The 72089-nt window shown below is 42.5% G+C and overlaps 2 protein-coding genes and 1 long non-coding RNA gene across 3 annotated transcripts; all 3 read left to right on the top strand.

Moving 5' to 3' along the window:
• Positions 1 to 14413: 14413 nt before the first annotated feature.
• LOC311226065 (uncharacterized protein) lies at positions 14414 to 23643 on the top strand (the record flags this gene model as incomplete). The annotated part of the gene is made up of 9 exons (XM_084311442.1): positions 14414 to 14454; positions 14576 to 14649; positions 14761 to 14783; positions 15276 to 15340; positions 15457 to 15539; positions 22003 to 22025; positions 22180 to 22214; positions 22302 to 22363; positions 23404 to 23643. Exons 5-9 carry the CDS (start codon positions 15474 to 15476, stop codon positions 23641 to 23643), a joined length of 426 nt encoding a protein of 141 aa, XP_084167568.1. The 5' UTR covers positions 14414 to 14454; positions 14576 to 14649; positions 14761 to 14783; positions 15276 to 15340; positions 15457 to 15473.
• Positions 23644 to 24394: 751 nt separating this feature from the next.
• Positions 24395 to 26179, top strand: LOC311225631. The gene is made up of 3 exons (XR_014619518.1): positions 24395 to 24470; positions 24811 to 24839; positions 26120 to 26179. It is a non-coding gene; the product is annotated as an uncharacterized lncRNA (long non-coding RNA).
• Positions 26180 to 41780: 15601 nt separating this feature from the next.
• LOC311226064 (uncharacterized protein) lies at positions 41781 to 71766 on the top strand (the record flags this gene model as incomplete). The annotated part of the gene is made up of 6 exons (XM_084311441.1): positions 41781 to 41874; positions 42572 to 42600; positions 45852 to 45933; positions 59511 to 59669; positions 67207 to 67278; positions 71602 to 71766. The coding sequence occupies 6 exons, from the start codon at positions 41781 to 41783 to the stop codon at positions 71676 to 71678; spliced, it is 513 nt and encodes a 170-aa protein (XP_084167567.1). The 3' UTR covers positions 71679 to 71766.
• Between the last annotated feature and the right edge of the window lie 323 nt (positions 71767 to 72089).

Here is a 72089-nt window from a genome sequence, read left to right as displayed (position 1 = left end):
GTTGTTGGATTTTCTTGGGGATTTGCAATACTATTCATTTTTGGAAAGGATATTGTATAAGAATTCAGAAAATCCACGTTTCCATTTGCCCAGGTGAGTTTCCAAAATGGCCGCCGTAAAATGTAGGGTTTGTTTACCTCGTGGCAGGGCCACCTCTGGCAAGAGTGGCAAGGCTCCCCCACCCCCACCCCCCTGGGTAGGCAGGGTGGGGAAACTGTACAAGCAAAACTGTACATTGGAGGAATATCGACAACCTTACTTGGTCCCAAGAAGTAAGAAGAGGGTCTCGTGTACTAAGGTACTAAGTACAACCATGGCAGTTTCATAAACTGCTTATGGGAAAATCTTTTTTTATCCAACATCAAAGTTAGTCGAAAATGCTGATTCTGAAGACTTTGAAACTGAAATTACTCAAAGTACACAGTAAAAATATTTCATATAATTTGTACAAGTAGTCTAAGAGGTACTAAGTACAACCATGGCAGTTTCATAAACTGCTTATGGGAAGAATTGTTTTTATCTATAGTTTAAAAAAAAAATCAAATTACTCAAAGTACACAGTAAAAGTAGTTAATATTATTTGTGCAAGTAGTCTTGAGAAGTATTAAGTACAAACATGGCAGTGTAATAAACTACTTATGAAATAATAGAAATGAACCACATGCCATCCTTTACTTTGAAATCCTCACCGGAAGTGTTCCTCTGTGGAATTGTCTGTAGCTTTAGTTTAGTGGTCGAATATACTGCGCGTCCTATTGATTCGATGTTCAATAATACTGCACATACGAAACGTCCTATTGATTAGACTAAACGTCCTATTGATTCGATGCGCATTCAATGTCATATTAAGTATTTCTGTAAGATCTACTTGTTGTGAGACTGTGACAAAAGTCACGTCGGTTCATTACAACAGCGTCCCAGGCTTTAATGCATTACCGTAAACCTGGAACTAATCGCGCACTCGAAAAACAAGAGCGGCTGATTTGACCACGCAAAAGCAAAAGACGGCTCACTTGACCGCAGTCTTGAATGAGTGCCCCTGTCTTCAGGGTGTTCTTGCTTACCAGAGAGGAGATCCGGTACAAGAATCTTGTTCGTTGGTTGACTTTTTTTTATTACATTGGTTGCCATTTTGTCACAGGAAAGATTTGCCTCTAGGATGGAGCCCAGGTATGTAATTTCATCTTTCCTTGTGACAATATTGTCACCCACTGTAACAGAGAAGCCGTTGGCCTTGCTGAGTTTGTTATTTGATCCAAAGAGAATGGAGGATGTCATTATGTCTTGCCCTAACACACATGATGGTATCTGATTTGCAGCTATATTCCTCTGGTATTTACTGCCAGTCCTCACCATGGGTTGAGAACTTGTTTGGTTTTTCTGTGGAAGATGTGAGGGATGAGGTCAAACGAGGCAGAAGACTGGTAAGTCTTTATTATTGGCATAATAAGGATAATTAGCCACCTTGTTACCACTAGCTGTCTGCTTACTCTATATTATAGCCTAATTTATCCTTATCTTTCTTACTGTAATTTAGTATGGGCAAGCACTTTCCCAACTAGTCTCCACAAAATATTAGTCCTCCAAAAGTGGTTTGTTGATCGCATCTCGATCTCGAGGCGAGCACAGAAAGACTCAGAAGAAGCTTCTATCCCCAGGCCATCAGGCTGCTCAACGAACAATAAACTACTATGCAACAACCACCAAATGCACACAGCACACACATCCACACACTCACTTTAAACAAACAACTCACTGCAGCACCCACTTTACACACTTTAGAACACCTAAACACACTTTACACTTTATATTTGTTGGTAAAGGATTTGCACTACAACTCGTACACCTTACTGTAAATTGTACCTAAATTGTACCGCATCCCATTTCTGCTCTGCACTATATAGTATTGTATATTAGTACATTGCATAGTATATTGTATATTGTATGGTAACTCAGTTACTTCTATTCTGCATCGAACATTGTACATATGTCTATACTGAACACTGTGACCTCTATTTTTACTTCTATTTTACATGCTATACTATTTTATTTCATACTTATCTTGTCTAACACAGTCTCTGGAGCGTAACAGTAAGAAGCATTTTGTATAAAAGTATTCTGTACTTCTGTATGACAACTATTAAAGAAACTTGAAACTTGACTTGAGTCTCATGCCTCATCTGGCCCTCTATTTCAGAAACTTCAGATTCTAAATATAATATAAATATTTTTTAAATGTGTTTTTTATTTATAAGATTACTTCTAATGAAGGGAACATTCCTGTACAATTTAAGACCTACTTTGAAAACAATTATTTGTCCCACTCATACTCTACTCGTCAATCTTTACATAATATTCATCTTCCTACATTTCTTACATGCAGAGGTACATTTTCTATTAAATATAGAGGCGTGAAATTATGGAATGATCTGGCAAAAAAAACTTCAAAAATGTACAAAAAAGGTTTGAAGAAACATCTGATTATTATATTGTAACAGTGTATTGTAATTGGTGTATTGTATTTTAACTTGCACACACCCACTCACAAAATATTAGTCCTCCGAAAGCATACTTTTGCCTGAAGCATACATACTTCTTACTCTCACATACTCCCACAAGGTATCTCACATACAAATAAAGTTGCTTTATTCCCTTGAATTGATTGTGAATTCTTTTTTAAATTGTATTTTTGGATATGCCTGCCTCATTCCTGCCTTACTTAAAATCCAATTTTACAACCAAAGTCATCAAACAAAAGAATCAATCAAATGTGATGATGACAAATGTTTCTTACTTTCTTTGCATTAGGTTTGTGACGTTTGCAAGCAAAAGGGCGCCACTTCCGGCTGCGAGGTGCAGCGCTGCAGGAAGTCCTACCATTACCCTTGTGCTGTTCAGAGTGGAGCTGAAGCTGAGGACCAAGTCAAGGGGACATATCTGTGAGTAATTTTCGAAAGCTACTGAGCTTAATTGTAAATGAACACTTTGATCGCCAGGCTTAAATTCATAATTTACCATCCTCCGCCAGCCCTATTTAATATGGAGAAGTTCCCCTTTGCAGGGCTATAACTTTTTAAATTGTATTGCTAAATTGACATTACTGTGGCCCATTCAACGTCCTATATCTATTGTTCAGGGTGTAGCAACGTTATACTTTTTCATTCACATATTCATACTAAAATACGGTCTAAAGTATAAGTATGTTTTTATCGTTTTCTGCAGCTTTCTCAAGAACGTGATTTATAGCCCCAAATGCATTATATTGATGATGAAATACAGTTTGATAGGAATCTGCGCAAGATAAAACATTTCAAATAAACGTGCTTCTAGAACATCATCTGATGTTGACCGAATGGGGGGGGGGGGGTCGTTTATAATTCCGTGGACAACGTTAGATGATTCATCTAGTGTGGGTGATATGATCATCAGAGCAGTTTATATGGAACACGTTAAAAAAAAAACGCTGAATCTTACCGTAGCTTCCTCATAGCGTTGGGCGATGAGCGTGGAGCAGAGATATTCCTATTATGGGATGTAGAAATATGCGATCCATTTCCAGGTTGTATAATAGTATATACGTCCAAATCATGTTTATCGAGTTATTGGTAACGGATTGCTATCCGTTGTGTCTAGCTCGAGTCCTGGTACTATTACTGAGTGATCGGACCGAATTGAAATGAGCACCAGCTTCCATTTCCTGTTTCCGCTCTGGGCGATCCGCCGATCGGCCACCAGATGGCGCTCTTGAACCGTTGGAGAGTTGAGAGGGGATCAACAGTAGATCTCAAGTGTCCGGGGGAGAAATATGATTTCGATCACAGATTTTTGAAATATTGATATCAAAGACGTGGTACGGCGTCTTTGGCAGAATGAGCATGGCGAGGAAAGACGCTGTACGGCGGTTTTGGCGACCATAGTGTTAATAGAAGATATAGAGGGGTATTGGGTAAATAACTGCTATTGTGATTATAAAACTATCAATGTGTTTATGCTGCAGGTTGTACTGCAACAAGCATAGTCAGCAGAGAGCAGCAGGTGAGATGATGCCTTCTTGTTTCTCTCACGCTTGTGTTTTTTCCCCCTGATGAGCGTCTTGTCTTTGTTCCTGATGGCTGATTTCTTTCACTTCAGAAGCCAATGGGGGTGTCACGGATCATGAGACCGAGACGAACCTCAGTGGAAATGCATCATCTAAGGTCTGTGCCACAGACTTAAAGTACTTTTACATGATATCCGGGTCTGCACAAAGAGATGTAATCAAATGGGACAAAGCAAATAAAAATACAGATGCAGGTATTGTAGGTTGATTGTAGGGGGTAGTTCTGTTAATCCACAAAAGTAAAAACAAAATGTATCTGCTAGGGCTGTCTTAAATACTTCGAAGCTTCGTTCGATGGGCATGGGATTCGAATATGAAAATAAAATTCGATTTTTTTTGTTGCAAAATCAACTCTGCCTTTCTTTGTTAACTACAACAAGCAATGCTGTTTGTTATTTAAGATGAGGTCGGACTTGGCACTGACAGATTTGTGTTCATTGTGCTGCTTTTATAAAGCCTCAAATGACGGCTTACAATATTTCATCAAAGCAAAGTGTTTTGTTTGTCTAAGATTTAAAAAGGTTTAAACGTTACAGCACTGACAAAGTGTTGTACAAGTCTCACAACATTAAAAAAATTAAAAATTAAAATAAAATAATAATTAATATATATATATATATATATATATTTTTTTTATCTCGAAGCTTCGAATTAAAATCGAATCTCGGCCCCGAAGCTTCGAATTCCAAAAAAAAAAAGATTCGAAGGTCAGCCCTATCTGCTTATACTTCATTCCTGCCATGAATGGACCAAGACGCTCCTCTGCCTGCGCATCAGTGTTGTAGTCGAGTCACTGAATCTTGAGGTTGAGTCTTGAGTCCCCAGTGTCAGAGTCCAAGTCACCAAGTCAAGTCAAGTCAAGTCAAGAGTTTTAATTGTCACGGCATACAGGTATACAATGAAATGCGGGTGGTCTTGCCCGCAACGATGTGCAATACAGTGGTACATATAATAGAATCAAAAGAAGAAAACAACATTGTGCAGTAACAGGTAGCAGGTAACATGGAGTGACAAAAATTTTCTCGGTATCTGTACATAGTTATTTACAGAGCATGTGGGACATGCTAGTTAGCTTTGGTAGTGCAATACACTGTTCCTGTTATTCTAATTTAAAGTGTCCTTTCCTTTGGCCATAAGTGTGCGTGTGTGCGACATGAGTGTGTGCCCGCTCATGTTAAAGTGTTAAGTGGCTGCTCGTGTGTGAGCGTGCACAGTGTGCGTGTCGTGTGTGTGTTCATGTGTGCTTGTGTGTGGACAGTTCAATGTTCTGAGCACTCAATGTTCATTGTTCATGGCTCTGATGGCCTGGGGGAAGAAGCTGAGCCTAAGCCGCTCTGTCCTAGTAGCTGGGGTTCGCAGGCGTCTGCCTGACCTCAGCAGCTGAAACAGGCTGTTATTGGGGTGGTGAGGGTCTTTCATTATCCTGCAGGCTCTGGATTTGCACCTCTTGTTGTATAGAACCTGCAGGGGGGGTAGTGCAATACCCGTGGTACGCTCGGCTGAGCGCACCACTCTCTGTAGGGCCTTCTTGTCCTGTGCCGTGCTGTTTCCATACCAGGCAGTGATGTTTCCGGTCAGGATGCTCTCTACAGCTCCTGAGTAGAAGGACTGGAGTATCTTCCCCGATACTCTGAACTTCCTTAACTGTCTCAGGTGGTAGAGACGCTGTTTCGCCTTCTTTACTACTGTTTCTATGTGTGTTGACCATGTCAGGTCCTCTGAGATGTGGACCCCCAGGTACTTGAAGCTGCTCACCCTGTCCACGGTAGCCCCGTTTATCATCAGTGGTGTGTGCGTCTCCTGCTGTCCTCTCCTATAATCCACGATCAGAGTCGAGTCCCCATTACCCGAGTCCGAGTCCGATTCTATATGAATTGAAAATGGGGGACCCTGATGGAAACAAGACAAACGTCTTTCTCAGGTCTGCATCCCCTTAACAATTGTATGTATTGAGCCGTACTGTATTGTACCCATTCTGCAATCTGTTAAATAAAGTTTTCATTCATTCATTCATTCAGTCATCAAGGTTGAGTCCACTCCACTCTGGCAGTCAAAGAGCTGACCTACAAATAAAAAAGGTCTACATTAAACATAAATGACACAGCGGTCACCATTTCAAAGGGAATTTATTTACTTTGTGACACAATAGCCAAACAAATGCACTAGCCATCAATATCTTATGCCAAATGATTAGGGCCTATTACAAAAAATATAATAAATAAATAAATAAAACGTATCAATTAACAAGTCTTGAGTCTGCACTTTCCCAGTCTGAATGCAGTCAATGCCCGAGTCCAAGTCCGAGTCATCAGTGCTCAAGTCCAAGTCGAGTCACGAGTCCTGAAAATCAGTCCAGGACTCTGACTCGAGTACTAGTACAACACTGCTGCGCATGTACTTCAAATGTGGAATCAGTGTCTGACAGCAGTGCGCACTTGAGCCTTATCCACTGGGACGTCTGTGTTTTTAAACCATAACGACACACCTGATAATTCACCACATACAATTCTACTTCTACAACGTGACTGGTGTCTTAAATCATATTAGTATTTCACTTCTAAAGCAAGTTAAAAACAAGACTAGCCTTGCTTAGTAAAGAGAGAAAGAGTGTATGTGTTAATGCCTCCCGTTCACAATCATTTAATTAACCCTGGGTCCACTTAAGATCGGTTAGCTCCACATCAGATATCAGAATTAATAGAGTTCTTCAGCCTGCCACCATCTGACCAAATGGCACGCAAATGGGTGCGACTTATGTGGATAGATTCGAGGGGAAAAAACAATTGTGTTTTCGAGAGTTACGGTTTAAAGGTTACAGGCTGAAACGTCATTATTATAGCGCCAGCATCTGACCAAAAGGCCCCAAATTCAACACTGCAGTCCCCTGGGTCCTCATCAATGAGCGTGAGAATGTTCCAGCATGTCGTCCTTGTGTGTGTGTGAGAGAGAGAATGGGAGGCATGTTAACCCATTGAAACCGGGAAACACATTTGTGTGTATATGCAGGCTATAAAATGCATTATTAGCAGGCGTTTTAGGTCTAAATGGGTTAAGATAAGATAAGATAAGATATTCCTTTATTGATCCCCTTGGGGAAATTCAGGCATCATAACGGCATGGGGGAGGGGAGGTACAGGTATGGGCATGGTAATACAGGCCTGTACGCTGCGATGATATGATCGCGAATTGCCCCTTTAATTGGCCGTTGCGATTGGTAAATATTATCTGGGGGCGGGCTTGCGAGTAGTGCTTTCAAGCCTTGCATTCGTATTTCACTCCTAAATTATCCAAGGCGTGTGATGACGCCACTCACGCGAGCTCGTGGTGCTATGAAAGAATCTGTCGGCAATGAATGAACTTACTGCGATCACCGATAGCCTGAGTGAAAAAAAAGATTTGCGCGGAGTGAATCTGGGTCACGCTATATACTTGGAACTTGTAGTCTATCGTGCGATTAAAGACCATGTCCCTATCTGCGTAGTCTATACATCCAACACCAAATCCCATAATTCCTAGCGAAACGAAACTGAATGTAGCCGCTTCCTTTAAATAATAATATGGCTCTTGCTCCGCAAGAACAACGGAGTGGATAATGGATATCAGTCAATTTTATGACAACCACGTCCGATGTGGAGAGATGATAAGATGATGATGATTGACGTGATGATGTGATGATTGATTGACGGGGACACGGAAACTTCTAACGTTCAGGATCAGCCATGCATTACGTGAGTACCCCACTATTAGGACGTGAAATACTGTCTACTTAAATTGACACCGCGGATCAATAAAGTATCAACCTATCTATCTAATAATGAGACGATATGCAAATAATATAATACTAATAATTGTCGGTTCCCCGTATATGAAATGAAATGACTGCTGGTAAAATCACTGTTTATTTCTCGTTTTGCATAGTATTACATTCCACTTCTATAAACAATCAAAGTCCTACCGTAAGAGCCTCATACGGGTCAATTAAACCTTTTTTATTAGTCTTTCCTTAGAGCTAAGTTGGACTGAACATTTCACTGTCAAAAGCGCAAATGTAAATAAGGTTGCGTTGCAACAGTTTTCAAAATAAAGGTCATATATACAAATACCTCTCAATTCTTATAAAAAAAAAGTCCCGGATATACATAAACATTAATTGGCATAGATCTCTATAAACGGCCCAACACATTGATCACTTTAGGCACACACTGAAACCAGTAACATCACAAATATGAAGCAGGTAATTACCCATACAAATAATAAACCTTTCATGAGGTTATTTACAATAATAATAATTCATTTGATTTCTAAAGCACTTTTCATTGTGAAACAAATGTATGCAGAGTTTCTTCTCCTCCTGATTAATGGTGTGTGTGTGTTGTGATGATCTCATTCAAGGAGCACTACACAAGCGCGCGCACACACACACACAGTTTGTTGTTTTTGTTCTATTAGTGATTTACACACTCAGTTGGTTCATTATAAAAGATACAAACCTGAAAACAAACGCACTTAAATGTTAAATAAAAGGACCACAGTAATGAGGCAGGAGGAACATATTTTTTTTAATAATGGTAAAATTGTTATTAAAAAATTTGCCCCTAAAAAATATTTTTTGCCCCTAAATTTCTAATTTAGGGGCAAGTGTGCCCCTAGTGAAAAAGCTTAGCGTACAGCCCTGTAATAGTAGAAAGACATCAATACAGGCAATACAAATTATAGTACAGTAGAAAAGTTAAAATAGGCAATGTAAATAATAGGGGTGGAACGGTTCACAAAATCTACGGTTCGGTTCGTATCACGGTTTTAGGTTTACGGTGTTCGGTTCGGTATATGTTGTTTTCTTATTTAAAAAAAAATTAACACTCAAAATACCATAAATCAACATAAGATATATAGCCTAAAAATAATCCTACTTTTCAGTTACTCTCAAGGACGTAGTCATGCAAAAACTGAAAGAATGAGGCCATTTGACATCATGCACATTATTTTGACAGTGACGGTTAAGTGGTCCGCATACGGCGAGCAACCGTTTTTTCACTGAAGACGCTGTTCTGTTCTCAACCATCATTTTCTTTGGACAATAAACCTTATAAACCACATCAGCTGCAGCCTGGACATTAAACTCTGTCAACATCCACAACTTCTTTTGTTACCAGAGTATAAAAACATCTAGTAGGTAGGTGCATCGTGGCGCATTGTTAATTTATTAGTTAATGACAAGCGGCCACTATAGCTTCTCCAACTAACGTTATTTATTTAAATTGTTCCTGTTAATAACAATGAACATAAGTAGCATGGTAATAATACATAGGTTATTGATCAATGAATGTATTGATAAATTAATGGTGTACAAATGATACACCAGTAGAACTTCTGTACTACTTCTACTGTAGAAGTCATGTTATTTCCTCATTGTCCTTGCTGTGTCGCCTGCCGTCGCCTCAAAAAATAGGATCGAGGCGATTTTTTGCCAGGCGACAGAAATTGCTGCGCGACCGTCGCTTCAAAATCTCCTGCCGCGTGGGTGGTCTCATTCATAACAATGGAGGTGATAGAATTCTGTTGGTCGCCTCGCTTAAAAAATCGGTCGCCTGGCAAAAATCGCCCGCCGTGTGCGCACCACTTTAGAGCTAGGAGAGATTTTGGTACAGCAAGAGGGGAGGCATTGCCGAGTTAAACATGCTTCTCATTTATTTGGTAAAAAAAAAGTTTACCTTTTTTAATAATGTTTGGCACACAAAGACCGAACTGACTGAAAAATATAGGCAACATTTGTCAAAGTATTAACTAAGTTAATATTAATACTAATACTATTAACAAAGTATAAACTAAGTATTAACTTAAGACGCTGCCCGGTCCGATTGGCGCCACCAGTCTGCTCCTGCAGACCAGATGCTCCGCTGTGGTGGATCCGAGTGTCTCCCTCCGCTCCGTAGTGCTGCACGCCGACAGCCACTGAAGACACGCTGGTCCCCTCTGTACAACAGGCTACTGCTAGTGGCTACTACATAGGACTGGTTGTGTCCTTTTACAGAGTCCCTTCGGCACAGACCCTATCTAAATGTCCTCTGGTCTGTGCTATATATCGTCTGATATGTCCAGTATAGAGCAGCTATCAACGCATGAGCATCGGGCTACGTTAGGTATTAGCTCCGAGCTAGCTAGCTTCGGCTAACTGCTAACGATAAATGGGGAATACTATAGTCCGCTGTAATGTGCTAATCCCAGACGTTTACTAAACATCGAATTAGCTGGTTACTAAAACTCACTCTCTCTTGGTGGAATAATGTCCGCTTGGTAAACAACTTTACATCCTTGGTCACCGTCAAACTATAACGTTACGGGACTCTAACGCTGGATGTATTTCTCCCGTCTCGTTCTCTACAAGTCTGGGCAAGTTCAACGTCAGTTCAAGTGTCTTAGAGGAAGTGACACACTTGCGCTAAACACTACCACATCTGGCCCACTAGATGGCAGCACTGTCATATAACCTGAGATGCCAGCAGTAGGCAGACAGTGTAACATTATGTGGTAAATAATAACTTAGCTCCCACATATTAAACAGGTAGGTGAACTTAAAGGGGGGTAATCTTCAGACCCTTCAGCACAGCCGCACCCTGATTTGCGGCGCTAATCAGTACTGAGGTCTGCTGAATGTCTTAGTAGTCACTCATTTAACGACTCTTGCCGTCTTGCCCTTTTACCACACTCTTCACCCCTCCGGTGAGCCAGCGGGCTCGGGGGAGTGCCTGATCCACGATCATGACTGGGGTTCCTGGTTCTAGGTTGCCTCTTTCAGTGATCCACTTGCGGCGGCCTTGCAGCGATGGGAGATATTCGGTGGTGAACCTCTTCCAGAATTGGTCGGCTAAAGCCTGACTATACCTCCATTGTCTTCTGCCGATGATCTCGGTGGAGGCGTAGACCGCAAAGGGAAGGGCCGCGTCTCGCCGCCCCATCAAAAGGCTGTTGGGTGTTATGGGGTCGAGATCGGCCGCGTCGCTACTGACGTACCCCAGTGGCTTGGAATTCAGAATGGCTTCAATCTCCACCAGCACGGTGTTGAAGACCTCTGCCTTAGGAACCTGTCCTCTGAGCGCGGCTGCTAGAGCAGCCTTTACTGACTTGACCTCTCTCTCCCACGTTCCACCGAAGTGGGGTGCATTTGGAGGGTTGTAGGAGAAGGTGACCTGTTGGGAGGCCAGCTCGTCCCTCAACTCCTCACTCATCTGGTGGTAACTCTTGATGAGTTCAGCTTCTCCTCCCTTGAAGTTCGTCCCGTGATCAGACCGGGTATGGGGTCGCCCTCTCCTTCCAGTAAATCAACGGAATGACTGGAGGAAGCTGTCTGTTGTCATTTCAGCCAGCACCTCGAGATGGGCTGCTCTTGTGGTGAGGCACTTGAAGATGATTCCCCATCTCTTAGCAGTTGCTCTCCCGATCTCCGCCTTGATGGTGAAGGGCCCGAAGCATGCCCGTGTTGTGGAAGGGCGCTTCTTGGAGACGGATCGGCAGGATGGGAGGTCAGCCATTCGTGGCATGATGGGTTGGAGCTCTTCTAGGGTCTGGCAATCCTCAACCTTGGGACCGTCGGTGGTTGAAGGGTCTTGGAGTCCGGTGAGGCCGCAGAAGATGGACTTCTTAAGTTCCACCTCCACCTCGCCGTTCTCCAAGTTCGGAGGAGAAGGCCACTCTTCTTCTGGCTTGCGTAGGTATTCGGGTCCTCGGGGGTAGAGGTTGGGACGTGCCAATTCCTCGAGGGTCGCACCTCTGGTGATCACGTCCGCCGGGTTGACCTCTGTCGAAACGTATCGCCAGCAGCTGATCCCCACAAGCTCTTGGTTCTCGGTCACCCTTGTTCCCACGAATACTTTATATCTGCACGAAGTCGACTGGATCCACTGGATGACTGTTGTGGAGTCGGACCACATCGACACCGCGTGAAGGGGGAGGTGCAGCTCTTCCTTCAGCATCTTTCCCAACTGGGCTCCACTTAGAGCAGCGCAGAGCTCCAGCCGGGGAATGGATTGCTGCTTCTTGGGTGCAACTCTTGAGCGTGCAAGAATGAAGGACACGCGCAGGTACGCTACTGCACCATATGCCTTCTCAGACACGTCACAGAATACATGAAGGGAGAGCTGGCTGCCGGTCAGACTGACGCTCGAGGGAGAATAGGCGACTTCTCTTTGATGACCCTCCCGGAGCTTGGATAGGAGTAGGTCTGAGGCGGCCAGAAGATGCAGAGCGTAGGGGTCTAAGCTCGTTAGAATAACAACATGCAACTTGACATTTCTGATTGTCATTTATTGTTGAGCCCCATGTCAGAAAAATACAAAAACTGTAAAAAATAAAACATTAACTATAGCCTACACTTAAATAAAATAATGTATTTGAGATTCTCTTAAAATGTATTTATTTTTTTATTCTTAAACTAATTTAATCTATTGAATAACGGGTCGTTATTCCTCTGACTTCTGTCTCTCACACACACACACACACACACACACACACACACACACACACAGAGCTCCCTCCCCGGGCCCCTGTCCTATAAGGTATTGGCTTGTGTTGCTACACGGACACATTTGTATGTTGCACCACCACGGTACTTCCTGGCTTACAGTGGCAGACTAGTAAACAAACACTCCGTCTCTTATTATATGTGAACTAAAGAGTACAAGGTTCCCAACGGGAACCGGTTTTCGATTCCCATCCCTAACGATAAATGGGGAATACTATAGTCCGCTGTAATGTGCTAATCCCAGACGTTTACTAAACATCGAATTAGCTGGTTACTAAAACTCACTCTCTCTTGGTGGAATAATGTCTGCTTGGTAAGCAACTTTACATCCTTGGTCACCGTCAAACTATAACGTTACGGGACTCTAACGCTGGATGCATTTCTCCCGTCTCGTTCTCTACAAGTCTGGGCAAGTTCAACGTCAGTTCAAGTGTCCTAGAGGAAGTGACGCACTTGCGCTAAACACTACCACCTCTGGCCCACTAGATTGAAGCACTGTCATATAACCTGAGATGCCAGCAGTAGGCAGACAGTGTAACATTATGTGGTAAATAATAACTTAGCTCCCACATATTAAACAGGTAGGTGAACTTAAAGGGGGGTAATCTTAGGTCTATTTTTACCTAATTCCAGACCCTTCAGCACAAATATAATTAACTGAATATAAGCAGGAGCAAGTAGGCAGTGTGATCAAAGGTGCAGATGAGGGTCTGTGTGCCCCATCAGTTATATTATACATTACAATAAATATGGTTACAAATAAACACTAGAACTAAATATATACTATGAGTAAGTTTATATTTAGATTGTAGTGTTTATTGTAACTATATTTATTGTAATATGGTTGATGAGTTGCAAATCGCTTTTGATAAAGGCTATAGGAATGCAGTCCATTTACCATTTCTTAGAAATAATATTAAATTGATTCCCTGGATAAATAAAGAGTTCCCAACCTAATTCCAGCTGAGTACTGAAACCCATAAAGAGAATGCAGGGTGTGTATCCATTGATATTGACAGAGAAGCATTCTGAAGGCAGGTGGGTGACCCTGAAGGGGGGGGGGGGGGGGGGGTTAGTCTTAGACTAGTGTTTACTGCTGTCGGCTCACAGCAAGAAGGTCCTGGGTTCGATTCCCGCTTGGGGGCCAGGTTGTCAGGTGGGGGTATCTCCCGGGCCTTTCTGTGTGGAGTTTGCATGCAAGGGTTTCTCCCTTAAAAAAAAACAATGTAAAAACATGCAGAACAGATGGCTAACGCTGTTGCGTCCATGACGAAGACAGACATGAGCACTTGGATTGGTGTCCTATGTGTCGTCCATCTCGTATGTGTGTACGCTGCATGATGATGTAGCAATGTGCTACAAATAAAGACTTCTTCAAAGTCCAGTTTCATTCATCTCCACTATTCTTTTATTTAATTTTTCAGGTCGTTTGCCTCGTCTGTGAGAATAAAGTTGAAATCATCAGTTTAGAGAATTGGAATAATAACATCAAGTGAGTAGGAGTACATTCCATCTTCGTACTGTAGTTTGTAATCTGTCCCTCGTACACTTTGTACATACATCTGATTAGCACTGCACTCAGTAGTACTAATTTGTATATTTTGTACACAGTTTAATCACCTGTACATTGTATATTACTATTGCTATTTACTGTTAAATTTGCACTCTGGTTGGATGCCAAACTTCCTTTTGTTGTACTGTACTTGTGCTGTATAATGACAATATACAATACATATAATGTAATCTAATATCAGTGCTTGATCACATTGTGGGTACTGTGTGTTCTTTAGGTTGTACTGTTCAAAACATCAGCCTTCATCCTGGAAAAAGGCCAATGGTAAGTCTTGTTCTGAAGGCAGGGCTCTGCTTTGAGGTGCGACCATAGAGTTCTATACTAACTCTCACACTTCAGGCGCCACAGGTTATCTTATTAGAAATCTTGTGTTTGTGAATGGTAGGTCATGCTGCAGTGGCTGGACCATCCAACCACAGCAGTAATCCATACTCATCCAGTGGTTTCAAGCGCTCCAAGGTACATTTACTGCTAACAATTGAAAGAGTAAAAGTGTCACTACACCTTGCCACGTCATTCCATGACAATTATGTTGAGATTTTAATCACTTTCATTTTTTTGTTGAAACAGAGACATTTGAGTCCCAGTGGCAAGTAAGTATCGTCTGACATCATTTGCATGCTGGAGTTTTACCTTTTCTGTAAGAATTGTTACATTTCACACTTTCATTTGTGATGAGAAAACTCACTCTTGTTAATTGAATTTTTCGCTTGATCCTGAGTCTTTACTCATAATTGGCCATGAGTGGACTCGGAGTGTAGCTATGCCTGTTATCTGCTGTTACACAGCCTGTGGGGCGACAGTGGCTCAGGAGGTAGAGCAGTCTGGTAATCCGGAGGTTCCCGGTTCGATTCCCGCTCCTCCCAGGCAGCGTGTCGATGTGTCCTTGAGCAAGACGCTTAACCCCTAATTGCTCCCGGTGAGCAGGTTGGCACCTTGCATGGTCGCCTCTGCCATCGGTCTGTGAATGTGTGAGTGAATGGGTAAAATGTGAGGAACAAATTGTTTTATTTTGTAAAGCGCTTTGGATAAAAGTGCTATATAAATGCAGCCATTTACCATTTGTTGTCGCTTCTCTATTACAGACGGGAAGGGCCACCTTCCAAACAGAAGTTCAGCTCGAAAACGAGGCTATTAGATTCAGACTCGGGTCAGCTCCTTTCTTCATCTTTGTTAAATAAACTGAATGTAATTCAGTAAACAACATCCTTTGAAAATGTAGGGTAATACAACATCTTGATTTGTGCTATCCATGTTGTACCACAGCTCTCAACTCTGCCGACATGGAGATGTTTGCCCCTATAGAGTTTGACTCGGACGACAACATAAACTCACAATCCGAACAACGGGTAAGTATCGAGGTGGGGTCACGCCGATGGTCATTTTGTGTTTAGATGAGGGAGGCTTTGGCGGCTGAGTTGGGCAGTGGGCAAGGTGCTCGCCACTAACGCAGGAGATGCTGGTATCGAGCCCAGCTCTTGGCGTTGCTACCGGCTTGGCCGGCCGTCATACTAACACAATTGGCAGTGTTAGAGGGTGGGAAAGCCGGTGGGTGGGGATTGGACGTTGTGGACAGCGACTCCTACAGGTCGGTTGGGTGACGCCGGTGCGGCGGAAAACAGGAAGTATCGGGGGCAGCGTGAGCCTCCCACGCGTTACTCCTCGCCACAGAGTTCGAGCTGCTGCGGTGAAAAGATGCGACAGGCTGCCTCCTCGTGTACCGGAGGGGACACGTGATGCAAGGCTTCTATCCTCACTACAGCCGACCAGTGGGAGGCATAGTCTAGCAACGTTCAAGACAGGGGAGGGAAGAATTGGAAATACGAAATTGGGATGGGAGAAAAATAGAAAATGGGGATAAAAAGTTGATTAAAAAAAAAGATGAGGGAGGCTTTAATGAGCACAATGGTTAGGGCTGCTCGGTTACCCATTGATCTGAGAGCATCATATGATGACGACTGAATTCTTTCAGCTTTCTTCTCAACCAAAGGCTGCCTTTCTTTTTTTTTTATCTACTTTTTCTCCCATTTTCAATTTTTCTCCCATCCCAATTTCGTATCGTTCAATTCTACCCTCCCCTGTCTCGAACGCTGTTAGGCCATGCCTCCCACAGGCCGGCTGCAATGTGGACGAAGCCTTACATCACGTGTCCCCTCCGGTACTCGAGGAAGCAGCCGTCTCATCTTTTCACCTGCACAGCGCAATCTCTCAGCGTCGGGGTCTGCGTGGGCGGGCACGCCGCCCCCATCGCTTCCTGATTCTGCTGCGCAGGCGCACCAACCGACATGTAGGAGTCGCTGTCCACAACGTCCGATCCCCACCCATCAGCTTCCCACCCCCTAATACTGCCAATTGTATTAGTATGAACGACCAGCCAAGCTGATGGCAATGCGGAGAGCTGGGCTCGAACCCAGCGTCTCCTGCATTGGTGGTGAGCGCCTTGCCCACTGCACCACCTAGCCGCCCTCAAAGGCTGCCTTTCTGTAATCTTCTACAAGTTACCAAGTAATAACTGGAGAAACGCGCCGTGGCTCCCTCTTCCCTCTCGACACAAGCTGAAACTACTGTTTGGGTTAGGGGGGTGCGGGGCGCACCACTGTGAAGGAAGGGTGTGCTGCATTTACAACACAAGACAAAATGAGAGCCACGCGGCACTATTAGTTTTATCTCTATTATCTTGGGCTGTTAGTAGGGTCATCTGTGGCACTTCCGTGACCGTGGAGAGCGAAGGTCCGTTTCTCAATGGATTTGTCATCTAGGAGGGTTAATAAACAAATTTAGCCGGGGTGTATTTTTTTAAAAGGCGGGGGAAATTCGTGAGTTGATTAATATACAGTATTAAGTACACAGAAGTAATCTCTGAGGTCAATAAAGTCAATGTTTGTGTGTAAACAACAGTTACTGATTTGCGGTTTTCCATTAAATAGGGTATACTGAGAATATGGTGTCCAGTTCATACCATCACATTTTCATAATGAACCAACAATTATTTTGCACTATAGCCTAACATAAAATAGTATTCTGTATGCTAAAGCTAGCAAGGTTAGTCGCTTGTGCCGAATTTAACCCTTGTGCGCTACTTATTTATTTATCTTACTTTGGTGTTAACAAAAACTCTGGGTCCGAATGTACCACCTCACTGGACAGCGCACTACCACTGCTATCTACCTGGGCGTAAATGTCCATGGCATGACAAGGAGTAAAGATCTGGTAGACACTCTGCACAAGAGTGGTGTCTGCATCAGCTATGCAGATACACTGCTCCTCTATGACCACTGGGCTCTGATGGATGTGGAGCAGAAGTGTGCAGAACTGACAAAGATTTGCCAGTACAGATGCCCCCCTGGTAGCAAGAGTGAGCCACCTGCTCGTCCCAGGGTAGATCCACCAGTGGATGGGTCAGCTCTGCAGCGTGCTCGGAGCGTGATACATGCACTGTCTCGTGTAGACAATCATGGTACAAGACCACCACCTGAAGAGCAGCGAGTTCCAGGATACAGTGGTGCCCAGTCCTGCTGTCATCCACCACCCAACAAGAGCAAGCCTTACTACCACACAACATACAATGAACCTCCAAGCAAGTCAGTGGTGAATGACATCATGGTGAAACATGTGGAGGCCATGCGGCTGAAGAATATTCCATTCTCCTTTCTTGTTGGTGACCTGCCCACCTACAAGACGATCACTCGGCTCAAGGCGGAGAATCCAGAAATGTTCAAGGACATCATCCCAATCCTCTGAGCTTTCCACCAGCTGATGTCCTACATCTATGCCATCTACAAGAGATTCAAGGGCTCTGGAATGGCAGACACTCTGGTTACAGCAGGGGTAGTAGTGGAGGGGTCGGTAGACCAAGCACTACGAGGAAAGCACTACAGACGGGGCGTGCGGTGCATCCTGCTCTTGAGAGAGGTTCTTATCCAAAATCAACTGTCAAAGATTCTTGAGCACAAAGAACTATCGGAAGACATCAAGGAGAACCTCAACATTCTGCGGAATGCACTGACTGAAACTCAAGAGGCTCTACAGACGGCTTACTGTGATCTTGAGAATGATGGCGACATGAAGGAGCTGATCAACAGAGTTTATAAGAAGCCTGGTACAGACATGGGGGCCATTAGGCTACTAGTTGATCAATTATTATTTTGGAGTGCTATTTGTTGAAGCACCATAGTTATACAAAAGTTACAAAACATATATTAAGAAAAAAAAGAAAGAAAAAAAAACACCTCCCTTTTGACTGTTCACCTTGTCGTGGTAAGGGAGCTTGAGTACCTCAGTGAACCCTGAGAGCTATGCCAGTAGGAGGAAACTCCTAGCAGGTTTTTACCAACCCGGACAGGTCTAGGGTGAGGGGTCAGACAAAGCTGTCAGACAACCTTGTGGAAACAGCATCTGGGGCCAATAATCCACCCTGCTGAAGCAAACGGGGGTGATCATGTCTCCAACTTTCACAGATGGATGGAGTATGGTGGAAGATAGCCACATATCCCCTCTGTCCATAACTCAACTCATCATGAGCAGAGCTTTCATTAGAGCCTAATATGAAGGCTCTGTGACTATTTTGAAAAAAATCCATTTTGGAGCAAAAATTTGGCAGCCATCTTGCATTTGAAGGTCAACAATAGGTCAAATCATTATATAAACACCAAATATGTATTCCTTGATCAAAATAAGCTCTGAAACCATGTATTGTGCATCATTGTAGGTCAAATCATTAAAAAGTTCATTTCCAGGCGGTTAGGTGGCGTAGCGGAGATTGCGTTCGTCACCAACCCCGGAGCTGTGAGCTGGATTCGCCGGTTCGAATCCAGCTCACAGCTCCGGGGTTGTCACCAGCTTGGCTGGCCGTTCACACTAATACAATTGGCTGTATTAGAGGGTGGGAGAAGCTGGTGGGGTGGGTCCGGGTTGTTGTAAACAGCAACTCCTACAGTTCGGTCGGGGCGCCTGCTAAGCGCGGATAGGACCTGAGTGGGATAGTGTGATCCTTCCACACGCTACGCCCTCTCAGGGAGGATCCGCGCTGCCAGGTGAAAAGAAGCGGTTGATTGGCTGGACGTGTGTCGGAGGAAGCACGTGGTAGCCTCCACTCTCCCAGATGATCTGACTGTGGGGGGTAAGTGCGCAGCGACCAGGAAGGGGACTGGGAATTGGCATACGACTAACATTGGGATGGGAGAAAATCTGAGGAAAATGGAGGGGGAAAAAGATAAAAAAAAAGTTCATTTCCACGGCAGCCATTTTGGATTTTGGTCTCACGAATTTTTCCCGCCTTTTAAAAAAATACACCCCGGCTAAATTTGTTTATTAACCCTCCTAGATGACAAATCCATTGAGAAACGGACCTTAGCTCTCCACGGTCACGGAAGTGCCACAGATGACCCTACTATGTATGAGAAGGGAGCTTCTCACATGGGCAAAACGGTCCATTCTCTTCGGTTCAAATAACAAACTCAGCAAGACCGACGGCTTCTCAGTTACAGTGGGTGACAATATTGTCACAAGGAAAGATGAAATTACATACCTGGGTTCCATCCTAGAGGCTAATTTTTCCTGTGACAAAATGGCATCCAATGTAATAAAAAAAGTCAACCAACGAACTCTATTCTTGTACCGGATCTCCTCACTGGTAAACAAGAATACCCTGAAGACTCTGGCAGGAGCACTCATTCAAGGGTACTACGACTATGCTTGCACCTCATGGTACCAAAGCACCTCAAAGGCACTAAAAGCCAAATTACAAACATCTCAAAACAAACTAGTCAGACTACTGCTTGACCCTGACTCCTAGAACCCACCTCACCCCTGCCCACTTTGACAACCTAGGATGGCTTAGAGTAGAGTACAGCAACTTGCAATGGGCCTGGTCTACAAGATACACTACACGACCAAGGTACCCATGTACATGTCACTTCCCAAAGGTCAGTGAATACCACGATCACAACACCAGAGGGAGCTCCACAAATCATGTTAAACCCAGATTCGGCTCAAACAAGGGACTAAACACGTTTCGCAATTATGCCACATCAATGTGGAACGCCCTACCCAAAGCTGTAAAGGAATGTGAATCACTACCCACTTTCAAAAACACTCTCAAAGAAACTGGCCCCTACAAATGTCCTAACCCAGTTGTACAGTAAATGACCAAGTATGGCTTTGTCAGTATTCCAATGTACAGTGTCCCACCCCCTACCCAACCCGTTAGGTTGTCGTGAAGCGAGCGTATTAGCAGGTAGCTGTGTTGTGCATTACGAGGGCAGCGGTGGCCTAAAGGTTAGAGAAGCGGGTTTGTGACCGGAAGGTTGCCGGTTCGATCCCCGGGACCAGCAGGAACACCAACCGCTGAAGCAAGGCACTTAACCCCCAACTGCTCCAGTGGAGTTGCTCAGTGGCCAATGGTGTCAACTGTGGTTGTACTGGGCAGCTCCCAGGTGTGAATGGAAATGTGTGAATGTGAAGCAGGGCGTTCCTGAAAAAGAGCATCTGTGCTCAGCGAACCTACCCTGGGTAAATAAAGGCGAAAAAAGAAAATAGAAAAAAAAATTAACCTGTAAAACCCATATTGAGCTATATATTAACTGTTCTGTTCTCAACCATAATTTTCGTTGGACAATAAACCTTACAAACTACATCAGCTGCAGCATGGACATTAAACTCTGTCAACATCCACAACTTCTTTTGTTACCAGAGTATAAAAACATCTAGTAGGTGCATTGTGGCGCATTGTCAATTTATTAGTTAATGACAAGCGGCCACTAACGTTATTTAAATTGTTCCTGTTAATAATAATTAACATAAGTAGCATGGTAATAATACGTAGGTTATTGATCAATGAATGTATTGATAAATTAATAGTGTACAAATGATACACCAGTAGAAGTCATGTTATTTGCTCATTGTCCTTGCTGTGTCGCCAGCCGTCGCCTCAAAAAATAGGATTGAGGCGATATTTAGCCAGGCAACAGAAGTTGCTGCGTGATCGTCGCTCGAAAACCTCCTGCCGTGTGGGTTGTCTCATTCATAACAATGGAAGCGATACAATTCTGTCGGTCGCCTCGCTTAAAAAATCGTTGCCTGGCAAAAATCACCCACTGTGTGCGTTGGGCTTAAGGGAGCCTATTCCATTATCGATCATGATTAACTAAATTGCAAACATGGACAAAATCTGGGCAGAGGAAGTCCGAAAATATAGCTATTCGTACAACATGACGCAGCCACCTACCTAGTGGTTCGGCGGTGTACTGCAACCCACAAACTGACGTGGAAGTATGCCGGTCTAGCTCCCACGCGCAATATATCGGCGACAGCTGACGTTGAAGCATATCTCTGCCTTATCCTGTTAACTGCTATGTCTTAACCCTTTCACTGCCACACTACAGAAGGTTAACCCTTTACTATCACCGTCGGTAGTGTGATAGTAAAGGGTTAACCTTATGTAGTGTGGCAGTGAAAGGGTTAACCTGCTGTTGTGTGACAGTGAAAGGGTTAACCTTCTGTGTATTGTCGCAGTGAAAGGGTTAAGCTGCTGTTGTGTGGCAGTGAAAGGGTTAACTAAATAAACAGCCTCAAAAGAATACGCCTCTTCTTGTATGGTTTAAAGTCAGATTTGTGCGTTACCACCACACATTCTAAGATGGCAGCCTCAGTAAAGGTTGTAACCTTTTGATCATTTACCTATCTCAAGCCACGCCCTCTTTTTTTATCCTCTAATTACAATCAGCCTGAGCGAAGCAACAGCTGTGATTCGAAGATCAAGAAAAGAGGGCGGAGCTTGACATGGGTCAATTCTCTTTCTTTCTCTTTCTTTAGAACCCTGAGCCTGAACCCATCAGGTAGTACAATTGATCAATAATACTGATAATGCAAAAAATAATAATGCTGAGTCATTTGCAACCCTAGAGTATAATGCTATTCATGAACAAATGCGTATTGCAGCATAACTGTTGGGATGGAAAGATTACTTTGACATTTGTGTTTTCTTCACAGAGATGGCTGTGATATTCCTGTTGCTTCCTCCTCAGGTACACTATCACAGGATACACATACAGTACATTACATGTCAAAATCTAACATGAATGTTATTTGAAAACTGCTGCTGTCTGTTTTAGGAAATCACCTGCATCAATGCCAAGAGGTGCACAACAACACAATAGTAACACTAATAGAATCAGTAAGTTTACACTTAACTCAACATTTATGTCAAACACTATGGTGCTGAGTTGCAACTGGAGGGGGGGATGTGATTTCAATAAAGAAATAAATTAGCTGTAATTTCCTGCAACTTAAAAACATAATTTAAATAAAATGGCAAACACAAGGGTAAGTTCCAAATAATAATGTTTATTTGAGTAAAGTGTATAAGGTTGCACAAAAAAAACTGTTTGGGAGCCATTATGGGCCACGTAATACATTCATTGGACCTCATGATCGAATGTGTACATAACTATCTTCGTAAGAAGTTTAAATTTACGAAAATCCTCCGGATGCCTGAACGTGTGAAACGGGCTCGTTGAGTAATGACTATAAATGTAAAACGTAATATCTATTATTATAAATAATTATTTAATTCCGAGGATGTCTGTAGAATCGACGTGAGCGCAAACACCAATGATTTCTCCCAAAGGAAGCTGTTAAGAACACGGGCACACACCAGTCTGTCCGATGTACGATTGCCTTTCAGAGTTCGTAAATCCTGTTCGTAAATCCTGCTTGTAGCTACGAACGACTCTCCGAAAAGAAACTGTTCGATCATGCCAAAATTGGCCCGAGAAGTTCGTAAGTGGAGATACGAAGAAATTTGTTTAACTTTCGTGTAAGTCCGTTCGAGCATGGGGTCCATTGTGTGTAGTTCTATAGTATATATAAATATTTGGACAACACAATCTTCATAATTTTGGCTTTGTACACCACCACAATGGAATTCACCAGGTGAATGGTGTAGAAATGTCTTATGTTCCATGGCCAGGTGTGTGTTATTCCCTCATTGTTTAATTTACAAGGAGCATACAAGTTTTAAGAGTTAATTTCAAGTGTGGTATTTGCATTTGGAATCTGTTGCCGTCAACTCTCAATATCGGGTCCAAAGAGCTGTCACTATCAGTAAAGCAAGGCATCATTATGCTGGAAAATCTAAACAAACCCATCGGAGAGATCTAAAAAATTCAAATAAAAGTTGTGTTCATATCCATTGTTTGGTACATTCTTAAAAAGAAAGGAAGTCCTGGTGAGCTCAGCGACGCCAAAAGACCACGCCGTGGAAGACCACGCCACGGAAGACCAGCTGTGGTGTATAATGGAAGATTTCTTTCCCTGGTGGAGAAAAACCCCTTCATAACAGCTGACCAGATGAGGAACACTCTCCTGGATTTAGGCATATCTGTGTCACGGTCAACAATCAGGAGCAGACTGATTGAATACAGAGGATTCGACAGACCATTGGTAAGCCTCTAAAACGGGAAGTTCTGGAACAACATCCTATGTTATCTGAGGAAGAGGAGATACTCAAGTTAATTGAGATACTAGTTGTCTTGCGTTTGCTAAAAATTATGGAGGTTTAACATATATATTTAGATTTCCATCATTGATATTGGATCTGTGTCGTCTCATCACATTGGTGCCCACCACAATTGCTTCTAGAGAGTTGCCACATGGATTAGAATGTAGATTTTGGACCCAGTGACAATTTGGATCTGGCTGCTTTTCTTTCATTTAACCCTTGTGTGGTATTTGTATTTGTTACTCGCCCAATGTTTGGGGGTCTGATGGACCCACAACATTACTGGGATTTTAAAACTGTAAATCCAAAACAATTCATGTAGAAATACTTAACGGATGGTAAACTCTCAATTACAAAGTAATATATTACAGAATGTGTTTTATGCCCTTCACATAATGTGAGCCAATGCCAATGAGTCATGTTAAGAAAAGTATTAATTGTATCATTTCTCTTTTAGTAAACATTGAAAACTGGTCTCACAGACCCGAACACCACACGAGCGTTAAAAAGGAATTACTAATTGAATTGGGTTCCAAAAGCATAGCAGAAAAGGGTCTCCAGGTTATGCTGAGGTCCTCCTAGTGCCTCCCAGAATGCACCTCTGTCAACCCTCTATTGACCATATTGGATGTTATAATTACCAGAGCAGTATTTAATCACTCATACATTATATAAATGTGGGTGTCATGTTCTCTCAAGTTTGTGGAGTCTGCCAGTCTGCTGCAGCCCGTGGCCATCTTTGTGGGGTCTGAGAACGTCTCACAGCTCTTAGAGCCGAAAGGTACAGACAACACAACCCTACAGTATACATGTATATTCATTAACCCACATTCATTAACCACATTTTCAGGAGTGCCCATCCATGTTCAAAATCTAAAAATGTTAAAGGTAAAGACGGCCAAAGTTGGAACACTGGGCCTTCAGATGCTCATGAACCGATGCATAGCAAAGCCTGTTAACACCTAGTTTGTGTTTCATGTTTTTCTTTATTATTATTTAAACCGTTCACTTTCAAACTGGAGACTTGATCACGTTGAAGAAAACAAAATATTTGATGTAAAGCATACATGTATGTTTGCTTTTTGTTTATTTAATATTGAAATGAACAACCTCTCCAACAGGATCCAGTCAGGCCAAGCCAGCCAGGAGGGTGAGGATGGATGGATGGATGGATGGATAAATGGATAGCTGCCTTCCTACTTTTCCTTTCTTCTTTCTCTCTGATGGAACACAAGTACACGAGACCTGTCGAATAGGGGATGTGTGGTGTGGGGATGGACTGGTTTAAGCAGCCACACCTGCCCTGGGTCAAGCTAATTAGACCTGGGAGTAGCTGTGGTTGCGCACCTGTTGTGGTAATCAATGTGCACAGGTTGAATCTGCCATCATGCACAGAGCCTTTTGAATATACCTGCATTTAATTATTCTATATACCTATTTATACACCTGCACATAACCCATATAACTATGATAGCATGTACAATAATGCTGTATATATATATATATTTATTCTTACCGTATATATATATCTATCCACATCTGTCTGTACATACCTGCATATAATCCTTTTTACATATCTGTAGATACTATATATCTGTACATATCCCTTACCTACTCTACCCTACCTACTAGTTACACTGCTGGCCAGTATGACTACTACCTATTGTCTTTATACCTGTATCACTGTACATATTAATACAACTATGTACATACATCTGATTAGCACTATACTGAGTAGTACTAATTTATATGTTATACCCAGTTTAATCACCTGTATATTGTATATTACTGTTGCACTTTACTGTTACATTTTCATTTTCACTCTGGTAGGATGCCAAACGTTTTTTCCTTGTGCTGTATAATGATAATACCGGTACATTTGAATCTAATCTAATTGAGATACTAGTTGTCTTGCGTTTGCAAAACATATTATGGAGGTTTAACATATATATTTAGATTTCCACAGTCATATTGATATTGGATCTGTAATACAAATCGAATTAGGTTCCAACAGCACCATAGCAGAAAAGGGTCTCCAGGTTCTGCTAAGTACACGTTGGTCCTCCTAGTGGCTCCCAGAATGCACCTCTGTCAACTAGGGATGTCCGATATTATCGGCCGACCGATATTATCGGCCGATATCGGCAGTAAAATGTGATATCGGAAAATATCGGTATCGGTTTAAAAAAAAAAAAAAACTATTTGTTATATATATATCCAGTGAAATGATTAGTTACCTGAAATTATTCAGTTTTTTGGACAGGGAAACCCTGCATATATCGGTATCGGTTGATATCGGTATCGGAAATTAAGAGTTGGACAATATCGGTATCGGTAAAAAAGCCAATATCGAGCATCCCTACTGTCAACCCTTTGTCATGTATTTAATCACTCGTACATTAAATACATGTGGGTGTCATGTTCCCTCAGGATGCAGAGTCTGCCAGTCTGCTGCAGCCCGTGGCCATCTTTGTGGGGTCTGAGAACGACGAAACGAAAGGTACCGACAACACAACCCTACAGTATACATTAGGGGTGGGAATCGCCAGAGACCTCACGATACGATGCTATTGTGTCACGATACGATATTATCGCGATACGCTGAGTATTGCGAAATAAATTTTTTCCTTTTTTTTTTTTTGGATAACATTTTATTTACTACCTTTTTTCAACTGCAAAGTAAAACTGTCAACATGTTTTATCTAATAAAATAAAGTTCAGTCTGTTCATCTCACTTCAATAATTTTTTTTGCAGAACATGGTATTTTCTCAAGCAGACAGATGTAAACACTAGTTGCATGTACCTGACAAACTGAACTGTTTGTATTAGTCATATTCCAACTTAACTGAATGCTCATGTGTGTGTATGAGGACTACTGTACTATTACAGGTATTGCAATGAACAATGCAACTTCCTTATACAAAAGATATTTTTATCTTTTTTTTTATGAATAATTAAATATCGATTCTATCGCCACGCAAAGTATCTCGATACTACTACGTATCGATTTTTCCCCCCACCCCTAGTATACATGTATATTCATAACCCACATTCATTAAAGGAACATGCCAACATTTTGGGAAATTAGCTTACCGTCTTCTCCAGAGAGAGACGAGAAGATGGATACCAGTTTTCTCTCTGTGCATTAGCCTAGCTTAGCACAATGAAGAAGCGGACATGGCCGATTAGCCTTCGGGAGAGGTGTTAGTTGGACAATGCCTAGGCTAACCGGCCATGTCCGCTTCCATTCATTGTGCTGTGCTAGGCCAATGTCCAGCCAGATAGCCTTCTACTGAACGCACAGAGGAGACTGGCATCTATCTTCATGTCTCTCTCTGGAGAAGACGATAAGCTAATTACCCCAAATGTTGGCGTGTTCTTTTAACCACATTTTCCAGAATACCCATCCGTGTTGTGTTCAGTCGGGCTGCAACAACTAATCGATTATAAAAGAAAATAGCCAAGTTGATGGGATGCACCTCTGTGGCCTGTTGTTGGCGCCATTTGATGCATAGCAAACACCTAGTTTGTGTTTCATGTTTTTCTTTTATTATTTAAACCGTTCAGCTCCTTTCAAACTGGAGACTTGATCAGGTTGAAGAAAACAAAACAAAACACTTGATGTAAAGCATACATGTACGTTTTGCTTTTTGTTTATTTAATATTGAAATGAACAACCTCTCCAACAGGATCCAGTCAGGCCAAGCCAGCCAGGAGGGTGAGGATGGATGGGTGGATGGATGGATAAATAGATAGCAGCCTTCCTACTTTTACTTTCTTCTTTCTCTCTGATGGAACACAAGTACACAAGACCTGTCGAATAGGGGATGTGTGGTGTGGGGATGGACTGGTTTAAGCAGCCACACCTGCCCTGGGTCAAGCTAATTAGACCTGGGAGCAGCTGTGGTTGCGCACCTGTTGTGGTAATCAATGTGCACAGGTTGAATCTGCCATCCTCATGCACAGAGAGCCTTTTGAATATACCTGCATTTAATTATTCTATATACCTATTTATACAACGGTATGCAAATTTCTCGATTCTGATTGGCCATTTACACGTCTTTATTGGCAACAATCCACGGTCCTGGGCTCAGGACCCGCCCACAACCGAATCACATATCACTCCCCGGCTCACTCCGGGAGAAAACAAGATCGCGGACAACAAATGGATATGTTGATAGCACCATAACGACTAAATATGAAGCGATTCTGTCAAGGGGAATGTGTTAGTCCTTTAAACAATGTTGGATGATGTAATTGATGGGTCTTGAGTCAATCTAGAACAAAAGAAAAATCGCGGATTGATTGATTGATTAATTGATTGATTTAAATTTCTACTTCCTTCCCACTGACTGCAGCGTTCACTCTCACACTGTCCGACGCTGGCGTACCCACAAACACACACACACACATACACACACACACACACACACACACACACTGTGACACACACACACACACGCACACACACACACACTCCTGTCTGCAACAGCGGGGGAGTCAGACTGAGAGAGAAGCAGCGCTGTTTTGAGTGAGCATGGTCTATTGAATTGATTGATTGGTTGATTGCTAATTTTATTACTGTACCCCTGGTTTCCAACTGGTTAAGTTTAGGCTAAAAGAAATAAATAAAAAAATAGGGCGAAGAAAACGTTTTTTTCCTATAGGGCAAAGAAAACGTTTTAATTTGTTTTACCTACTTTATATAGAAGCATCTAAGAATGAAGTTCTATGGAAAGTAGGTCTGCATTCCCTTAACAATTGTGTGTATTGAGCCGTACTGTATTGTACCCATTCTGCATCTGGTAATACAATTTTCAATCAATCATTCCAATAATACACAGTTGGATGTGTTAGTTGGTTGGATGCACTTCAAGCTGCTTCCACATGAGGCAACTTCTCTCAATCATTCCAATAATACACAGTTGGATGTGTTAGTTTGGTTGGATGCACTTCAAGCTGCTTCCACATGGAGGCAACTTGTCTTTTTTGTAGTTGTGGGAACTACTTTTTCTGGCGGTTGGTTTTTTCAATAAATCTTCGATTAATGTGTGTTTATTGTATAGAAATAAGGTTGGATGAATCTGGCAGTTGTATAAAAGCTTTACACCACTTGTAGTCGTGATTTGTGACCAATAAACCATGCCTAGGGGGGTCTAACGACCCTCGGCTGCGCCTCGGGCCTAACGACCACCCCTAGGCATGGTTTATTGGTCACAAACCACTCCTGCGCGTGATGTAATGCTTAATTATACACCTGCATATAACCCATATATAACTATGATAGCATGTACAATAATGGTGTATATATATATATTTATTCTTACCGTATATATATATATCTATCCACATCTGTCTGTACATACCTGCATATAATCCTTTTTACATATCTGTAGATACTATATATCTGTACATATCCCTTACCTACTCTACCCTACCTACTAGTTACACTGCTGGCCAGTATGACTACTACCTATTGTCTTTATACCTGTATCACTGTACATATTAATACAACTATGTACATACATCTGATTAGCACTATACTGAGTACTAATATATATGTTATACCCAGTTTAATTACCTGTACATTGTATATTACTGTTGCACTTTACTGTTACATTTTCACTCTGGTAGGATGCCAATTTTTTTTAAATAGCAAGAATTATCGACTGGCAACTCTGTGCTCGTCAGACATGTTAACACTTTAATCGCCAAGGACGCCTTAACACGTCATTCCCCGCCATGCTAATTCTGCCAATGACGCCGTAACACGTCATTGAGATCAATATTTCAAAAATCTGTGATCGCAATCATATTTCTCCCGCGGAGACTTGAGATCTACTGTTGATCCCCTCTCAACTCGCCAACGGTTCAAGAGCGCCATCTGGTGGCCGATCGGCGGATCGCCCAAACCGGGAAACGGAAACTGGTGCTCATCCAAATTCGGTCCGACCACTCGCTATAGGTCCCGGGACTCGAGCTCGACACAATGGATAGCGATCCAAGTTTCAAGTTCAAGTTTCTTTAATAGTTGTCATACAGAAGTACAGAATACTTTTATACAAAACGCTCCAGAGACTGTGCTAGACAAGATAAGTATGAAATAAAATAGTATGGCATGTAAAATAGAAGTAAAAATAGAGGTCACAGTGTTCAGTATAGACATATGTACAATGTTCGATGCAGAATAGAAGTAACTGAGTTACCATACAATATACTATGCAATGTACTAATACAATACTATATAGTGCAAAGCAGAAATGTGATGAGGTACAATTTAGGTACAATTTACAGTAAGGTGTACGAGTTGTAGTGCAAATCCTTTACCAATAAATATAAAGTGTGTTTAGGTGATCTAAAGTGTGGAGAGTGGGTGCTGCAGTGTGTTGTTTGTTTAAAGTGTGTGGGTGTGTGTGCTGTGTGCATTTGATGGTTGTTGCATAGTGTTTATTGTTCGTTGAGCAGCCTGATGGCCTGGGGATAGAAGCTTCTTCTGAGTCTTTCTGTGCTCGCCTTAAGACTCCGGTATCGCTTGCCTGACTGCAGCAGTTTAAAGAGGCAGTTGTTCGGGTGGCTGGAGTCCTTGATGATTCTCTTAGCCTTACCCCTGCACCGCTTGTTGTAAATGTTCTGGAGGTTGGGAAGCCCCCCTCCAATTGTGCGTTCGGCTGAACGTGTCACTCTTTGTAGTCTGCTACGGCCTTGTGCAGTGCTATTCCTAAACCAGGAGGTGATGTTGCCAGTCAGGATGCTCTCTATTGTACATGAGTAGAAGTTCTTAAGGATCTTCTGACTGACTTGGAACTTCCTTAGGCGCCTGAGGAAGTAGAGGCGTTGTCGTGCCTTCTTCACAACACTGTCAATGTGTGTGGTCCATGTCAAGTCCTCGGATATGTGGGCTCCGAGGTACTTGAAACTGTTCACTCTCTCAACCGGTGCCCCGTCGAAGCTGAGGGGGCTGTAGTCCTTGACCCCCGACCTCCTGAAGTCCACAAGCATCTCTTTTGTTTTGCTGACGTTCAGGGAGAGGCAGTTCTCCTGACACCACTGTGACAGATTCTCTACCTCTTCCAGGTAGGCCCTCTCGTCGTTGGCAGAGATCAGGCCCACCACTACTGTGTCATCAGCAAATTTGATGATTGTGTTGTTCCGCTGTGCCACGCAGTCATGTGTGTACAGGGTTAGTAGAGGAGGGGGCTCAGAACACAGCCCTGGGGGGCCCCTATGTTGAGCGTGAGGAGGTGCAGTTGCCTGCTCTTACCACCTGGGGTCTGCCCGTCAGGAAGTCCAAGACCCACTGGCAGAGTTCAGGCCCAGGTCCCTGAGCTTGGCTATGAGTTTGGAGGGGACTATGGTATTGAATGCTGAGCTGTAGTCGATGAACAGCATTCTCACATAGTTCCCCTGCCTCTTGTCCAGGTGTGATGCTGCTGTGTGCAGCACATGGGCTATGGCGTCCTCCGTGGACCTGTTAGGGCGGTATGCAAATTGCAAGGGGTCCAGGTTGGTGGGGAGGGAGGAACAGATGTAGCCCTTCACTAGCTTCTCAAAGCACTTCATGGCTATGGAGGTGAGAGCTACAGGGCGGTAGTCGTTGAGGCAAGCGGGCGTAGATTTTTTGGGTACAGGGATGATGGTGGACTTCTTCAGACAGGTGGGGATGACAGCCTGTTCTAAGGACAGGTTAAAGATGTCAGTGAATACCGGGGCCAGTTGGTCGACACAGACTTTTAGGACGCGGCCGGGGATGCCGTCCGGTCCTGCTGCCTTCCTGATATTCACTTTTTTAAAGGTCCGCCTCACCTCATGCTCTGTTACCCTGAACACTGAGTCTCCATCAGCAGACTCCCCCCCCCCCCCCCCCATTGCCGTGGCTTGTAGGCTGGTGTTGTTATTCACAGCCTCAAACCTCGCATAGAAGGTATTGAGATCATTTGCTAAGGAGATGTCACTGTTCAGTTTGAGGGAGGTGCCTTTGTAATCTGTCATTGTTCTGAGGCCCTGCCACATACCTCTAGAGTCAGCCTGTTCAGACTGAAGTTCAACTTTATCCCTATAACGCCGTTTTGCCTCTATTACTGCTCTCCTGACGTTGTATCTTGCCGTCTTGTGTTCATCCATGTTGCCTGTCACAAGCCCGGTGTTGTAGGCTGAGGTGCGCACTTTCAGAGCCTCACGGACGGATTTATCTACCCAGGGCTTTTGATTTGGGTAGATTCTAATTGTGGTAGAGGGGATTGTTTCTTCTACCAGAGTACAGACAAAGTCAAGCACCGTTTCAGTGTATTCGTTAATATTGGCTGTGTTATCACGGAATACATTCCAGTCTGTGCATTCAAGTGCAGCCTGGAGTGTCTCCTCTGACGTCACAGTCCAACGCTTAACCTCTCGCGATACTACCGCTTAAGACTCTGTTTATATTTTGGCAAAAGAAAGATGGCGGCGTGATCGGACTTACCGAATGGGCTAAGAGCCTGTGACTTGTACCCATTCTTAAATTGCGAGTATACATGGTCTAATATGTTCTCGCCTCTGGTGGGACAGGTCACATGCTGATAGAAATTCGGCAACACCTTTTTAAGACGCGCGCTGTTGAAATCGCCCAGAACCAAAATGGCAGCATCAACATTAGCTATCTGTAGTCTGTTTACCTCGTCGTGTAGCTTTGGGCGGCACGGTGGTGTAATGGTTAACACTGTCGCCTCACAGCAAGAAGGTCCAGGGTTAGATTCCCGCTTGGGGACCAGGTTTCCATGATGCCAGGTACCCAGGTGGGGTACCTCCCAGGCCTTTCTGTGTGGAGTTTGCATGTTCTCCCCGTGCTCGCAAGGGTTTCCCCCCCGATAAGATAAACCCAATGGAAAAACATGCACAACAACAGATCGCTAGCGCTGTGGCGTCCTTGACGAAGACGGATAGGAGCACTTGGATTGGTCCCCTGGCGCAGCTCACGTTGACGCCTGTCTGCTCCCGGCTGCCCTTGGGGGGGAAGGATGACGGGATGGGTTAATCGCAGAGACGAATCGCATCGGCGATTCTAAAGAGACAATGCATGCGTGTGTGTTCCGGTGTGTGTGCTAAAAAACTAACCGCTGTGTGTACCGCTAAAACATTGAGTGTCGTTGCATGCCGAATAAAGACCTCTGCAACAGGTCCTGCATTATTATATTAAAATTATTTGAAAGTGCGGCCCCAGTGTTCGCTTGTGGTGGGATATATACTCCAATCATGATGATGGACGTTAGCTCCCTCGGGAGAAAGAAGGGTCGGCATTTGATGGTGATATACTCCAGGTCTGGGGAGCAGTGGTTAGACAATTCCTTTGCGTTGCCTATATCGCACCACTCCTTGTTTACCATGAAAGCAATGCCGCCTCCTTTCGTCTTTAGTGATTCTTCTGCCGTTCGGTCCTTGCGGAGAACGAAGAAGTGATCTGCCGGTTCTATTGCATGATTTGGGACGTCTGGAGACAGCCAAGTTTCTGTGAAACAGAGGACGTTGCAGTCCCGAATGTCCCTCTGGAATTGGATCCGTGCTCTGATGTCGTCCAGTTTGTTTCCTATCGATTGCACATTGGCCAACAATATGCTGGGCAATGTGGTTCTGTGGCGCTTGGATCTCAATCTGTTTCGGACGCCGGGTCTTCTACCTCGTCGTCACGCCTTTTCCTTGCGTCGGCCACAACAAAGGATCTCCGCTGGCCACTGTTGTTGTTCAGCAATCCGATCCAGAGAGCAATCCAGTCGGTAAGTTTTCCTTAATCCAATGTCAATGAGTGACTGACGGTCATACACATATAATGCACCAACAGTTGGTGCAAATAAAACTCTTAAAACTATAAAAATTAACAAAAGTAAGCACAGTCTCGACGGAGCTAACAGAAAGGCTAACAGAAAGGCGGCCGATAACTCGATAAACAACATGATTTGGACGTATATACTATTATACAACCTGGAGATGGATCGCATATTTCAACATCCCATAATAGGAATCTTTTTGCTCCATGCTCATCGCCCAACGGCCCGAGGAGACTGGGGTAAGTTTCAGCGTTTATGTTTACCGTGTTCGATACAAACTGCTCTAATGATCATATCACCCACACTACATGAATCATCTAACGTTGGCCACGGAATTATAAACGACCCCCCCCCCCCCCATCCGGTCAACATCAGATAAGTAGTAACTTCTAGAAGCACGTCCATTTCAAATTTTTTATCCGGCGCCGATCGCTATCAAACTGTATTTGATCATCAATATAATGCATTTAGGGCTATAAATCACGTTCTGCAGAATGCTGCAGAAAACGATAAAAACATATTTATACTTTAGACCGTATTTTTGTATGAATATGTGAATGAAAAAGTATAACGTTCCTACATCCTGAACGATAGATAATTGACGTTGAATGGGCCATAGTAATGTCAATTTAGCAATACAATTAAAAAAGTTATAGCCCTGCAAAGAAGGGGAACTTCTCCATAGACAAATAGAGCTGGCAGAGGATGGTATAAGGATGTACATAAGCGTGGCAGAGAAAGTGTTAATGTCATGTATGTTGTGTATGTCATAAATGTCTAAGAATTGAAAATGGGGGACCCTGATGTAAACAAGACAAACGTCTTTCTCTGGTCTGCATCCCCTTAACAATTGTGTATTGCGCGGTGTTTGTGCGACCATGTTGACCTGAACAATGGGGGATAATAATAAGAACGAGCCGCCTCGGAGAAGACGGCCGCTGCTGCTGGAGCTGGACCGAGTCAGCGGCGCACGGAGCCAGGGAGAAACCACCGCCTCGCCCCGCTGGCGCTTCCGCTTCACAGCGCGAGAGTGGGCGATAAGGGGGGCGTGCTAGTGCGCGGTCACGTGGGCTTAGTGGCCAATCAGAGGAACCCGGAAACCGAGCGTCGTTGTAGAAGGCATAGACGCCTCCAGGTTATGCTAAGTACTAGTGTTGTCACGATACTGGAATTTCGACTTCGATACAATACCTTGAAAAGTATCAATACTTCGATACCATTTCGATACCAAAAAAAATATATATATATATATTCTTTTTTTATAAACAAATTTAGCTTTTGTTGCTGGTTGATTTTCCTCAGCTTCTCTCTGGTACTATAAGAGAAGATAAATATAACACTTTTAAAACCCTTTGTTTATCTTTAGATCACACATTTAAAAATAACTGTTCATCTCACTTCAATCATTTTTATTGCAGATGCAGAACATGGTATTTTCTCAAGCAGACAGATGTAAACACTAATCTGTGTTGCATGTACCTGACAAACTGAACCGTTTGTATTACAGTTAGTAACAGTTTCGATTTTTATTTAAAGATAACGAGAGAGAGAGAGACTATGCTCGGAGCATTTTAGTAACGTTACATTTTCAACAAGATTGCTGCTATTTAAACACTTCATGGAAACGGGGTAACGTTAACCTTATGTCGACTGTAGTATTGTATGACCTCGACATAACGTTTAAACGTTAACGTTACTCCGTTTCCATGCAGTAATTATAAAAGTGGCCAGCTAAGCTAAGGGAGCTAACGGCTAGCAGTAGCTAACGTTAGCTGGTAGCTGTAACGTTACTAACAATGAATCAGCTGTTGATATTATGCGCCATCAGTAGACAACGTATCATGTATTAAACTAGAGTTAATGGTTTAATGCTTCAGTCACAGTGACGTTGAAAGAGCAGCTGTCACAAACCTTTCATTTCTTTATGGAGATCCGCGTTGGCACTGATCTGTAACACCGTTTGCAAATAGCATTGGGGCATCTTCTTTAGCTTGTCCTTCGTTGTTTACACCCGAAGTACCTCCAAACAGCACTTCTGCTGTTTTCTTTATCCACAAGCACAAGTTGCGGATGCTCTGCATTTGCCATCTTCAGCTAAAATGTTTGTCGGCTCTGTGAGGGGGAGGGCTGGAGGAGGCGGAGGGGCAAGCGTGCTCTGAACAGCGTGTCGACAACTTGCGGTAGAACACTCGCCAGCTGGTACCGATACTGCAGAAAGTATCGGTATTTCGGGAAATGAGTATCGAAACCATTTTAAATATTCCGTATCGATATGTATCGATACTTTGATATTTTTGACAACACTACTAAGTACACGTTGGTCCTCCTAGTGGCTCCCAGAATGCACCTCTGTCAACCCTTTGTCAAGTATTTAATCACTCTTAACCCTTTCAGTGCCATGGACGACATATTTTGTTTTATCAGCCCCCCCATTGAGTGCCCACAACGACAAATATCGTTTTATTTTTTTATTAGCGATCTGAATTCATATTTCATCAACCGAGTCTCCCGTTGGTACACCAGCCCCTACAGGAGCTCAGATTGGAAAAAAGCGCCCCCTATCGTCTATCCCTGTGTAACTGCAGGTCAGTCGCTTAGACTGACCAGGGATCTGTAGATCTCTGGGGGGGGGCGTCTATATTAATCCCAGCCCAAGAGTGCTTATCGTTTCTCTGATTGGCCACGACGCCCATGTGACCGCGGCGCGCTGAAATAGGCTGCTGCTCTGGCGAAAGAAAGACAGGCATTCTATTGCCATGCTCTGCGACAAACTCTAACCTTAACCAACTCCGAAAGAATGCCTAAACTTAACCCTAACCATAACCAACTCCGAAAGAATGCCTAAACTTAACCCTAACCTTAACCAACTCCGAAAGAATGCCTAAACTTAACCCTAACCTTAACCAACTCCGAAAGAATGCCTAAACTTAACCCTAACCTTAACCAACTCCGAAAGAATGCCTAAACTTAACCGGCGAAAGAAAGACAGGCATTCTATTGCCATGCTCTAAGACAAACTCTAACCTTAACCAACTCCGAAAGAATGCCTAAACTTAACCGGCGAAAGAATGCCTAAACTTAACCGGCGAAAGAAAGACAGACGCTAGTTACGTTTTTTTTAAACTTAATTTTTTAGCGTTTATCGCTTTTTCTGTTCAAGTATGACCGACAGAAACAGGTTGAATGGGATGTAGAGTAGGGGAAGACACTCTGAGAAAATACGGCGGGTCCGGGAATCGAACTCGTGTACCCCAGATCCGTGACGAGCACGGTTGTCCCCGACGCAGAAATAGCGCCGAGATACGCGATGAGCTACGGGAGCTCGCCTGACGCTAGTTACGTTTATATAGAGAGATGATAAATTAATTAAACGTAAAAAATAAAAAAAATTGAAGTGATTCGAACTTGTCACCAACGCACCGCAGGCTCCACAGCAAGCTGAGGAACGAGTTGAGCTAACCGTCGATGTTAAAACAGGGGGGATTACGGCTGCATAATGCCGCGGCAACCTATGCACCTCTGCCGCGGGACGTGCTAGGCGTTGTCGCGGCCAATCAGGGAAAATGCGGAAGCACTCTTGGGCTGGGATTAAAGAATAGGCGGGGGGGGGGGGGAGCCAACTGGCTCCTTGTATGGAAGCAAATGAGTGACGGAAGTATTTGAATTTTTTCAGACACTGAATTTATAGCATTGAAAATAATTACTTTGAAAACATGTATCTGAATTTTTTCAGACACCGAATTTATAGCATTGAAAATAATTTCTTTGAAAATCATGTATCTGAATTTTTTTGCTCCGAATTTACCTATGTGAAATAAAAATTCAGTGTTTAAAATTCAATGTTCAAAAAATTCAAATTCAAAAAAATTCAAATGCATAATGCGGTGGATAAAATTCAATGTAAAAAAAATTCGATGCATAATTGCGGTGTATAGAATTCTATGTAAAAAAAAACATCATCCGGGCTACCCAGACAGGATAAGCAATCGAGCCTGGATGCAATCGAACTGACTTCTGGCCGATCACTGCACGGCTTTGTCAGTCATGTGATCACACCCATAGATATGATCACACCAGCCCGGGAGAAAGATGGCGGTATATATACATACGGTGGGGAGAGAATATATACATACAGTGGGGAGGAGACTACATTAGGAGGGGGTGGGTGGGTGGGAGAGAAATATATGGTGGGGAAAGAATATATACATACGGTGGGGAGGAGACTGTACATTAGGAGGGGGTGGGACCGTGGGAGAGAAATATACATATGGTGGGGAGAGAATATATACATACGGTGGGGAGGAGACTACATTAGGAGGGGGTGGGTGGGAGAGAAATATATGGTGGGGAAAGAATATATACATACGGTGGGGAGGAGACTGTACATTAGGAGGGGGTGGGAGAGAAATATACATATGGTGGGGAGAATATATACATACGGTGGGGAGGAGACTGTACATTAGGAGGGGGTGGGTGGGAGAGAAATGTACATATGGCGGGGAGAGAATATATACATACAGTGGGGAGGAGACTGTACATTAGGAGGGGGTGGGAGAGAAATATACATATGGTGGGGAGAGAATATATACATACGGTGGGGAGGAGACTGTACATTAGGAGGGGGTGGGTGGGAGAGAAATATACATATGGTGGGGAGAGAATATATACATACGGTGGGGAGGAGACTGTACATTAGGAGGGGGTGGGTGGGTGGGAGAGAAATATACATATTGTGGGGAGAGAATATATATATACGGTGGGGAGGAGACTGTCTATTATATGTATATTTCTCTCCCACCCCCTCCTAATGTACAGTCTCCTCCCCACCGTATCAGGGGCGTTTTTAGGGTTAGAAAACATTGGGGGCCTCAGCCCGGGGGGGTGGAGGGGGGCTTCCCCCCCCCCCCTTTTTTTAATTTTTTTTTTTAAACACAGAAATACGCAATTTTAGAGTAATTAGAGATGAATACTGAAGAACTCGAATCATTAGAGGTTCTCAAAGTGAGGTCCATGTCCATGAGAGGGATCTGGGCAGTTCCCATAGAAAATTCAAAGTTAACAGGACCAAATCATCAGTTTCTTATTTATTTAACCTTTATTTTGCCAGATAAAACATTGATCTGGTCCAAGAGGCCCCAACAGGAGTACAAATATACATATATACACATATATATATATACATATATATATAATATATATACATATACTGTACATACATACACACATATACACCAATAACAAAATAAAAACAGTTAAGAATCATACACATAAGCAAATAAACAAACAAACAAACATTATGCACAGCCTATGTACAAAAGAAATAAACAGTTCATCTCTAGTCTTTACAGTTTTCTTCAATTGCATAAACACTCAAATCAAAAGTATTACACAATTATCAAAACCTTACACTCAAGGAGCAAAACGTAGGCCCAGATTTGCACCCCTATAAGCACAATGTCAGCCTCACACTTTTTGCAAAACGATACACAGTGATTTGCAAAACACTAAACACACTTCCATTACATTAGACACAGAATGTCAAATTACCACACATATGAGCCAATTGGTTAAACACAGCCATCAGATGCACAAACACACCATTGCTTAATTGTAGATACACCAATCAGGTTTAAGCACTATAAAAATGCAGCAGGTGAGTTCACCTGTCTTCAACCAAAATGGAAAGAGAGTGAAGTACTGTACACAGAGAACTTGAAAATATACAATACATTCACCAAACACTACACAAGACAACCAATGATGCAGACTGATGAAAATATACATTTTCTCCCATTTTCCCAAATCAGTCAACATGTCAACATGGAGAATCACAACAAAAAATTATCTTGCCAGATCCATAGGCAAAGAGATAATGTCTAGTATTTTCTGTACTCTATTTACATTTTTTCAAAATTGTTTTTGTTTTACTGTAATTTTAACCTGTACTGGATACAGTATTTTATGTTTGTCTGATATTTGCTGAGCTTACAGTGTTATGCACATAGTAGCATGAAAACTGGGACATGTTTTGTTGTGATTCTCCATGTTGAAATGTTGACTGATTTGGTTATATGGAGAGAACATTTATATTTTCATCAGTCTGCATCATTGATTTGGGTATATGGAGAGAAAATGTTTTTTTTAGCAGTCTGCATCATTGATTTGGGTATATGTAGATAAATAAATTATATTTTCATCAGTCTACTCTACAGCATTGGTCTTGTGTAGTGTTTGGTGAATTTATTGTATATTTGCACATTCTCTGTGTACTTCACTTACAGTACTCTAATCACTGAGAAGTAGAATTGCTAAATGTGTTTTAGGTTAAGCACAGCAGTGTGTGTAACTGGTTCAAACAGAATTGAGTCATATGAAACGTGTGTTTCATATGGTAACAAAATGTAGTTTTTATAAATTAGTGTATGGTTTTGACAAGTGTTTAATTTAGCAAAGGATCTGAGGTGTTCTGATAATTGTGTGTGTGGTTGTGCTAATTGTGTGTTTTGAAACACCGGGCCCCGTTTTCAAAATCATGCTTAAGCAATCGAAAAAAACTATTGTGTGTTTCATTATAATTATGTTTCAGTCTTCTCATAAAAAAAAATATTCGATTTTTGGGTCTTTTCCTGCCTTTGGTCCGCTTTGCATTTACATCTCAAATTAACCGTAGCAGGGTTCACTTGCAAGAGTGAATGAGCTTTCACACCACCCCAAACCAACCGGACTATCCGAGGAAATGAACCAGGGTTCGATTAAAGCTTATTATAGTTTATCACAGTATCATGAGCATGTCTTTGTCAGTGGACACTGGACATGGGTATGGATGGCTCCAGGTGCTGCTGTGTTAAAGTGCACATCTTCAAGTCCACAAATCGGTGAATGAAAGAATGATATATAGGATCAAATGAAAACTACTTACTAAAAATGGATTAAAAGTACTAAAAACCAACAAATACCAAACACTAACAAACATTCAGCACAGACAATGGGGATGCTGACATTAAAAAAAAAAGTTAAAAAAAAATGTAAACAATTTTTTATTTTTTTTTTAAAGGTCCGGGGCTAGGAGAAAAAGGTCCGGGGCTAAAGCCCCGGAAGCCCAGGGCTAAGGACGCCACTGCACCGTATGTATATATTCTCTCCCCACCGTATGTATATTTCTCTCCCACCCCCTCCTAATGTACAGTCTCCTCCCCACCGTATGTATATATTCTCTCCCCACCGTATGTATATATACCGCCATCTTTCTCCCGGGTTGGTGTGATCACATGACTGACAAAGCCGTGCAGTGATAGGCCAGAAGTCAGTTCGATTGCATCCAGGCTCGATTGCTTATCCTGTCTGGGTAGCCCGGATGATGGTTTTTTACATCGAATTCTATACACCGCAATTATGCATTCAAATTTTTTACATTGAATTTTAAACACTGCATTTTTATTTCACATAGGTAAATTAGGAGCAAAAAATTTCAGATACATGATTTTCAAAGTAATTATTTTCAATGCTATAAATTCGGTGTCTGAAAAAAAATTCAGATGCATGTTTTCAAAGTAATTATTTTCAATGCTATAAATTCGGTGTCTGATAAAATTCAAATATTTCTGTCACTCATTTGCTTCCATATCCTTGTGCTGGCGAGCAGTCTGCTCAAGAGGGATCTGCTCGCGGGACGGAAATCAGCCTGAAATATATATTTACAGCAGCCAATAATCAATCAATAAGCGTGATCGATATTTGGAATGGCGATCAGGAATTGGAATAATCTTTTTGGAGAACATCTGATCTGAGGTAAGGAATCTATTTTACCAGTCTTGGGATAATCAGAGTTGTATTTGCTGAGATAACAACGTGTCCCCTATGTGTGGTTTGGCTGTGATCGCTGATGAGGAAATAAGAGAATCGATTTTTCAGCTCGCGTCTATAGCGTGCATACGTACACATATACTATCGATAATCTAGCGTTTATTTTAAAACGATTCATAAATAGGCCGAAAAATTACGTTTTTGTGTATTCTAGAATATTCCAGTAAATGTCTTTTATCATGGAATCTTTATTTTCTATCATTTTCAAAATGCTATAAAACGAAAATGAACCGATAAAAAAACAATCCGTTTCGACAATGTTGACTGCAAACGAGTCATTGATAAGCGACGGGCACACATAGACACATAGCCATAATTTAAAACATAGATTAGGCGTTTTTAACGCTAACATTGAAGTGGATGGTGGCATTCAACGGGGTAAATCAACGTTAATCAAAGGCGCTGAAAGTGTTAAATACATGTGGGTGTCATGTTCCCTCAGGATGCAGAGTCTGCCAGTCTGCTGCAGCCCGTGGCCATCTTTGTGGGGTCTGAGAACGACTCACAGCTCTTAGAGCCGAAAGGTACCGACAACACAACCCTACAGTATACATGTATATTCATTAACCCACATTTATTAAAGGCACACGCCAACATTTTGGGAAATTAGCTTACCGTCTTCTCCAAAGAGAGACAATAAGATAGATACCAGTTTTCTTTCTGTGCGTTAGCCTAGCTTAGCACAATGAAGAAGCGGACATGGCCGATTAGCCTTTGGGAGAGGTGTTAGTTGGACAATGCCTAGGCTAACCGGCCATGTCCGCTTCCATTCATTGTGCTAAGCTAGGCTAACGTGCAGCCAGATAGCCTTCTACTGAATTCACAGAGGAAACTGGCATCTATCTTCTTGTCTCTCTCTGGAGAAGATGATAAGCTAATTACCCCAAATGTTGGCGTGTTCTTTTAACCACATTTTCCAGAATGCCCATCCGTGTTATGTGTTCAGTAGGGCTGCAACAACTAATCGATTATAAAAGAAAATAGCCAAGTTGATAGGATGCACCTCCGTGGCCTGTTGTTGGAGCCATTTGATGCATAGCAAAGCCTGTTAACACCTAGTTTGTGTTTCATGTTTTTCTTTTATTATTTAAACCGTTCAGCTCCTTTCAAACTGGAGACTTGATCAGGTTGAAGAAAACAAAACAAAACTCTTGATGTAAAGCATACATGTACGTTTGCTTTTTGTTTATTTAATATTGAAATGAACAACCTCTCCAACAGGATCCAGTCAGGCCAAGCCAGCCAGGAGGGTGAGGATGGATGGATGGATAAATAGATAGCAGCCTTCCTACTTTTCCTTTCTTCTTCGTCTCTGATGGAACACAAGTACACAAGACCTGTCGAATAGGGGATGTGTGGTGTGGGGATGGACTGGTTTAAGCAGCCACACCTGCCCTGGGTCAAGCTAATTAGACCTGGGAGCAGCTGTGGTTGCGCACCTGTTGTGGTAATCAATGTGCACAGATTGAGGCCATGTCCTCACGTATATGGATCTTTTGCCAAACGCACATTTTATTCCACGATTGGGCCTCTCATCCACACGTAAAGGGTGTTTTCAGAGACATAAACGGAGATTTTCTTAAACTCATTTTAAAGTGAAGATTTTCCAAAATATCCGTTCAGTGGATCCGTGCAGCCACTGTAAACGCATAGTCTAGATAAACGATGACGCCACAGCTCACTACGCATGCTCAGACTGTTGTTCCATCCATGGCAATACAATAGGCGCCCGTAGCCTTGAAGCGCACAGAGGCAATAGGCTTGTTCAAGATGGATTTCGGTTTGCCTCGACTAGTAGACGAGAGTAGCCGAGTGAAGCCGGGGGAGGAGTTAAGAGGGCGGACACTGCCGATTTCACGAGAGCCCCTCGCCTAGTCTCGCGCGGCAGATACGCTTTCACGTCACCACACACACATTACACACCTGTCCAGCTCATTATAATGCGATGGCCGTGTGCAAAATTAGATCAGATTCAAATGTACAGCACACCATATACTGCTATAGTGGAATATACTATTCATATATACCATAATATATACCATCTTGTTGCGCGCTCCTGGCCGCACGCACACACAACACACTGCTGAATAATTCTGTTTTGCAATATATATATGTATACTGTGTATATTGAGGCAAAACAGAATTATATATACAGTATTGAGGCAAAACAGACGACGCATGTGTGTATGTGTGTGTGTGTGTGTGTGTCTGACAGCTTGAAGTTTATCATGATGATATGATGATAACGCATAACATAATAAAGTTTTCAATCAATCAAACGTCTCATAACTCCCTGGCTGTCACATGGCTGGTGACTGACAACTTTTCTGAGCCAATAGGCGCTTTGCGCGACCGTAGCAAGTCGCTTCCCAGCCGGGAGCAGCCGGCTGAGAGGTACTGTGGCGCCTCGCTCTAAAGGCTGCTTGTGGCTCGCTCCCGCGGGAGTTCCGCGCCTCGCCTCGCCAGATTTTCAGAGCAAATCGGACAACATTCTAACCGTCATGCAACGCGCTTGGCGAGGCAGTAGTCAAACCTGCGCAGATCTGCGTCCGCCTATCCCATCTTGAACAAGCTTAATAAGATGGACAGCGCCTGGTGCTGAAATATCATTCAAACTATCCTTACTTAGGCCCCGTTTAGACGAGCGTTTTGTGAACAGAAACCACAAAAGTCATCTTGCGGTTTCACTTTTAATTTTACGTTTAGACGAGCATTTTGGAGTGGAATTCTCCGTGCAGACGACGCTGTAACGACGGAGTCCCGCTGTCACACGATTGGCGCATATGTCACATGACGTGCTGTGAAGACCCGCCCTACTCTGCCTCTGATTCGCAGACTGTGGATGGGGAATGTGATTGGACCAAAGCAGCGTCACTCACAGACAGTGGGTCCACTCATAGATATCTATAGAACTCACGCCGCGGGACAGATTCTTGTGTATTTAACCCTTTCACTGCCACACGACAGCCGGTTGTGTGATAGTAAAGGGTTAACCTTCTGTCGTGTGGCAGTGAAAGGGTTAAAAGTACTGCCAATGTAGCCTTCAGGTGATCTCCGTTCAGACATACTTGCTTTGTTTACGTCTCGGCTACTGGCGCATACCTGCTACCTGTGACGTAAGCAGTACGCGCGACCAGAGCCGTGACAACCATTTCGTCATCGTTTTATCAGATTTATTCGTTTTAACAGTTTAGACGAGAGCGCAAAGCTTTTGCGTTTCTAGGAATTCCACCCTGGAAGGTAGTCTCACTTTTTTGCGGTTTCACCCCGTAAAAACGCCGTTTCCGTATAAACGAAAGGCACATCCGTAAAAATATTTTTGCGGATTCACCTGCTAGCGTTTCCGTCTAAACGGGGCCTTATATATGCGACGGCACGTGAACAGTACAATGCAATTAATGAATGTCTTGTTGTAATTAGTATATGATAAGGACTCGCCATATTTAGTTTCAGAATCCGTTGAATACATTGACATTGTATCTCTCCGTCGCCCAGTGCACAAAAGTAAAGCATTAAATCGTGACATATCTAGATTGGTTGTTTCCTCTGGACTGCATCTAATCCACCGCTATATCTATCTATTTATTATCTACTGTATGTATGTCAATATAGCCAATGGAAATGCTAGGAGTGGTGAAGTGGGCTGGGTGAACCAATCATTTCTCTGTCGTCCTGACCGCTCGTACCACCATGGTATTAGGGATATTGCTTATCGCCACCTGCTGGCCCGCATTCTTGTTGGAGCAATTCATATGCGTTTATGTGTTTGTGTCTGGTGTGGTGTGGACGGGGATTTTATTTTAAACGGAGCCTGAGAATATCCGTTTGGCAAAAGATCCATGTACGTGAGGACATGGCCTGAATCTGCCATCCTCATGCACAGCCTTTTGAATATACCTGCATTTAATTATTCTATAAACCTATTTATACACCTGCACATAACCCATATAACTATGATAGCATGTACAATAATGCTGTATATACTGTATATATTTATTCTTACCATGTATATATATATCCACATCTGTCTGTACATACCATTACCTGCATATAATCCTTTTTACATATCTGTAGATACTATTCCTTACCTATTCTACCCTACCTACTAGTTACACTGCTGGCCAGTGTAACTACTAGTAGTAGTCCAGTATGACTACTACCTATTGTCTTTATACCTGTATCACTGTACATATTAATACAACTATGTACATACATCTGATTAGCACTATACTGAGTAGTACTCATTTATATGTTATACCCAGTTTAATCACCTGTACATTGTATATTACTGTTGCACTTTACTGTTACATTTTCACTTTGGTAGGATGCCAAATTTTTTTCCCCTTGTGCTGTATAATGATGACAATAGCAGAAAAGGGTCTCCAGGTTATGCTAAGTACATGTTGGTCCTCCTAGTGGCTCCCAGAATGCACCTGTCAACCCTTTGTCAAGTATTTAATCACTCGTACATTAAATACATGTGGGTGTCATGTTCCCTCAGGATGCAGAGTCTGCCAGTCTGCTGCAGCCCGTGGCTATCTTTGTGGGGTCTGAGAACGACTCACAGCTCTTAGAGCTGAAAGGTACTGTAAGATTCTGATCAAACTGGCCAGTATCACGTCTTCGTCTGTTTGGCTCTCCATCCAATTCCTCTGCGTTGTGTACTTTTAATGGTCCTGACGTCTCCGATACTGGTAGATAAGATCCTTATCTCCCCCCCGTTAGTGCAATCCATAAACCATAATACTTCTCCACTTCCGTAAGAATTCGACACTTCGACACTGTGAGATACCTTATAAGGAAAAGCGTGGTTTTATTTCTCTAAACAGAAACCTCAGCTCAGATGTTAACAGATTGTATTGTCCTTGAAGAGTATATTTCTAATGATCTTTCGGTGTGTTCAGATTGTCCTTTTGTTATTCAGTCCAATAGTGGTCAGGCCTAGTCGTTAGCCTAAGACCATCCTCGTGGTAGCCGAAGCTACTGGTGATGTGCCATTCTCCCCCCCCCCCCCCTCTCTCTCAATGAGAGGAGAGAGTCTCTTCTGGTTTCTTCCCTCTTAGTCTCAGTCAGATTTTAGTCTGCTCTACCCGGAAACACCGTTCGACTTATAGGTCTTCGTCGTAGCAACGACGGCCCCCCGCCCCTCTCCTGGTTGTCATGCGACGTGCTGTCATGACGACTGCTAACCTTTCACACCATTAAACGTTTCATCCACTGTTGCATTAAAGAGGTCACCCCTCTCCTCCTGCTCTGGGCCTACACTCTAATCTCAGATGTTCTTCTAAGGAATTCATAACAAAACCCTCGCTGACGCGGCCTGTGCCTGTGAAATCACTGGTTCCACCACCGTCACCGTCTTCCATGCACATTTCAATCACCGTTTTAGCTGTGGTCATCTCTCCCCAATCTATACATCACATACATTGAAAAAGCACCGTTTTCTCTCAATCCCCCCTTGATTCTTATCACCCCTTCAGAATCATAAATCATTATTTGGTTTTTCAATTAATTATGCCAAAAATAGCCTGTGGTTGAAGCAAACCAACCTCGTCTCTCGTGCACAAGAAACGAAGACGGCCCACGGTCAACCCAGTGATCCTGCTGCCTGATGTCTGTTTGCGCCCCCCTTCGTGCACAAAGGGAACCGAAACCGACCACCAAAACCAACAACATCCAACGACTCATAACCATTGGAGCCCCCCTGTCTGCTCCCAATAATTATATCCTGTTGTTCTACTGTTCTCCCTCTTATCTACCTTCTATATATATATATATCCTTCTATACATATATCTTATATATGAATCCTCCATTTATATCTCATACTCCTAATCAATGAACAAAGGACTTCTTGCTGTTGTCTCGTCTCTCGATCTCCTGATTGACTCTGAAAGGAAGTCCCTGTTTTGTTCATGATTCACCGCCCGTGCTCTGTTGTTTCAAAACGCTCTCTAAACAGCGTCTCCGCAGGGAAACCCCCTCCGATGTCTGCCTCGTTCTCCCCTGGGCAAACACCGCCTGCGACCGCTGGACTCCGCCTCGTCGGCCGTCTCCGCCCCGTCGGTCTTCTCCGCCCCGTCGGTCATCTCCGCCCTGTCGGTCATCTTGGTTGAGGCTCATCTCCACCGCCGTCGGCCCTCTCTCTCGTCGTGGACGATCTGTGTACCAGGCTGCCGTGCCTGGCCCCTGCGGCTTCCTCCTCCTCCCGTCTGTCTCCTGGCCATCTCCATCGCTGTCGGTGTCATTCCCCCCTTGAAAGCAGAAACACAACCCCGGCAGTCTTTCTGTACACTCGACCCTGTGTTTTCTATTAGTCTACCGTGGCTTTGGGCCTGCAGCTCGTTCTCTATATATTTTTTTTCCTCTGCAAGCCCCTGCCATGGCCACGCCCTTTCAGACTGTTGGACGGTGTGAGTGTCCTACAGCCCATGGCGCTATTTGTTCTCTATTAGTCCCCCACCTTCTCAACACCCATATCTAATCCTACAGGGCTGTTCCCTGTTTTGTTGTCTTCCGGCGTGACACCAGCAGCTAAACGATACCCACTCGGCGCTCTACGTTTGTCCCACGGTTGACCCCCAGCGCGCGCCAGTTCTTTCTGGTGACGTGTCCCCTCAAGACTCTGCCTATTTATTAGGTGTGAGAAGGCCCCACTGGAGATCAAACTCCCTCTTATTTCATAATTAAACTTATTTAATTAACCTGTATATCGATCTTATTATTATGATAATAACATACAACCGAGCATCGCTCTAACATACAACAGAGCAGGTTGGTTCCCTGCTCCTAACTCACATACGTACTCGTACTATCATCTAACATACAACAGAGCTGTCCGTCGCCCTATACCCTACGGGGCTGTCTACCGTCGCCCTGGAGCTGTCACCGTTGCTCTATACCCTACGGGGCTGTCTACCGTCGCCCTGGAGCTGTCACCGTCGCTCTATACCCTACGGGGCTGTCTACCATCGCCCTGGAGCTGTCACCGTCGCTCTATACCCTACGGGGCTGTCTACCGTCGCCCTGGAGCTGTCCCGTCGCTCTATATACCCTACGGGGCTGTCTACCGTCGCCCTGGAGCTGTCCCGTCGCTCTATATACCCTACGGGGCTGTCTACCGTCGCCCTGGAGCTGTCCCGTCGCTCTATATACCCTACGGGGCTGTCTACCGTCGCCCTGGAGCTGTCACGTCGCTCTATATACCACACTTTGAGTTCCTTTACAAAGTTCTCACATACACCACCGTGTATACACACAAGCAGTTGGTAATTTTGAAAAAATTAAACTCCTTAATTAACTTAAACTCTACATATTCGCCTATGGGTAATGGAAACTCCCCAGCACTACCCCCCCCCTCCGCAATTAAACTCCTTAATTGAATTAAACTCTAAATATTCCCCTATGGGTAATGGAAACTCCCCAGCACTACCCCCCCCCCCCCCCTCCGCCACTAGGTGGCGACCTACTCCTCCATTTGCCTGTATTAGTTGACGTGTCACTTCCTGGTTCTTTATCTGTTATCTCCTCGTGGTGCTCACGGCCATTTTGACTCGCTCATAATGGCTACTCTCTCAAACAAACAAACGCTGCCCTTCCTTCCACGGCCTAAAAACACAGCTGTTTTTCCTCTCTTTCCTATCCATTATCAGGGGACGCTTTCTCAGACTAATACTCTTGCCTGATCGGACATAATACACACTGGTACAATCTCCTTTCGACTTTCCTTCTGTTATGAAAACAGTCCCGCCATAACAATTTTTCGATCTGATTCAAGCGCCCCCCCCCCCCCTTTCCTCATCTCGCATTTACCCTCCTTAAACCAAAACTGTGCAGCCTGCCTCATTTGCTTTTTATTCTCTGTAGATAACACCCTCGATTTCCACCATGGCTCTCTGCTCATATTATCACAGCTGGCATTCTCTGTGTCGAACTAGAAATGTTTACGTTTACGGATTCACTATCTGTTCGTTTTTATTTGGCTTAAAATCAAAACAACCGTGTGCACAGTGAACTCACATTTTTGATCGGAGCACTGTTTCCCCTACAGCGCTGGTTCGCCTCCTGACCGCTCGACTCGCCGCTCTCTCCCAGGGCTGGCCGGCCTTGCTTCGATCATGATTCTCCCACACATTGATGACTGTTGTCCACTGTCGCCCCATTATTGAAAAAGTCTTTATCCGTTGTTCTTATCTCTTGCTTTCTGGCTGTCATCAACAACCAACTGTTCCCGTTGTTTTAATCTCTTGCAAATCCGGGTCACGGCACCAACTGTAAGATTCTGATCAAACTGGCCAGTATCACGTCTTCGTCTGTTTGGCTCTCCATCCAATTCCTCTGCGTTGTGTACTTTTAATGGTCCTGACGTCTCCGATACTGGTAGATAAGATCCTTATCTCCCCCCCGTTAGTGCAATCCATAAACCATAATACTTCTCCACTTCCGTAAGAATTCGACACTTCGACACTGTGAGATACCTTATAAGGAAAAGCGTGGTTTTATTTCTCTAAACAGAAACCTCAGCTCAGATGTTAACAGATTGTATTGTCCTTGAAGAGTATATTTCTAATGATCTTTCGGTGTGTTCAGATTGTCCTTTTGTTATTCAGTCCAATAGTGGTCAGGCCTAGTCGTTAGCCTAAGACCATCCTCGTGGTAGCCGAAGCTACTGGTGATGTGCCATTCTCCCCCCCCCCCCCCTCTCTCTCAATGAGAGGAGAGAGTCTCTTCTGGTTTCTTCCCTCTTAGTCTCAGTCAGATTTTAGTCTGCTCTACCCGGAAACACCGTTCGACTTATAGGTCTTCGTCGTAGCAACGACGGCCCCCCGCCCCTCTCCTGGTTGTCATGCGACGTGCTGTCATGACGACTGCTAACCTTTCACACCATTAAACGTTTCATCCACTGTTGCATTAAAGAGGTCACCCCTCTCCTCCTGCTCTGGGCCTACACTCTAATCTCAGATGTTCTTCTAAGGAATTCATAACAAAACCCTCGCTGACGCGGCCTGTGCCTGTGAAATCACTGGTTCCACCACCGTCACCGTCTTCCATGCACATTTCAATCACCGTTTTAGCTGTGGTCATCTCTCCCCAATCTATACATCACATACATTGAAAAAGCACCGTTTTCTCTCAGTACCGACAACACAACCCTAATGTATAGCTACGAGGTCATTGTCGCAAAATAATTGACCGACAAGGAGTTTAGAACACCGAGGCGCCTCGCCGAGGTGTTTTAAACGCATGCATTAAAGCGTTCCGTCTCCAGACGGATTTCAGTATTTTTATTTTTTTTTCTGTCAATTTGATTTGGAGTCTGACGGAATTGGCTACCTGGTATAATATGATTTGTAGATGCGTAGGGCATTTTGACCATTCTAACCAATCAAACGTGAGCTTGACGCACACACGCTGCTCACAGTGCCCTCCCCCTCACAGACCTGTCTTGTCACAGACCCGTATGCGGCTGTGGCTAACGTTAGCTAGCTACCGTTCTTCGGGTGGCTAACGGTTAGCTACCTAGCAACTGTAGCTTGCTAATACAGGTTGTCCTGGCTGGCTAACTTTTATTTCGCAATGGAGTGGAGCTAACTAACTGTACAAATCGATGTGATTGGCTGAGACTGTATTTTGTACGGTTGGCTGCCTGGCTGTTGTGGATTTGGGTAGCCAGCTAGCAGCTAACATCAACTCAACGTCAACACTATGTTGACACTCTGAGCGAGTTTGCCGACAGCAATGTAACAAACAATATGGTCCGTGCGGAACCATTATCCCCAACACATAGTTATTAGCTAACGTCAGCATAATAACGATAATGGAAGGAGTAAGCTGGCCACTAAAAAGAAGGATGAGCGGCACCACCCAACAAAAGAAAGTTACGAGAGGATGGAAGTTTGAAGATGGCAGTGTTTCAAGAGACTGGCTAGGCTACAGTATGATGATGCGCGGGCTGTAGACGGTGGTGAGTTGTTAACTTGTTCCGTGTTCCGCAACTATGTCAAAAAGAAAAACAGAAACAACACATTTGTCATTGTCGTGTTACTTCACAGTACAAATATGTGCGTCCTCTGCTGTGGTTGTGAGTATCCTTTATTAGCTTAACTCCGTAGCAACATCACACAGGTGTATCTGTAGACGGTCTCCTCCCCACTGTATATTCTCACCCCACCGTATGTATTTTCTTTCTCCCACCCACCCTAATGTACAGTCTCCTCCCCATCATAATGTATATAATCTCTGTTAGGATCTATGGGTAACGGTACTGTATATTTGCATATCGTATATGTCACAAATGTAACATTACTATATACCTGTCCTGTAGTATGTCATGTATGTCCCTATGCCATAAATGTTGTATGTCATAAATGTCACTATGAATTGAAAATGGGGGACCCTGATGTAAACAAGACAAACGTCTTTCTCTGGTCTGCAACCCCTTAACAATTGTGTGTATTGAGCCGTACTGTATTGTACCCATTCTGCAATCTGTTAAATATTGATTGATTGTTATAACATATTGCAGAATCGGTACAATACAATACATCTCAATACACACAATTGTTAAGGGGTTGCAGTTGCAGACCAGAGAGACTTTCCTCTTGTTTACATCAGGGTCCCCCATTTTCAATTCATCATAACATATATGACATACTTGACATACAGATAGATAATACTGCTACATCTATACATTTATGACATACCAGATTTACAAATACAGTATTGTTTGTGATACAATAAGAGTCTAAAAAAGAGTATATACATTTGACGAAGAAACTGTACATTGGAGGAGGTTGGGTGGAGGGGGGGGGGACTGTACATTGGAGGTGGTTGGGGGGGGGGGTAACTGTACATTGGATTATCGACGAAACCGAAACAAGTAGGCTCCCTTAAAACGCTAACGCTATTAAAAATAAATACAGTGGAGGTTAAAATAAGAATATGACTTGGCCTGAAAAAAAGTTCAGTCAGGAGATTTTTTTTTGCTTTAATCCCTGTTTAAACGTCAGTGAAGGTCAATTATTTTGCGACAATAATTATCCCGCTTATTACATGGCTAACTTACTAACAATATACCTAATTCATTTTACACCATCGACGAGACGAGATCAAATGCAGACGCAGTTGTTCTGTGGCTCTGTCAGCCCAAATAAAGTGATTATTATTATCGCCGGCAGCTGGCAGGTGTGTCTGATTGCACTGAAACAGTGTGTGTCAGTGGGCTTGATTGCTCCAGCTGCGAAAAACAATAATCACCGGTGGTTATCGAAAAATAATTCACTGCTGTCAGGGGCTATTGACCAATCACAATCAAGCATTTCGGCGAATGTTAAAACGCCATGTAATAAACATGTATATTCATTAACCCACATTCATTAAAGGAACACGCCAACATTTTGGGAAATTAGCTTACCGTCTTCTCCAAAGAGAGACAATAAGATAGATACCAGTTTTCTCTCTGTGCGTTAGCCTAGCTTAGCACAATGAAGAAGCGGACATGGCCGATTAGCCTTCGGGAGAGGTGTTAGTTGGACAATGCCTAGGCTAACCGGCCATGTCCGCTTCCATTCATTGTGCTAAGCTAGGCTAACGTGCAGCCAGATAGCCTTCTACTGAACGCACAGAGGAAACTGGCATCTATCTTCTTGTCTCTCTCTGGAGAAGATGATAAGCTAATTACCCCAAATGTTGGCGTGTTCTTTTAACCACATTTTCCAGAATGCCCATCCGTGTTATGTGTTCAGTAGGGCTGCAACAACTAATCGATTATAAAAGAAAATAGCCAAGTTGATAGGATGCACCTCCGTGGCCTGTTGTTGGAGCCATTTGATGCATAGCAAAGCCTGTTAACACCTAGTTTGTGTTTCATGTTTTTCTTTTATTATTTAAACCGTTCAGCTCCTTTCAAACTGGAGACTTGATCAGGTTGAAGAAAACAAAACAAAATAGTTTACAGTCTTCTCCAGAGAGAGACAAGAAGATAGATACCAGTTTCCTCTCTGCGTTCAGTAGAACGCTATCTGGCTGCATGTTAGCCTAGCTTAGCACAATAAATGGAAGCGAACAGTGCCGGTTAGCCTAGGCATTGTCCAACTAACACCTCTCCCGAAGGCTATCTATTCATTGTGCTAAGCTAGGCTAACGTGCAGCCAGATAGCTTTCTACTGAACGCACAGAGAGGAAACTGGTATCTATCTTCTTGTCTCTCTTCTTGGCATGTTCCTTTGACCACATTTTCCAGAATGCCCATCCATGTTATGTGTTCAGTAGGGCTGCAACAACTAATCAACTAATCGATTATTAAAAATAGTTGCCAAGTTGATGTGATGCACCTCCGTTAACACTTAGTTTGTGTTTTATGTTTTTCTTTATTATTATTTAAACCGTTCAGCTCCTTTCAAACTGGAGACTTGATCAGGTTGAAGAAAACAAAACAACTCTTGATGTACACTTGTACAGCATACATGTACGTTTGTTAGCAAGTTGTTTGAAAGAGCATTGTACAAGATGGGGAATTGTTTTCTTTGCATACAATTTAGCTTTTTTCTTTTTATACTAATCAATTCATCGTTTCAATAATCGATAGATTAATTGACTATCCAAATATTTAATATTTAATTAGTTGCAGCCCTAAGGGTTCAGTGCAAATCTAAAAATGTTAAAGGTCAAGACAGCCAAAGTTGGAACACTGGGCCTTCAGATGCTTATGAACCGTCTGGTTTAATTTAGACTGTTGAATTGGAGAAGATGTCACTGATGCCAAGTGATTGTGATGATGATGTAAGGAGCCGTCTCTCCTCTCAGGTTATGGTCCTGGTACCCGTCTTGGCTTCACTGTGGGCCCTGATCACCACCAGTGATGCCAGTAACGCGTTACTAAGGCCCCGTTTAGACGGAAACGCTAGCAGGTGAATCCGCAAAAATATTTTTGCAGATGTGCCTTTCGTTTATACGGAAACAGCGTTTTTACGGGGTGAAACCGCAAAAAAGTGAGACTACCTTCCAGGGTGGAATTCCTAGAAACGCAAAAGCTTTGCGATCTCGTCTAAACTATCAAAACGTATAAATCTGTTAAAACGATGACGAACGGGTTGTCACGGCTCTGGTCGCGCGTACTGCTTACGTCACAGGTAGCAGGTATGCGCCAGTAGCCGAGACGTAAACAAAGCAAGTATGTCTGACTATATCAACGGAGATCACTTGAAGGCTACATTGGCAGTACTTTTAACCCTTTCACTGCCACACGACAGAAGGTTACCCCTTTACTATCACACAACCGGCTGTCGTGTGGCAGTGAAAGGGTTAAATACACAAGAATCTGTCCCGCCGCGGCGTGAGTGGACCCACTGTCTGTGAGTGACTCTGCTTTGGTGCAATCACATTCCCCATCCACAGTCTGCGAATCAGAGGCAGAGTAGGGCGGGTCTTCACAGCACGTCATGTGACATATGCGCCAATCGTGTGACAGCGGGTCTCCGTCATTACAGCGTCGTCTGCACGGAGAATTCCACTCCAAAACGCTCGTCTAAACGTAAAATTAAAAGTGAAACCGCAAGATGACTTTTGCGGTTTCTGTTCACAAAACGCTCGTCTAAACGGGGCCTAAGTAACACGTTATTGTAATCTGATTACTTTTCCCCGAAAATAGTAATCTAACGCGTTAATCTTTAAAAGCCAGTAATCTGATTGCAGTTACTTGTCCAAGTGGCTGTGCGTTACTATTTCGTTACTATCTCATCATAAATTCATAATGCAGGCGGAATGCAGTATTTTATTTCGTTTTCGACAGTCAAAAATACATTTTGAGCTGTTTTTCTTATTTGGGAGTGACGTGGTGTGGCAGTGAAAGGGTTAAATACAAGAATGTGTCCCGCGGCGTGACTGGCCCTCTGTCTGTGAGTGACTCTGCTTTGGTCCAATCACATTCCCCATCCACAGTCTGCGAATCAGAGGCAGAGTAGGGCGGGTCTTCACAGCACGTCATGTGACATATGCGCCAATCGTGTGACAGCAGGGCTCCGTCGTCGGAGAATTCCACCACAAAACAAAAGCATCTGGAATCACAACACTAGCCGACGCTTCAACTAGGTACAGGAGGGTTGATGGTGGCAGAGCAATTAAGCTCTTATTTGCCAGATTTACAGTTAATTTACATGTTAAAGAGAGACTGATTGTCTGAAGGTTAAAAAGGTAAAAACTGATAGAATCTCTCCATGGTTAAATAAAACCAATGTTAAAGATAACAAGAGAAAATGTAAGATAGCCGAGCGAAAATGGAGGAAATTCAAACTCACAGCTCACTTTAATTTATACAAAGACGCCATGGGCGCATACAATAAGGCAATACAACTTGCGAGAAAGGAATATTTTTCCAAAATGATCTCAGAAAATATGGGTAACTCCAGGGTACTTTTTTCCACCATCGACCGGCTGATTAACATACCACCCCCCCATATACCGCAGCAATCAGCCACAAAATGTGAAGAGTTCGCAGGTTTTCTTTAATGAAAAAATATCATTGATTAGAGCAAGCATTACCTCTGATATAGATCTGGCTGTGAGTGAAAACCCACCTGAGATAACTATGGGGAAATTCACATGTATTACATTACCTGACCTCTGTAAGATTGTCTCTGAGTGTAATTCCGCCACCTCCTGCCTCGATCCTATACCAACAGCATTTCTCAAGCGGGTGTTCGATAGTGTCTCAAATCATGTCCTTGAAATCATAAATATGTCGCTTCAAACAGGCACTTTTCCAGATGCATTTAAAACGGCTGTAGTAAAACCACTACTAAAGAAAACAAACTTGGATGTAAACGAACTAAAAAGCTATAGGCCAATATCGAACCTTCCATTTATCAGCAAGATATTAGAAAAGATAGTCTCAGTACAAATAAACTCCTTTCTCAAAGATAATAACATCATGGAGGAATTACAATCAGGTTTCAGAACAAATCACAGCACTGAAACTGCCCTTACTAAAATATATCAACTGAGATTATCAACTAACTATATTGACTGAAAGATTCGAGATGCCAACAACAAGGAAAGATCATAAAACGCTTCCAAAACCAAGCGCAGAAGACCCCCCTATGGCCGCGGGACACGTTCGCAAAATCGCAGAGGATATTGACGGGATGTCCACCCCAAGTTCAACCCCTATAATCACCTCCTCAGACTCGGAATATATCATCCGGGAAATGAAAAATGAAATGAAAAAAATGGAGAAGTCAATAACCGAAACAATAACCGAAAAAGTAGATGCTATCAAAGAATCTATCGAAGGCAAAATAGAAGCGCTAAGGGTGGATGCCGAGGCACATATTAAGCGCACCGTGGCACTGGAGATTGGCTTGGAAGCACACCAACAAAATTTCGATCGCATCTACAATGAAGTAGAGGTTAACAAAGTTAACCTAACTGCTGAGATGAAGGGGAACTACAATGAAATCAAGACGGAGCTCAGCGAAATAACGTTGGAGCTCACGCGAATCAATAAAGAACAGAAAGCCAAAATATTAAACGAACTAAAAAGCTATAGGCCAATATCGAACCTTCCATTTATCAGCAAGATATTAGAAAAGATAGTCTCAGTACAAATAAACTCATTTCTCAAAGATAATAACATCATGGAGGAATTACAATCAGGTTTCAGAACAAATCACAGCACTGAAACTGCCCTTACTAAAATAGTTAGCGACCTCAGGCTAAACTCCGATGCTGGCAAAGTCTCAATTCTTGTCCTATTGGACCTTAGTGCAGCGTTCGATACGATTGACCATAATATCTTGATCAGTCGTCTTGAAAGACTGGTTGGCTTTTCCGATCATGTACTAAATTGGCTCATAACATACATTAAGGGGAGAAGGTTCTATGTTAAGCTTGGAGACAATGTATCCGAGGAACATGACAGCAGCTTTGGAGTTGCACAAGGAAGCTGCCTTGGTCCATTACTCTTCTCACTATATATGCTGCCCCTCGGGGACATCATTCCAGACCACAATGTATGCTTCCATAGTTATGCTGATGATACACAACTATATATCTCCGCAGAACCAAATAACACTACAGCCATACAGTCCATTACAAATTGTCTGTTAGCAATAAACAAGTGGATGAACAATAACTTCCTAAAATTAAACGAAAGCAAGACCGAAATCCTATTGATCGGCCCAAAAGCGAAAAGGGAAGTGCTGTGTGAAAACCTGGGGAGTCTGTCATCCTAAAGACTGAGGTTACAAGCCTAGGTGTCATCTTGGACTCAGACCTGACCTTTAAGTCTCATATAAATAAAGCCATGAAAACGTCATTCTTCCACCTAAGAAACATAGCGAAAGTAAGACCTTTCGTAAATAAAAAGGATGCAGAGACACTTATTCATGCTTTTGTATCAAGTCGGCTTGACTATTGTAATGCACTGTTCACTGGTCTTCCCAAAGCAACCATTGGGAAGCTTCAGCTTATCCAAAACTCTGCAGCTCGATTACTAACTCATACAAGGAGAAGAGAACATATCACTCCATTCTAGCCACTCTGCACTGGCTTCCAATAACTCATAGAATTGATTTTAAGGTCCTTTTCCTAACATATAAAGCTCTTAATGAGCAAGGCCCAAAATACATAGCAAATTCCCTAGTTAGTTATCTGCCCTCAAGAACGCTACGGTCATCCACTACAGGTTTACTAGACACGCCCAGAAACCAAAAGAGGATAGGAAGTATGGCATTTGCCAACTATGCCCCAAAACTATGGAACACACTACCAACACACATCAGAAACGCCAGCTCCATACACATTTTTAAAGGAAAATTAAAAACGTACCTATACAGTCTAGCTTACAAATAGTTATGGCTTGGAAAAACCTGATGGATACATGAGGCTAGGATAAGCCTTGTGGACCCAACTTTTTAGATGAAGGAACGGGTACATACGCACACAATACACGACCACTGATGGATCCGTAAGGCTTGGAAAAGTCTTATGGACCCAACTCTTTAGATGAGGGAACGGGTACATACGCACACAATACGCGGCCACTGATGGATCCATGGGGCTTGGATAAGTCCTGTGGACCCAACTCTGGCCACTGACCACATGAGGGAACGGGTACATACGCACACAATACACGGCCACTGATGGATCCATGGGACTTCGATAAGTCCTGTGGACCCAACTCTGACCACTAATAAAAACGTAACTACACTAGCGTTATAAGAGCTAAACATTGCTACCTACCGTACAAGTGCATTGGTTTAGTGCATTTCCTACTTCCGGTTGCTACTGAGCGGACATGTTTGTGCGGACCTGTTCTCCCAAACTGGTAAGCAAATGACTGTTTTCATGTTTTCATTTTTACGTTATTTTCATTTTTACGTTATTATTATTATTATTATTTTTTTTTTTTAAACATTGATCTTAACTGATCACTGTGACTTTATTGCTTTTATCGTTATATATGCCTATATTTGTGTACAGCACTTTGAGCTACATGACATGTATGAAAGGTGCTTTATAAATACTTACTTACTTACTTACTTACTTACTTACTTGTATGTTTATAGAGAGACATTTATAAAAACAATATAATAGTTACAGTTGATATAATTGAATAGTTCAGCCTGCATTTGTTAGATGTGATACACTGGTTTTGTAAAACCACTGGCTGGCTGCTCTAATGCTGTGAGCATCATAGACTGTTGCTTTACCATACTTGATGGTACAGAAGCTGAAGCACTAGTTTAACAATTTACGTTATGTGCAGAGAAACAAGTTAAAAACAATTTATGCACTTTCAATAAAGCGTTTAAAAAAAAAACTGTTGTGGGAACGACGACTTCGTAACCTAGTTACTTTCAAAGTAACTAAGTTACTCTGATAATCAAGTAATCAGTAAAGTAACTTAGATTACTTTTTAAAGGAGTAATCAGTAATCCGTAATCAGATTACTTTTACAAGTAATCTGTGGCATCACTGATCACCACACTGCCAATGGACCCGCTGACCATCCTCCCTTCCCTGTCCGCTCTGAGCCTCCAAATGTTCCCAGCCTACCTCCTCGCGTGAGCTCGCCTGTCTCAGTGGCGGCCCATGTAGCCAATGTAGCACCTATATCCCCTCCTTCTCCTTCTCCCCCTCCTTTTTCTGTGTCCCTTCCCTCAGCCATGCCCTCAAGCCCAGTCCCAGAACCCAAATATGACTCCGCCACTTTCTGGATGGTGTGCAATGAGGGTGGGTTTACTCACGCCATCTTCTCTGACTTCATCGCTGGAATGAACACCCTCTCCAACAGGATCCAGTCAGGCCAAGCCAGCCAGGAGGGTGAGGATGGATGGATGGCCTTCTTCCTATGTTCCTTGCTTCTTTCTCTCTGCTGTAACACAAGTACACAAACGATAATACACATATTCAGTTATATACAGAGAAAGCATAAAATAAATCTGTATGACAATTTTAACACTTTGAGTGCCAGCCACGAGAAATCTCGTTATTTAATCGTTGTTTTTTTTATTATCGATTTCCATAAATGTTTCATCAATCTAGCCTCACGTTACCAGTGGGGATCTATCTGAGCTCGAACAGGGAAAATACCGCCCCCTATCGTCTCTCCGGATGGTATTGCACCCATTGGATTGGACTGAATGAAATGGATGGGGAAAAAAAGAGTCCGGAATCCACATTTTACTTGTCAGGCATGTAACCGGAGACGATCCCATTCATTGCCGAGCCGCAGAACAGCGTGGAATATGTGTTTCCAGTACCCAGCATTGGATCACTAAACGCGATCGATATTTGGAATGGCGATCAGGAATTGGAATAATCTTTTTGGAGAACATCTGATCTGAGGTAAGGAATCTATTTTACCAGTCTTGGGATAATCAAGAGTTTTTTTCACCTATATCTCAGCATGTCCCATATGTGTGTGTGAGAGTGTGTGCGCTGATCAGGAAATAAGAGAATCGATTTTTCAGCCCGCTTCTCTAGCGTGCATAAGTACACACATATACTATCGATAATCTAGCGTTTATTTGAAAACTATTCATAAATAGGCCGAAAAATGACCGTGTTTTGTGTATTCCAGTAAAGCGTGATTCCTGCAGAATCTTATTTTCTTTTAATTAAAAAAAAATAATTAAACAAGCGTTTTTCAAAATGGTATAAAACGGAAATGTAACGAAAACAATCCGTTTTGACAATGTTGACTGCAAACAAGTTATTGATAAGCGACAGGCGTATTAGACAGGCATAATTTAAGATATAGTTTATGCATTCGCAAATGTGCTCGCCCTCCCATTGACTACAGCGTTGGCACTCAAGCGCTAAATCGTGCGCCCCCTGCTGGCACTCAAAGTGTTAAGAACTATACAATTAACATTTCTTTCTGGTAAAATAAACTGATTTCCTCAATTATAATTTCCAGTGATAATTGAATACCAATCCCATGTCAATATCGCAACCTTACCTCTATTCCTTATACTTTTTTATTATTTTAATAAACTAACCTCCACTGTCTTATACTATCATGCACTCTTCCTACTATACTATATGTCTACTACTAATATGTCTTTACTACTATGCACTCATCACTACTATGGACTTCCGGTCAGCTATAGAATGGAGTAAGTCGCATGTGACACAGCTGCTCACCCGTTATTTTTTTTCCGTTTTAAAAACATATTTATAGACCACCAATGCGTTTAAAACTTGACGCATATATCAACTGAGATTATCAACTAACTATATTGACTGAAAGATTCGAGATGCCAACAACAAGGAAAGATCATAAAACGCTTCCAAAACCAAGCGCAGAAGACCCCCCTATGGCCGCGGGACACGTTCGCAAAATCGCAGAGGATATTGACGGGATGTCCACCCCAAGTTCAACCCCTATAATCACCTCCTCAGACTCGGAATATATCATCCGGGAAATGAAAAATGAAATGAAAAAAATGGAGAAGTCAATAACCGAAACAATAACCGAAAAAGTAGATGCTATCAAAGAATCTATCGAAGGCAAAATAGAAGCGCTAAGGGTGGATGCCGAGGCACATATTAAGCGCACCGTGGCACTGGAAATTGGCTTGGAAGCACACCAACAAAATTTCGATCGCATCTACAATGAAGTAGAGGTTAACAAAGTTAACCTAACTGCTGAGATGAAGGGGAACTACAATGAAATCAAGACGGAGCTCAGCGAAATAACGTTGGAGCTCACGCGAATCAATAAAGAACAGAAAGCCAAAATATTCGAGATGGAATATCAAAAACGCAAGCTGAATATTCGTATTGTCGGTCTGGACGAATCAGTGAGATGTGAAAACCCTGAAGAGTTTGCCACAGAATTACAGAAAATCTTGGGAACAGGAATCCTTCCTAAAATACCGGAGGTGGATCAGTGCTTCAGATTGGGACCCCGCTCCATTGGCAATAACGCTAAGCCCAGAGTGATATTAGTTATACTGCGCCAAGTCAGAATAAAAGAAATGATTATGCGTGAAACTCGCAGGATGAAAGGCAATCTGAAATACATGGAGGTACCAATACACTGCTTTGAAGATTATTGTCGTGAGGTAGTGGAACTGCGTGCCAAGTTCAAGACGGTGATGTCTCAACTATACCTGGGGAAATACAGACCCCTACTAATATACCCTGCAATACTTCGCATCGTCGACAAACAAGGAGCAAAGGTTCTCCTCAACTCGCCTGAAGATGCAGCCAAATTCCTGTCTGAACAACACGCAGAATAGTGTATAAATGGCCTTTTAAATCTCAGTTATGCAAGGTCACCATATAGTACAACCTTTAATAACCGAGGATTTGGGACAGAGAGACCTACGTGCTCAGAGTTTTTGAATGCTTTCCCCGACGTGTTTATATTATTGCGGACATATTGGATTTAAGATTGGATCACTCCAGAACATACTGGAACATTCAGACAATGTAAAAATGACATATTGGAATAATCTAGAACATCAAAGCATTCTTTGATATATGGAGCATTCTGGAATATCAGCAATACGTGGTCATTCACTCTACCAGAAGCCCCTCGGGGGAATAATCAACAGCTATCTAGATGCAGAACCACAGAGCCATCATAGCCGGCCGGCTGAAAGATCACTCTACACAACGATCATCGCCCACCCCGGTCAGGGGAAATGCTGCATATACGTATTTAAAAACTTTTTTATTAATGGGAAATAATTTCACTACTTCTCCAATTTATACTTTAGATGTTTAAGCATAGCAATGCTCTTTTAAGATCTAAGTTAATGTTCTCTTCCTTTTACTTGTTTTTTTTTCTTTTTCATCCGCTCTCTCTGATTTATTGAGGCTCTCTCTTCAGTTCAATACCTTCATATTATTCATGGGTTACTATAAATTACACAAGTTCATATAAAATGTAAGTGATTAGGGCATGACAATTGAAGCTTATTTTTGGTCTTTATTTTTAGTTTATCATTTAAGCCACAGTCGACATTCTACTTATGGTAGAATTTAGAGTGTTAGATCCTATGGTATACATAGGAATGTTAAGGATAATTGGATCATTCTGGGATATCCGGTGGTGCAAGGGAGGGAGTCATACGCAAAGGTTGTGTTCATGGAACACAATCCTGTACGACTCTCGGTGGGAGGGAAGGGTAGGGGATTTTTATTTGTATATATGTATGTTTTTAAGCTCGGCTCTCAACGGGACCTCACTAGTGGGATGTATATCTATTATTGCCTCGCACTCTAGAAGCATTACCAAAAATTACAATGCAACATGTATAGACTATGGCTAGTTTGAATATAATGATATGGAACACCGGGGGAATAAATAACCAACTCAAACGCAAAAGCGTGCTCACACTGATGAAAAAAGAACATGTGGACATTGCTCTGCTAAGCGAAACACACATTCTAGGGAAAGACATAGGTAAATTAGCGGACAACATATACCATAATATCAGTCACTCCTCTATTGGTACGAGAACTCGGGGTGTAGCAATAGTCGTTAAACGTAAGTTGAATATTGTACTAAAGGGAGTATGGTCTGATGTAGAAGGTCGGATAACTATAGCTAAGATTGAACATAAGAACAGGAAAATAGCGTTGATAGCGGTATACGCCCCAAATTTGTACGAAGAAGATTTCTTCACTACACTAACCAATGCAATGTTAGACATTCCCGATTACTCATTTATAATAGGAGCGGATTTTAATGCCATCTGGAACCCAAGGATGGACAAATCTTACCTCGCCTTTTCCAGCGAACAAAAGAATTCATCGAAGGCATTAAAGGATTGGTCAAAGATTACAGGTGTAAAGGACTTATGGCGGTTACTTAATCCCACGACCCGAAAGTACTCTTGTCGATCTGCGAGACATAAGACACTATCCAGAATAGATTATGTCTTTGCATCACAGAGACTATTTGATAATTATGAAGTGGAAATGATACCCAACGCACTATCAGATCACTGTTATTTACTCCTTAAAGGTACATTTGGTATACTATCCTCCCGAGCCCCAAGATGGCGATTTAACTCGTTGCTGCTTAACAACAAGGAATTCATTACACAACTCAAAGAAGCTCTTATAGTATTCCAACGGGAGAATGCAAACTTGGTGCAAGACCCCAGAATAATATGGATGTCGGTAAAGGGAATGATCAAAGACTTCACGGATAGCTTTTCCTCCAAAATGCGCAAGAATCAAAGCACAAAACTGGATGAGCTGGAAACGCTTTACTCAACGTTATTTAATTCTCTGAAATACAACAACTCAACTCGACTAGAAAATCAAGTTAACGTACTAAAAATAGAGATCAATGCCATATACAGACAACAATCGGAAATACAAATACGCAGCACAAGACAACAGCAGTACTCCCATGGTTCCAAACCCAGCCACCTATTAGCCATGCGATTAAGAATTAATGCAACATTTGCAGATATAACTACCATTAGAGCACAACAAGTACTTGTAACAGATCCTGTAAAAATAAACGATACATTCAAAGTATTCTACTCCGACTTATATAAATCAGAAATGACCTTCGATCAAAACAAAATGGACACATTTCTTAATCAAATTATTCTCCCTAAACTTTCAGAGGATGACGCTAAACAGTTAGAAATACCGATCACACTAGAGGAACTCAAGAAGGCCATAACCGCAATGAAAAGTGGTAAGGCTCCAGGAAGAGACGGTTTCCCATCAGAAATGTACCTTTCTTGTTGGGACATAATTGGCCCCTTATTACTAAATATGATCTTATACTCAGTCAAGGAGGGGAACTTCCATAAAATTGACAATATTGCACTCATAACAGTCCTCCTTAAAAAAGACAAAGACCCCAACGAGTGCGGTAGTTATAGACCTTTAAGCCTCCTCGGAACAGATATCAAACTGTACTCTAAGGTATTAGCCATCAGATTACAAAAGCATATGACGTCTTTAGTTCACCCGGACCAAACTGGCTTCATAGGAGGCCGCCTGATCACTGAGAACATAAGACGTATACTGCACGTACTTGATGCCGACAAGGAGGACACCATACCTAAGGCGATGCTGTCCCTGGATGCTATGAAGGCCTTTGACAGGCTGGAATGGTCGTATCTGTGGGCAGTGCTAGAAAGGATGGGGTTAGGAAAAGGATTCATCGATATGATTAAAGTATTATACAAAGACCCATCGGCCATGATTACAACAGGCACAATCATCTCTGAAATATTTCCGGTATCACGCTCTGCCAGACAGGGTTGTCCTCTTAGTCCCGGACTGTTCAATCTATCATTAGAGCCTTTAGCACAATATATAAGACAATCCCAATCCATAGAACATATCGTAATCAAGGGCACACAACAAAAAATGTGTTTATATGCGGACGATGTAATATTGTTCATGAAAAACCCCAACACCACATTGCCTCATCTGCTCAAGTTGATTGAGGACTTTGGTGATTTATCGGGATTTAAGATAAATTGGCCGAAGTCGGCTTTCCTTCCACTTAACACCCCTGCAAAAAAAGATACAACCCTCCCAGGACAGATACCGATGGTAAAACATTTCAGATGCTTGGGAGTGGAAATATTCCCTACCATAAGACAAACGGTGAAGCACAACTACACAAAAATCCAAAACAAAATCAAAGACGACCTTGATAGATGGGCAAAACTTAAAAACACAGTACAAGCACGGATATCAATAGTTAAGATGGATGTACTACCTAAAATCAACTTCTTCTGTTCAATGCTACCGTTACCCCCTCCAGAGGGTTACTGGAAAAGATTACACTCCTCCACATACAAATTTATTTGGAATAACAAACCACCACGTATAAAAAGATCCACCGCACAGAGAAATAAAGCAGATGGTGGCATGGCATTTCCAGATTTTTTCCTATATTTTAAGGCGTACTCATTAAGTCCATTGACAACATGGTTTGACTCCCAAGCATTAGCATCTTGGAGAAAAATAGAAGAAAACATAGTAGCCCCACATAGACTGAAGGACATAGCATACACTAAACTACCAATCAAGCACTGTGAACGAAAATTTGGCCCCATAATTACTCATGCGATCCGGATATGGCGTGAATCACAAAAAAAAAATCCTAACCCACAAGAATGGCACAATCATACTCCCTTATTCAATAACAATGCTCTCTTAATTGGAAAACGACCTATAAGATTCCCTATATGGGAAGAGCAAGGCATACACTCATTAGGGGATGTTTTTAACAAACAGGGTTTTTGTAGTGATAAAGAAATACGCAAAAAATTTAATCTCACCAAGTCCACATGGCTTTTTCAAAAACAGTTAGAGCTATGTTTGAAGTCTCACGGTGTTCCATTAGACAGACCAATTGAACACCACAGATACCACAAATTCTTCTACTCAAGAGAGACATCGAGAGGTTTTGTTTCAGAATTTTATCATCAATTACTAACGTCCTCGTATGAAACCCTCCAACTTGACTCTGTCTGGAGGAGGGATATACCAGACCTGGAAAATGACTTTGATTGGCAAGGAGCCTGGGCAAATGTCCGACTTACATCAAGGAACCCGGATCATCAACAAATCAATCTTAACTATATTCACAGGACATACTTGACTCCTATAAGACTGTGCCGAATGGGGCTCAAACAAGATTCCAAATGCACCCAATGTACAAATGGGGACGAAGGGACATTTATGCACATGTATTGGGACTGCTCACCAGTTAAGGCATTCTGGAAAGATGTGGCCCAACAAATATCAAAACTCGTATCTTGGAATATACCTGTACACCCCTCGGTATTGCTGTTGAATGATGTTTTTGAGTTTGCAGTGAATCCACAGCTAAAGAGATTGGTTTTATCGGGTATCACAGTAGCCAAAAAGCTGATCGCATCACGCTGGTTTCAACCGGAAAAAATTTGCCGTAAAGTTTGGTTTCTTACATATCTCGATGTAATTTACCATGAAATATCTACAGCAAGAATTCTGGGTCTCAATGAATCCAAAATGTCAATGTGGTTAGAAGTGGTGGAGAGAATAAAAGCTAGCTTATAATGGTAGTGTCTGGTTAGGTGCGAGGGATAGTGGAGGTACTTCTCAAGGTGGGGTCCGGGAGGGGGGGGTTCGAGCTGAGCATATGTGTGTAGGTTTTTTTTTTAGATAACAGGTATTATGGGTATATCTTATATAAAACAACTAACTAAAAGGTGATCTCATTGGATGTGCCCTGACAATTAATGCTTGTATATCTTATCGTGTGTTGTCATGTTTGTTTATATGTTTGTTTAAAAAATAAAAAAATAAAATACAACATTACATTTAGTAATTTAGCTATCAAACTGACTATAAAATTATCTCTTTGAATTGACAGATTACAATCTCTCCCTGAGAGTGATGGAGGCTTCTGGGAAACTACCAGAGCTAGTGGCCAAGCAGGTGGAAGGTGAGAGCTTACATTTAACACATAGGCAGGCAACATTTGTCACATTAACTGTTTTTAGCTCGAGGATTAGGAAAATACTTAATGGAAATGACATTCAGAGAATCACATGATTAAATACGCTATTTCAGACTAGTGATATTCATAGTTCGACAACCATTAACACTTTGGCTGCCATGAAACGTCTTTAGACGTCATTGCCGGCCATGCTCAAGTTGCCGGAGGACGCTGTACAGCGTCCTTATATCAATATTTCAAAAATCTGCGATCGGATTCATATGTCCCCTCCGCTGGCCTGAGATACACCAGCAGGACCCACTGAGCTCTCTGGCGGTTCAGGAGCGCCATCTGGTGGCCGATCGGCGCAATCGCTTAACAGGATGTGCCATAGAGGTTGTGCTAGACGTCCGTATTACTTCCGGGCACTCGCTATAGGTCCCGGGACTCTGGCTTGTCACGCTACACAGTGATCGATTGCCAATAACTCGATAAACAACATGATTTGGACGTATATACCATTATACAAGCTGGAGATGGACCGGGTAAATTTACATCCCATAATGATACGATTTCTACTCTACGATGATCGCCCAACGGCGCGCGGAGACTGGGGTGAGTGTAACGTTACCGTCTTCGATACTAACTGCTATTATCAACATTTGACCCACATTAGATGATTGGTATAACGCTGCCCACGGAATTATAAACGCCCCCTAGCCCATCCGGTCAACATCAGATGACGTGTAGTAACTTCTAGAAGTACGTCTAGTTGGAATTTTTTATATCGCGCTGATTGCCATAAAACTGTATTGCATCATCAATATAATGCATTTGGGGCTATAGATCACGTTCTGGAGAAAGCTGCAGAAAGAGATGAAAACATACTTATACATTAGACCAGGGGTGGCCAACCCGCGGCTCGCGAGCCGCATGCGGCTCTTTGCCCGTCAATGTGCGGCTCTTCCACCCATAAAAAAAAATTAAAAAAAAAAAATTTGTATTTTCTTTTTACTGTTTTTTTTTTTTTTTTTTTTTTTACTTTTTTTTTTTTTATGTCACTCATTCCATAAGGACGTAGAATAAACATTTACACATTTTTTTTAAATGGTCCATTTGCATGTTCTTGGTATCTGAATCTAGGGACATATATGGATCAGTGTCAGAAATAGTGTGTCTGTTACTAGGCTTGAGTAAATTGTAATGAACCAAAGGAGAATATCAATTCTATTTAAAAAAAAAATTATCTTTGACTGTAAATAACACCATGCTAAAATTGACCAGACCTGAAAAATCTAAGCAAATGAATAAAGGGAAGATGATTAAACAGAAGGTTTTGTAGATACAGTACTGAATTCTGCCATCTTTTTTATAATGTAAATTTCTCCACCATTCTTCATCATATTGCAACACCGTTTTTTGCAAGACGTTCACAGAAAGGTAGAGAAACTAACGCGTTCTGTTTTATGGCAATAACGTTCAGGTTTGTGGGAGATAATCCCAAAAAATAAGAGAAATTAAACTACACTCACTTTTGGCTGTGCCACTTCCTCCTGTCAATATGCGCCGGTTTCCGACTCAATGCCCTGAGATTTCTATAATCTTATATTTCACTAATAACAGTTAAAATAATTGGTAAACAAACATAATGCTGAAAATATACACTTTTACTGTATATCTCGGGCTTAAGAGGTTAACCCTGTGAGGCCCAAATTAAAAAGAAATTAGCAACTTCAGAGGCCAGAGGGTGGGACATATAAACACATTTACTATCAAATAGCATTGTGAGGCTGAACAACAGGACCAATTGACTATACATGTGCTTAAAGGGGAACTATCTTATAAATGGCTTTTTTCAGTGTTTACCATTGTTTCTTAGCTATGTGGACTTATATTAATAGGATATATGTCTCTAATTCTCATATTGGCGAATTCTTCCAATTCTCCTCTCACAATATTCACCCTCACTGAACTGAGTCATCTGAAAATGTGCATATCTGTGATGTCAGAGATTTCTCAGCTGCATAATAATGTGGCAGTTGATGTGGCAGTTGGCACCAGGCCACACAGTGGTTGGAGCCCAGCCTCAAAACGGCTTAAGATCTTGAGGTAGAAAAATGCGGTTTTTAGTACTTGATTAGAAATACAAAACAATGCATTTTTTTGAAAAAAACCTAGGTGTTCCATAGACTCACAGGAATTGTGTAAAAGTGCCCAAATAGTGAAAGAAATAGTAAAATAGTTCCCCTTTAACATTTTTTAAATAAACATAATTTTTTTAAATGGCTAAAAGTGATTTTGTAATTTTGCAACCGTGGGTCTCACAGGGTACTTTTAACCCTGTGAGGCCCAAATAAAAAAGACATTAGCAACTTCAGAGGCCAGAGGGTGAGACCTATAAACACATGAAGGGTGCCGTGACTGAAAAAAAAGGTTGAGAAACGCTGGTATATGGTGTGGCTCTTTGTGGTACCACAGTCATTTTTTTGTGGCTCTTAGTCTCTGACTGGTTGGCCACCCCTGCATTAGACCATACTTTACTATGAATATGTGAATGAAAAAGTTTAACGTTGCTACACAATGAACAATACATATAGGACTTTGAATGGGCCCTAATAATGGCAATGTAGCAATAGAATTTAAAAAGTTATAGCCATGCAAAGAAGGGGTACTTCTCCATAGACAAATAGAGCCGGCAACCTATGGTATATCATGAATTTAACCCAAGGCAACCAAAGTGTTAAAGTAAAATAGGTTTTTAAGTCACAGTGAAAACAACCATACAGGCCTATAATCACTACTTGGTAAGGTTTTGGTTTTAAATTAATTAGCATTGCTTTCCAAGTCACACTGCAACAGTAATTAAGTGTTACGCTGGAATAGTGAATCCTCATGATTCAAAATCGGTGTTTTCTTCATGAAAATGGAATGCTGACTGTAACTGAGGGGTACAATTCCCTGACTGTATTGATAAGTATGGTATCATTAAACCACTACCGCTTTATGTACTTTAATTACTGGCCATACAGTACATGATATCTAAATATAATGAACACTTCCCACAATGAACCGGTTCTACACAAAGTTGTCTTTAAGTATTTATTGCAGCAAAAGGTACATAATACTTCTCGATTATACTTTGAATGCACTTGTAAGGCAAAGGAATGTGCGTAGGCAAATCAACAATGAATGTCCATTCTCTGGTTACGCAGGAGGTAATTATACAACCTGAATCTTAGGGAATTATATCTATGGTACACTAGTAATATATAGCGGGAGATACTGGAAGGGTCCCCCTGGTTGTAAGCCAGCAGGGGTAGAAGATCTGTCGGTAGTAGAGAGTCTGGTCAACGATGACTAAGGAGACTCCAAGTACAGGAGACGGTGCAATAGCCTCTTGATCCACAGACGAATACAGCTGTTCTCCGTAGACTGTAGCTCCACAGTGAAGAAAGCTAGCCGGCCTCAGGCTCTCTGAGGCGCCGACTCGACTTGGCTCCTCGCGGGGTAAATCCAACACGTGCAGGCGTCGGCGATTCTCCGCTCCATAAATCACAGGACCAAAGCAAATATATTCCAGCCGCAAAGGGCTATGTAGTCGTCGGGTAGATTAATCCAGTGTACATGTCCACACGGTTCTCGTCTAGGTCTCCTCGGGTGAAAGCGCCATGAAAGCAGCCCAGCCTGGATAAGAACTCTAGCTAATACGAGGAAGCGTTGGGGATGCTGGTCACTGTAGAACTTTAGCCGCACGATACACTATACACAAATAGACTATCACTGACTTAATAGAAATATGTCGCACTCGACGGTATAGCGCCAAACTCTGACAATTCAGTTATTAATTCGCACGCGGTCTCAATGCTCTATTCTGGGGCCAAACAGGCCATACTTCACCGCACGTTGTATCGTGGGTGAGGCTTCAACTTATTGGGTAACTCTTGACTTCTGACTAAGTAAGACTAAGTGCTTCTGTATTCACCTGCGCCGTATTTATACGTTGGGCGAATAAACTAGTACCAATCTCATTTCTGTCGCGTATCCCTGGGCAAGGCCGGGCTTGTACAGACATGTCTTGACGGTGACTTTGAACTCTACTCCGGAGGCATGGCCCCTGGCGCCTGTGGACCGCTGTCCAATAGGAGAATGAAATATTATGGTCTGGGCTAAAGGGATATTCCATGTATATGTACAAGGAATATACAAGGGATATCAAACGATATACAAATACTATGCAATATATATCAATCAATAAATATATATATTTGGTTTAATCTGATCCTTTGTAACACTGACTAACTTACAATGTTCAACTCGCCCTTTGCCCAGACTTGAAGAAGAGGAAAGAGGAGCTGCAAAGGGCAGTGGCAGCCATGAAGAAGATTAGGTCAGCCTTTAAGAGATGAGCACAGACATACCAGCTACAGGTCAAAGGTTACGTTCAGAGCTTGTATGTTTGTCTTTTTCTTTCATTTTAAATTGTAAAGCGTCCTTGGATTACTTGAAGGTGTCAATTGTATTATTATTCCATGTCAAGATTTCCAGGGTCGATTATTTTTCAAAATTGTTTATGAATCAAAATGTTTTTCTGCCTATATGCAGTGTGTGGATGTGACACACCAGCTACAGGTCATAAGTTAACATTACAGGTCATACGTTAACATTAAGAGCTCTTACTGTTGTAATCCATGTCTTTAATGGTTTCCAGAACGTTCTTTTTCTGAGCTCAAAATTGTTTTATTAATTTAAATGTTTTTATACCTATGTTTTTTGTTTATGTTTAACCTCTTAACACTTTAATCGCCGGAAACGCCGTA

This window comes from Notolepis coatsorum, assembly GCF_963971535.1.
Source record: "Notolepis coatsorum genome assembly, chromosome: 3".
Taxonomy (NCBI): domain Eukaryota; kingdom Metazoa; phylum Chordata; class Actinopteri; order Aulopiformes; family Paralepididae; genus Notolepis; species Notolepis coatsorum.
This window is presented reverse-complemented; position numbering and strand designations above follow the sequence as displayed.